The following is a 72,089-nucleotide window of genomic DNA, read 5'->3' as shown; positions in this document are numbered from 1 at the left end:
CCATAGACATGGTGAAACTAGATGAAAAATGGAAAAAGAATGAAAGAGCAAACCCTAGAAAAGATGAAAAGGAGCCTGATCATCCAAGAGATCCTCTCTAGAGAGCAAAATTAGGTCTGGTCGTTCTCCCCTGTCAAAAGAATGACTCTGAATTCGTAGTAGGGGTATATATAGGTGAGGAGCGCGTAAAAAATCAGGCCCAAGTCCAACGAGCCACCGCCGGGCGGTTTAAGTGTGCCGCCCGGCGATTTGCCACAACTTGCCGCCACCGCCCGGCGGCAATCGCCACCGCCCGGTGGTTTCCCTCAGTGTCAAATGCCCTGTCTCCTCTTCCTGGATCGCCCGACGGTTTGAGTGAGCCGCTGGGCGGTACGTCAACTCTTCAAAACTTCAACTTTTTGTCTGCTCTTTTCTTTAGTCAACGACCTGTATCTTCACTCCATTCTTACTTTTCTCAAATTATCTATAAAACAATGCAAAATAAGCATAAAATCGCTAAAAACAACTTTTGACTCTCTCCAGACTCATTTATTGAGTTTTGCTTGATTTTAAGCTCATTCCGAGTAGTAAAAGGTGTAATTTGGTCCAAATTGACATATGAAAATCACTGTTTTTCAACCTTCATCAGCGCTCAGCGGTAAAGTAGCACTCAGTGGTGGGTGCGATACTTGAATTCTCCCCTCAACGTTGGCGCTTGAGTGTTTGACAGAGATCTCTCCAGCGAAACTGGCGTTGAGCGATGGATTTGCGCTGAGCGATGACTACGGTTCTTCCTTTTTGCACTTTTCCACCTTCTCTTGAGTCCAACTCCTTTCTACTTCAACTTCCTTCATTCAAATCATGTTAATTTCTGTCAAAACAAGGAAAAACAAGTATAAAACCAAGAAAACCACCTTTGACTCTCTTATTCTCTAACTTAAGAAAAATGCATGATTTTAAGCTAGTTTCTAAGTCATAAAGGGTATGTTTAGTGTCAAACTTAAGTATAAAAATAACGGTTTTTGAACCATTATCAACAACCTTTAACCTGGATCGACTCGACTCAATCTTTGGCTTGGGTTGAGTCGACACAACCTTTAAGTTAGGTTTACTCAATACGAAATTTGCCTCAAGTTGACTCCTTTGACTTGTGCTAACTTATTCCGACCTTTAGTGTAAACCAACATACTTAACCTTTAGTTAATGTCAACTTAGCTCAAACTTCGATTCATATCAACTTGGTTCAACTTTTAATTTAAGTCGACCCAATTCAACCTTTAACTAATACCAACTCAGTATGATCTTTGATTGGAAAAATTTGCTTACGACTTTAAATATAAACTAACTCAAATTAATCTTTAGTCTAAATCTACTTCTCACAATTCGGCTCAAACTTTTATTTAGAAAGCACTTATTATGTTTGTAAAATTTGTTTATTGTAAATTACACTACCTCTATATGTTAAAATTAGTCTTATAGATAATCTATCGCACCTTTTGTTAAAAAGAACTTTAATTATGTATTATTTTTTTAACATAAGTGATTATGTGTATATGTCAAATACAAAGTGAGGTAAAGAAAACTAGAAGTAATTTTAAATGAGAAAATTATGTAATTGTTGAACTTATAAAATGAAAATCATCTTAACGCGATAGATGAACCTGTCTCATATTTTCCAGTATAATGCCAACTTTTCTCGTTGAGGTTCTATCATTGCAGCTAATCCATTCTAATTTACCACTACATACAGCTATTTTATATTATACTATTGAATATATTTGTTGGCTTCTTTTTAGTTTGAAATCGTAATCGCATATGTTGTCACATGGTTTTCCCGTAATGGGTAGACAGAAAGAGGTAACCATGAATTTTAACAACTATTTTTCTTTGGCAGCTTCTACGTCCACTCCCGTAAAAAATATTTCCTCACCCCTGTATAAAAATTCTTTATTCTCTCCTTTGTTGAATTATATAATTTGGAATTTGTTTTTAAAAATAAAAAATAACTTTTAAATTAATTATACTTTGAAATTATATAATCTTGAAGTCATTTTCTTCTTAACCTTCTATCATTTTTTGAAGTCATATTTTATTTTTGAATTTAAATAATTCAAAAAATATTTTTAACTGTTAGATAGTATGAATCCTTTTTTAAGAAAAATAAATAGCTTTCAGATTATTTATAAGTCATTTTTTTACTTTCGAATTGCACGAAAGCTTCTGAATTGCACAATCCAAATACTACACAATTTGGAAAAGGAAGAAAAGGAATTTCATTTAATGAAAGTACAGAGGAAAATTTATGGGGGTGTAGGGAGACATTTATGGAAGTATTTTTTTTTTCATATATGGTATAATAAAGTATGAAATGGTATCAAATGGGCTGTCAAGTTGGGCCCAATTCAGGGAATCTAAATCCAAATTTCCTTGGAACAGTTGCTAAAGTTCAGGATTGGGTTGCATATTGTGTAGAATGTTGTGAGTGCATTAGTTAAATTAAGTAATTAATGGATGTTTGAAATGAAGTTTGGTCATTTCATTGGTGTTCTATTTCTGAACGAATTTGAGAAAATACGATGGTCCTAATATTATTGGATTCATATAGACAGGTTTTCCTTCATTCTAAAATTGTTATATCATTGATAATATGTACTATTTAATATTCATTCTTTTCAGTATCTTTAATTATTCCATTTCTTGAGTTCAGTAGATAAGGAAAATGTTAAATCTCTAGTAATCGAGGGCTTGATGCTTTGATAGCAGTATGAAATTTATTTATCTCACTTTATCTTTTGCAATTTAATTATATTAACATTGTTGATACTTTTTGTTAATGTTTTTTTTTTCTGTCGATTTTATAGAAAATAAAGCCTGATAATGCGATCCTAACCTGATTTATATGGTTAGAGATGTGAATTTTTCAAAATTCATGGCATTTCAATGTTTAATTATTTCAATTCATGGGCTGCTCCAAAATTAATATAACAAAATAATTGTATTGTGGAGTTACAGTAAAAGGATAATATACAAAATTAGCTGAGAATCTGAAATCTTAAAAATGTCTTAAATATGGTTTATTCATCTTAAATTTAGTTTGGGTAAATGTGCTTTTATTTAATCTGAAATTAAAATTAGTTCATGTTTAACATTTTAATACGTTTTGATTTTTAAATTTTAAAATTGAAATTATTTTTAATTTAATTATATTAAAAATTTCATGTGTTATAAATATTTTTATATAAACATTTTGAGATGTTTACATTAAAGTGGAAATATTTTTAAGGTAAACAACTCAAATATTCCTATAAAAAATATTTATGTCGAGTAAAAAAATTGAATGCAGTTGAGTTAAAAAGATTATGCATTTTTTTTCTATCAAATCACCTTCAATTTTCACCAAACCTAGATAGCAACCTACCATCATCATTCTGAAGCATAAGCTATTAGTCACCCAAAAAGATCTAAACATCTTTCAATACTTACCTTCTTAGAAACTTGTTTTTCTTCTTTGTGTCTTATGATAAGGGGCTTGGAATGAACTTTTTTTTTTTTTTTTTTGCATTTGGGAGTCTTGGGAGGAGTTCATCACTTAATACACAAATCAAATAAAGGTTCACATATGGTCTTAGATTTCTGATCTAACATGTATACAAGTCTTATCATTCTTAATAATTACTTCCATACAAAATAATCCATTTAAACAAAATTACAAATCAATTAAATATGCAAATAATCATTCATTTTACAAGTGTAATAAACACCAAATACAATTAATTAAAGAGACAATAAGAGAAAAAGTAACAAGAAAAAATAACTTTTTTTTTTCTAAAAATGAGTTTTTTTAGCTTCAACAATTGATGTATTATTTTAGCTTGAGCCAAAATTGGAGTAGAAGCAATGTTGATTTTTAACTTTATTTTCGTTTGAGTGCAAATAAAATAAACAAGTTTTCAGATGTTTTATTCTAATTCACTTTATCAAATACAACTTTTAAACATTAAAATTGATCAATACAATCCATAATTTGCTCAAATATCATTCATTGTTTAGTTCAATTCAATCTTGGTCAATTTAAACATATCATAAATATTTTGTTTGCGTGAAGCTCACAAAATAATATTCAATATTTTGCTTCAAATAACCATAACTTGAACTAAATTGACTCAAATTCAGAAATCTAATATAAATTGAACACCACAATTTTCATTTATTCTAACTATACAAATCTTATCTTAAACTCAAACGTTAATCATAAAAGTAAGATCCAATTTGGTCCAACATAGTACATGTGCTTTGTTGGGCCAAATTGGCTCTTACATCTATTAGTTAAAGACATTTTTAAACCACATAAAACCTTATAAAACTCAAGATAATGTGACCATCTCACCTTTACATTCAAATTATTTATCTTAAAGTTCTATCAAAATCATAAATAGTTTCTCTTACTTATAATTCCTTGTTGCTAAGAAAGTTTAAGTTTAAGAAAACATATCTTCAAAATCTAGAAACTTAAAGCAAAGTATCCAAACATACCCAAATTTTAGTATGAGTTTAACCAAGTTGAAATGATTTTCAAGATTGATGACAAAATCATAAGAAAAGAAATAAAATAGAGAATCTTTAAAGTGAATAGAAACTTACTCAATTTGCAAATCTATTCAATTAAAAAAGATTCATAGCTCTCCAACCACTGTGAGATGTGACCAAATTTTGTCAGAGATAACGATTGAAGGAAAGAATTTGAAAATAATTCGTATAAAAAGCATAAAAACTGAGAGAAAAGAAAAAAAAGTAAGAACAGGGAGTGGAAGCGGTAAAGAGGTCATAAGTATTCTTAACAAATATTGATATATTTTTGTTTTTAATACAATAAGAAAAAATATTACACCCTTACTTAATTTTGTTTTCTTAAACTATTTTATATTTTAAAATAAAAATATAGTTTTATTAATGTTGTACAAATGTATAATGAGAGTGTTTATGTATCTCACCCTTTACCCATTAATAAACACATCAAAATTATCAAACACTTGTTCAGTTGGGTTAATCATTAATGTCTTGCTCATTTGAAAGGATTTGGGGGAGAGAGTGATTGAATGGATTTGAAGATACATTTTTTTGTTGTTTATTTGAGTAGATTTGGAGGTAACTAAGAGTGAATTTGGAAGTAAATTTTTTTAATCTGTCACATAAATTAAATCATACACTAATTCTCACAAACTTTACTTCAAATTCACTTTCACTTACCTCCAAATGCACTCAAATAAACAAAAAAAAGATATCTTCAAATTCTCTTAAATCCATTCAATCACTCTCCCTCAAATCCCTTCAAATGAACAAGACATAAGAGTTCAAATAAAATTAACCAAATAAAAGTTTTTATATTAAAAATGTTACTTTTTCTTATTGTATTAAAAATAAACTATGTAAATACTTATTATAGTAAATTTGCTTCCCTGAGGGAAGATGCACATTTTTATCATTTTTAAGATGTCATAAGGAAATAAAAAATATATATTAACATAAGAGTCTAATAATAATAAGAATAATAAAAATAAATTTATTATATATTATTTCAAATTATTTTTTTTTTATTTTTAAATTTGATTAGAAATTGTACTATATAACTGAACGATCAACTTTAAATGAGTGATCAGAGTCGAACGATCTGAATACCAAAAAATTACCAATAATACTAATTAGTTTCAGATAAAGAGATAGATAATTGTATTTAATATGTATTCATTGCTTGAACGGTCAAATCTTTACTGACTTGACATCAGAATAAATAATGTAGATAACCTTCCAGTTTGACCAAACAGATATCTAAGACGAATGATAACAAAGACGAGCACTTAGATTTTGAGATGACGTAATCAATCATTGATCTCGAACTTGAAACATAAATATTAAAAAATATAATATACTATTGATGATAAATATAAAACATAAAAAAAATTATAGCAATTGAAAATATATATATATATATATATATATATATATATATATATATATCAAATATATTTTATCAATAAGAATTTAATATTTATATAAAAATATCATATAAACGTATCATATTGATTTTTACACTTATTAGTTACTTTGATAATTTCATTAAATGCTTAGAATTTAAAAATTAACTCAATTACTTTCAACACTCGACTAGCTTTATTTACAAGTAATTTCTTCGACCTTCAAAAAGTAGTTATTATTTTTTTAACATGATCTAAGAAATAATTCAATGATTGGTCCGAATATTTTATAGTGCTTCTTTTGGCAACAAAGGTAGCGGGGAGCATGTTCGGTTCAGCGCGAAAGCAAACTTTTTTTGGGTTACATTAACAGCAATATATATATATGCATTAAAAGATTCATAACAAACAAACTCACGTAATATGCAATTTGCGTTACATGATACAAATAATAAGATCTAATCATGTGAATATAAGATATGATTGTTAGGAAAGTAGGATGCAATAATATATTTTTATAATTCGCAGTTATCTAAGATGCACATGATCCATTTAGTTTATTCATGCATGTTTCCTTGCAATAGACGATTGATATAAACATGTAGTTCTTATGGTTCTCATTTACCCAACCGAATTAGGGTTCAAATAATGGGAAAAATAATATCAATTTATAACTTTCAACGTTCATACCAATACCAATACCAAAAAATAGATATTTACTTAACTTTTATAATTGATAAGGCCGAAAAAAAAATCCAAATAGATTTTGAAGGTTTGAAAGGAGGAGAGTGGCCTAAAAATACCTTACAATAAATATGATAATATGAAGAAAAAAAATGCAAAGAGTATAAAACAACATTAAAGGCAAACTTTAGGAAAAAAATTAGAAAACATAACATATTTTCATAGTATAGATAAATTCTATTTCAAATATATTGAGATAGATATTTTTTTCAGTGTTGTTGATGATCATTCAAGGTTTACTTGGTTATATATTATGAAAAAAAAAGATTGAGACTCGTGTTCACTTAAAGAATTTTGTTTCCATGGTTAAAACTCAATTTCAGAAAAAGATTAAGATAATTAGGACTGATAATGGTTTGAATTTAACATGTTACAATTCTTTAACACTGAAGGAATCATTCACCAAACTAGCTGCACAGAAATGCCCATACAAAATCATTTGGTTGAAAGAAAAAACCAACACATCATAAATGTTACTCATCCTTATTATTTCAGTCAAGTCTATCTCATAATTTTCGGAATTATGTTGTTCAATATGTTGTCACTATAATAAATTGTTTTCCCACACCCTTTGTTAAAAATTCTAGTACTTTTGAGCTTTTGTATGGTCATTCTTTTGATATGAGTCACCTGTACGTTTTTTAACGTTTGTGCTACATTTCAACTATTTCCAATTGGACTAAGCTTCATCTCAGGGCAACATCAAGTTTGTTTCTCGGCCTCAAACCAAATGTAAAAGGTTATGGTGTATATGATTTCAAATCTCACTTCATTCACGTATCTAGAAACATTATTTTTTATGAAAATTGTTCCCTTTCAAAAGTAAGATTCATGAAAATTATATTGATGATGATATAATTGTTTTTATCCTTAAGAAAACCAAGAGTTGTGATTTAGACATTGTTATCCCTTGTCCTAATATCTCCTATTACAGGTGTAATGCCAAAAGCGATGATGTTCATAGTCAAAGTAACCACTAATAAAAAAACATTTTAGCGCGTCTATTACATTTCGATTCTCACAAAAATGAAACAAAAAAAGGTGTGGTGACATTTTTGCAATTTTTGCGAACATATAGGCCTTTGTTCTAAAAAAAACTGAAGCCATAACATACCTTTGGCATTGGTTGTTCTCGCACCCATTGTCAAAGGGTCTTGCAAAACTGATAATTGAGGGCTTTCAACTGATAAGCTTTCTGTACAGGACTTATGACCTTGGTTCTTTGTAGAACCACTGTCATATGATCTACGAAACTGACAATATGAAACTTTTGAAGTGACAAGCTTTCTGGCCAGGACTTTTAGCCTCGGTTCTCTGTTCTCTGTAGAACCGCTGCTATAGGGTCCTACAAAACTGACAATTAAGACTTTTGAACTATCAATCTTTCTAGACAGAACTTTTGGTCTCGGTTCTTTGCATAATCGCTGCCATAGGGTCCTACAAAATTGACAATTTAAGACTTTTCAATTGACAAGCTTTCTAGACAAGACTTTTGGCTTCGGTTCTCTACAAAGCTGGTGCCATAGGATCTTGACATTCCCATTGCAGGTTGACTTTTGAACTATTAAGCTTTCTAGAAATGCTTTGTGGCCTCGATTGTTTTAAAAACCAGTGCCATAAAATCTTTATGCTTTGATTATACCGCAAATCGAGGCATAAAGTTTGAAACAAATTTCAAAAGTTTCACCCGAAATATTATTTTTGTTTTTCAAAAGGCTTTAGGCAACGGTTCTTAGTAAAGAGGCCATAAAGCCCTTATTACTTCAATTAAAAGAATAATTGAGGTAATATGTATTTCTACGATTATATTTCGTGAAATAACAGAGCCTCCTCTTACACATTTCTTCTTAGTTTTCTCTTGGCTTATTCTTCTTCTTTACTACGACGAAGCTTTCAACGACCCACACATATAATTTTTCTTTCATTTTACATAAATGCTTGAAGGAACAACTGGCTATGCAAGCTACCACGATGTTGGAAATATTTTTCTACCCAAATTGATTTATAATATGGTCAAATCGCTATATATATTGTTTAAAGATCTGTGACAATTTATATTTTTATTTATTTTTTATTTTAAGGATCTATGGCAGCGGCTCCTAAGAGAACCATTGCATAAAACCCAACTTTTTTTTATTTTTGTTGGGTTTACTACTTCGGTTCTTTTGATCTCTTTTAAAATGTGGCATTTGATTGATTGAATGTTTGATGACCATCACAGTGGAAGACTAATCTGATACACATTTTTAGTCATTTCAAGCTAAGCAAGTGTTGTGGATTTTGCTGTGTTTGTGAAAATATTACTTTTGTGTTATAGCCACATACCTTTTGCTTGAGGACAAGCAAGGTTCTAAGTTTGGGGGAGTTGATAATCACGTATTTTACCATGATTTCATTAATGAATCAAGAGAAAATGTCAACCCTTTCTTAACTTTTTACCTTGTAAGTCCTAGTTTTCTTTTAGTTTGTTAAGTGGTTGCACCTTAAGCTTTAATGAGATTATTTGATCATTAATCCCTACTTTTATGTGCTTAAAGTAGTTGGAAGAAGTCTATATGCATCAAATGAAGGCACTGGAAACCAAGAAAAGCAAGAAAAGCAACAAAAATGAAGAACTAGAATTCTGCTGAAGGTAGCCCGGGCGCCCCTGTCTTAAGGGGGCTTGAGCGCCAATGCCCCATGACTAGCGCATGCCTGAGCCCCTCTCCTTCTGGGGGCTTGAGCACCAACTTTGCTGACATGGCAGATTTGCCCTATTTACCTCAGAGGTGCGAAGAGCTTTGGATCTTTTGCTACCCAGACGCGTTTTCTCTAATTGGGAGCTCTTGCAGGCGAGCTAGGAGCTATGGGAATAGTCCTTCTTCATCCTTGGGTCTTCTTCCTTCTTCCATTTCCGCCATTGTTGTAAGCTTGAGCTCTCCATTAACCACAAATCTCTTATGAAAATTACTATGTTTTGAATGAATATATGTCTCTTTCGTTGATTGTTAGTGTTTAATTCATTCTCTTAATGTTTGTTGTGAAGTTGTTACCCATGACATGATTTTAGGGTTTACTTGATATTGGGAAATGTTGGGTAAATTTGGACTTGGATTAAACACCTAAAAGAAATAGTATCTAGGGATTGGAGCCTAATGAGGAAGTCTAGGCTCTCTCTACCAAGGGATTGGGGTTTGCGTAAATTATTAGATTGACATTGACATATTAATGAAGCATAAATGATTTTGTATACATAAGAGTGAAGTAGGTGAAATCATACCCCCAACAATATCATTCCATGTCATTTCTATTCATTCCATTTCCAAGCGTTTGAGTATCTAAGATCACTTTTACCATTTATGTTTCATGTTTACTTTAATTGCACTAAAACTCAAAATATGGAATCATTCTTTAGTCTAAGTTAGTTAGAAAGTATATGATTGTCTGGTGAAACGAGTTTCTTGGGAAACGATATCCAGTCTTACCAGTTTTATTACTTGAAACGATTTAGTATACTTGTCAAAGTCTCAATACTAACAGAACTTGAACATAATAGGACTTTGACTGTGACTTCTTTGCCAATAGGGAAACATGCTATTGGATGCAGATGGATATACAAAGTTGATGGAACCATTGAATGTTATAAAGCGAGTCTTATGGAAAAGGAATACGCACAAAGAAAGGGTCTAAATTACTTACAACCTTCTCACCTTTGGCCAATATAACAATTATCATGTTACTTCTATCCTTGGCTTCCATACATAATTGGCACTTGAACAATTAGACATCAACAATGCATTTTTGCATGGGGCTTTAGATGAAGAAGTTTATTTGAAATTGCCTCAATGTTTTAATAATCATGATAAAAATCATGTTTTTCATCTCATAAGTCTTTGTATGACCTTAAGTAAGCTAGTAAATAATAATGACACTCTAAGCTTCCGAAATTTTTATGTTCTCATGGACAAAATTATTTTTTTTATCGTTTATATTTCAAATTTAATGAATCTCACATCACAATCTTACTCATATTTACTCAAATATATATATATATATATATATATATATATATATATATATATATATGATGTCATCTTAGTGGAAATCGATATAGATGAGATAAATGACATTACTAATTAGCTTGATTGCACCTTTAGAATAAAAAATCTAAGAAATTTGACATATTTTCTTGGTTTTGAGATTGCGAGGAACAAAGAAAATTATGCCAATGTAAATATGCTATCGAAATTCTAAAGGAGGCTGGAATGTTTGGATCAACTCCCATCTATCAATACCTATGAACTTTTCCAAACATAAAATCACGGACACGGGAGAACCTTTCGCTGATCCAAATCCTTTTTTAAGGCTCCTAAGACGTCTCATATATTTCACTCACACTAGACCAGACATCACCTTTATTGGCCAATTCATATGCCCCTACCAACCTAGATCATCGAACTTGTATAAGGATTCTTTGTTATTTGAAACAAGATCCACACAAGAGATTTTCATCTTTAGTTAATAGCTTTTTGCGACTCTAATTAGGCTGGATACCTTATTACGTGGAAATTTATAACATGTTATATCATCTACATTGAAAATTCTTCCATTTGCTAGAAATCTAAAAAGCAACAAATTGTGACCAAAAACTCTTAAGTTGAGTAAGTTGAGTACGACACTGTTGCCTCCACAACATGTGAAATTCAATGACTCCATCGCCTCATGCAAGATCTCAAGATTCATCATCAACAACTTCTCTTCTATATTTTGTGACAACCTTTCTCCCATACCAATTGTTTCTAATCAAGTTTTTCATGAAAAAAACTAAACATATAAAATTAATTGAGATACAGATCAAGCAAAGTATCATCAAATTTCTTCACATCAACACTCATCATCAACAAGCTGACTAAAGCCCTCTCTAGTTGTTTTTAACAATATTATGTCAAAGACAGGACTTTTTAACATATACTTTCAACTTGAGGGGTTGTCAAAATAGTCAACTTCTTAACCTAGTTTTTCGTCTACCACCATTCAAGTTGCGGCCAGCCGTGTTCCCTCACTCGACGCATTTACAGTCAAAATAATTATTACAGTTTAAGTCGTTTTTCTTACGCGTGGTGTGTATATAGCTCGTTTCCTTTCATTGTAACCTAACACATAATTTTCTATCGTTTGCTTAGGATAATGATATTTAGACAACATTTTTTTGACAACATTTGAACATTGATCACGTGTCAATCTATGATTGGTCAAAAATTACTCCACAATCAATAATAATAATAATCATAAACATTATTGTGGAGTAATTTTTGACCAATCAAATATTGACACGTAATCAATGTTCAAATGTTGTCAAAAAAATGTTGTCTAGATATCATTATCCTTTTGCTTAATATAAATATTCTCTTTTCTTTGTTTTCCTTTTCCCTCTCCTCATGACTCTCACCACCGTTAAGCTTATGCAAAATATCAATTACCTCTTCTAGCAAATAAACCACGTCTATTAAAAAATATAGTTATAAAGTTTTTGAAATAAATATTTTATGTACTCAAATTTTCATTTTCATCTAATATATATTATTTGTACCATACTAGAATATCTCTCAAAGTAAATTAGGTGTGGTAATCAGCGCCTCCAACTGCTACCATTTTAATCACGAAAATAAAATATGTACGATGCGTTTTTTTTTTTTTTCAAATTTCAATGTCTTATATACATACATTATATATAGGTTTAATATTGGTCCCTCCTTTGGGAGGGTTTATTCAAAGTGGTCCCTCCTTTTTTCAAAAGTTCACTTAAGTCCTACCTTTTGCAAAAACTGTTCAAAGTGGTCCTTTTTGCTAACGGCGTTAACTTTCTTAACGGCACAGCTGCCAGGTGGCTAATATTTGCTGATGTGTAACGTTTTGGCTGTGTTGGCACTGTTGTGTGTTTTAAAAAAAATAATTAATTGTAATGTGGAATTTAATAAAATTAGGTTTAAATTAAAAATTGAATTTGGGGTTAATTAATTAAAAATCCCATTAAGAACCTTAATTGTTTCTGGAAATCTAAAATGGAAAAAAATCCCCAATCTGAATCCTAAGAACCTTAGAACCAGAAACCTGGGGAAGAAATTCCGCTGACGAGATTCTTTCTCCATTTTTTCGTCTCGCTTGCGACGTTGTTTTTTTAGCTGATTTCGGACTTCGGCTGAGGGTTTTTTAGCATGGGGGGAGGGGATAGGGTTTTGGTTTTTGTTTTTCGGGAATGGTCAAAGGGGAGTCGCACTGTGTTCACTTCAATTATTGATTGGTTCTTTTGTTTTTTGTTTTTTGTTGTCTGGTTCGATTTCGTGGTTCGGTTTCTGCTCCTGCTGTTCTTCCTCATGCAGGTTCTTTTTCTCTCTCTTTGTTCCTCTGTGTTTCTGTTGTTTCTTGGATTGTGAAAGATTAAATCAAAGAATTGTTCATCTGGGTTTTCTCCTTTTTCTTTTCTTTTCCTATTGTTTTGTTTCTTTTGATGATCATCTTCTGTTGATAAATATTTTTGAACCGTTGTTTGAGCTAAAATTCTATCTTGATTCAATTTCAGTAATTATCGATTTGTTAGAGATCGTTGCCTTTTCTGGCTATTGTTTTCTGGTGATCAATTTTGTTCCTCCATTCGCTTACATTTTTTTTCTTCTCACCTCGTCATTGTCAGGGACAAAATCTGTTGTTGTTTTAATGCTTTTAATATTCTTTGGCCTCTTTTTCTTCGATTCTTTCATTATGTTCAAGATTTATGGTTTTTTGGTTCTTCCCCAGGTTTCTGGTTCTAGGGTTCTTAGGATTCAGATTGAGAATTTTTTTCCATTTTAGATTTCCAGAAACAATTAAGGTTCTTAATGGGATTTTTAATTAATTACCCCCAATTAACCCCAAATTCAATTTTTAATTTAAACCTAATTTTATTAAATTTCACGTCATAATTAATTTTTTTTTTTTAAAACACACAACAGTGCCAGCACAGCCAAAACGTTACACCTCAGCAAATATTAGCCACCTGGTAGCTGTGCCGTTAAGAAAGTTAACGCCGTTAGCAAAAAGGACCACTTTGAACAGTTTTTGCAAAAGGTAGGACTTAAGTGAACTTTTGAAAAAAGGAAAGACCACTTTGAACAGTTTTTGCAAAAGGTAGGACTTAAGTGAACTTTTGAAAAAAGGAGGGACCACTTTGAACAAACCTTCCCAAAGGAGGGACCAAAATAGGTATTAAACCTTATTTATATATATATATATATATATATATATATATATATATATTATTGAACATAATAGGCAAAATTAAAGAACAAAAGTACAAAACTAAATAACTAAATTGAAAAATAAATTAGAAACTAAAATCGCATATTTTATGTAAAATAACGAAAATAAAATTGTACTAAAATCTTTATGTTTGAACGATTTCTTTTTTAACATAATTATGTAGTTATTAAATTTAAATAAGCTAATCTTAGTAATCATATGCACTTGAACATATCCATTACATTTAGATATTATTAGTATTGACATTTCTGGAAATAACTGAAAAAAGTAGCATAAAAACGTAGTTTTGAAGCATAATAGTAAGGAATGTTGGATACTTAGTGGCTAATATAAAATCTGAAAAGGAAGAAAGTAAGAAATGAGTGAAGTGTGTGATAAATATTAAAAAATATTAAAAAATATTAAATTTTTTGTCAATATAATCACAAGATTTCATTTTAAATTCTGGCATGGGGGTGTGAGCTGTGGCCACAGATGAAATGGATAAACTTCTTGGTTTTTATATATTATATATGTGTGTGGATGGGGATAATGGTAGGAACAATAATAGTAATAATAATAATAATAATTATAATAATAGATAATATAGAAAAGCAATAATATATGGAGAAAGAATAAGATGGGTCCGTGATGCCGCGATCTACGAAAGGAAAGAAGAGTGAGATGACGTGGCGGATATGCATGCAGTGGTATGACACGTGTTGACGAGACAGTGTTGGACCGTCAGCCAAACATGCCCTTAAAATCCTTTCTTGTTTTTTTGTCTGTTTGGTATTACCTTGGTGAGAGGGGTCAGGGAGCTACTAGGACTTCTTCTTCTCCTTCTTCTGCTTATAATGACAAATATAACCCTTCACAATATTCTTGTTAGAAAAAGTTTCTTTAATAATTTTTTTTTTTACAACATTTTGACAATGCATACGTGATAATTTATGATTAATCCGTTTTAAATATTTTTTTAAACATAAATTCAAACAAATTAATAAAATAATAACACGTGTCCTGTTATCAAAAACTTGTGAAAGTATCATTGGCCTTTCTATTATTACCCTCTCCCTCACGTGTTTTTAAAAAAACGCTCCTACAACTTTCTTTCAACAAATCCCCTCCGTGACCCTTCATTTAAAGTCAGGATTTATTTTTAAGATAAAAACTATTATAAACTATACTAGAATTAGAGTGTTGTTGACCCTACAATCTTATAAAAACTATTTTAAAGTGATATTAAATATTTAAAAGATTATTGTTTGTTGTAGTTTATGAATGAATTACATTAATATCTCAAGATTTCATCAATCTTTTTCAACATTTATTTTTATAATTTTATGTTAACAATGTTTATATATTAAATAACCTCTCAATCATGTACTCACAAAAGAAACTACAGTAAATATTAGAAAAACAAATGTCTTGTATAATTTCAAAAAAATATAAATAAATTAAGGAAATTATTCTGATAATACCATTACTAAATTTGTCTTCTTTTACTTTTGTTTTCTTTTTCTAACGGTCCAAACGTGTCATCAATGAGAGACTGAACAGAATATTTCAGGGAGGTACACGCCACTATTAATAAGTCAACAACATTAATGTGTCTTCAATTTCTGTCAAAATTAACTTCACAATACAATTATAATCCAGCAACCAGCGATAGCCCCTTTGATGTGATATAAAAAGATAGTATTTATAAAATTAAATATATTATTTTATTTTAATAATTTTAAATAAAAAAATATACCTATATATTTAGAGTATCTATGAATAATTAAGAAAAATATATTTTTTACCAAAACCAACTTATTACTGATAAACGGTTTAGGTTTGTTTGAGTGAAATTATTTAGATTTAAATATGTTTTCAAAAATATATTTTTTTATGAAAACAAAATAACACAGTTAGACTAAGTTCGTTTTTGTGATGATATTATTCATGTGGATATGTAAAGATATATGTGCAAGGATTTGAACTATTTGTTTGTTTTGATTATAGAGTGAGCGAGAGTGTGGATTTGAGGGATGGATAATGTTTTACAATCCTTCGAAATTGTTTAGATTTGCATGAATTGATAAGGAAATTTCGAAATGACCATGCTACCATTACCATATTCATGTTGTAATTAGAATTTATTACAACAAAGTTTTATTCGATTCAAATCCATGTTGAAAAGACACAATGCAGAGTATTCAATTCCAGAAAAGCTATACTTGGTTCTGTAGGGAGTGTATTCGATTACACAATCCTTTATCCGATTCCATTTCTTCTTATTCAGTTCCATCATCACTGGGTTTCATCCCTTATATTCAGAAAATATTATATTTTAAAAATAATTATTTCATTCTACTTAAATATAAAAGTATTATTTTAAAAATTAATTTTTACTTTTTTTTCATATAATAATTTTCACAATTATATATATTAGGTTTAATACCTCTTTTGGTTTCTCGAAAGAGTGGTTGTGTTTAAAATAGTCCTACTTTTTTAAAAAAGTAACAATTGGTCCGAACTATTGAAAAAACTGTCCAAGTTAATTCTTTTTGCTAACGGCGTAAAAAATTTAACGTTAGAGTTGTCCCCTGGACTAAAGTTAATGACGTGTTAGTGTTAAGTGATCATGTGGCAGTAATAGGTTTATTGATATGTAAAATTAAAATGGAGAGAAAAGAAATTGACTTCGTGGCAATGTACTGTGCTGTGAGAGAGGTTAAAAAAAATAGGGTTAGGGTTAGAAGCAAAATCGTAATTTGGGATTAAACATTCTGGTGTAAGCTTTGTAAATTGAGGTATTGTTGAAGGTGAAGAACAAATAGCGAATTGAAAAGCGTAACTCAGGTTAGTATATTATGTTGTTATAATTTTGTGAATTTTTGTTATTGTTTGTTTATGATCGTTGTCGCGTTTTGGGAGTTTTAAGTATGGGTTAAAGTATTTTATGGGAAAAGTTGTCGCGTTTTGAGGGTTGATAATAGTCCCATAGGTCGTAGTTTAACTTAATTTAGTAGTCCCCGTTTGCATTTGCAGGGTTCGGGTTGGGATGTCTGATGACAAGTTTCAGGTAGTGGTCCACCACGATGGGACCTTGATAAAAGAAGTGCCTTTTAAGTATATAGGTGGGGAGATAGCTTATTGGGACGTTGACCACAATAAATGGTGTTATTTTGGAATAGTAGGTTCACTTAAACATCTGGGTTACATTCAAGTAGCAAAGTTATATTACAATATTCAACTTGTATTACATAAGTTGTATGATGATAAATGAGCTATGAACATGATGAAGGTAGCTAATTATTTAGGGAAAGTAAACCTGTATGTTGTACACGGGGTGGACAATCCGGAGGTAGTAGAAAATGATGCGAATGAGATTCTTTACTTATGTGAAGGACCTGCAAACAGTGGTGAGGGTAGTGGGGTTGGAGGAGAAGCACATGTTGAGGGTGGTCATGAAGGAATTAGGGACCAAAAAGTTGAACAAGTTAAGGCTATAGAGGATGGAGCATTGGACTTGTCAAGAAGAATGAATGTTGGGGTTCACAGTGAGGGTGTAGTGGATGTTGACAGTGAGGTTAGAGTGGAGGTTGAGAATGAGGGTGGAATGGAGGTTGAGAATGAGGCTGGAGTTGAGGTTCATACTGAGGGTGTAGTGGAGGTTGAGAATGAGGGTGGAGTTGAGGTTCATACTGAGGGTGAAGTGGAGGTTGAGAATGAGGGTATTGAGGCTCCAATTGAGGTTGACAGTGAGGGTGTAGTGGAGGTTAAGAATGAGTGTGTTGAGGGTCGAGTTAAGGTTGAGAATGAAGAAGAAGTGGAAGTTGATAGTGATGTTGGAGTTAAGGTTGATAATGTTGGTGGAGTTGAGGTTTAGAATGAAGAAGAAGTTGAGAGTGAAAAAGAAGTGGAAGTGGACAGTGAGGATCAACCAGGAATGGATAATCTGAGTGGTGATGAATATGTTGATGAAGACAATGATGATGAAGCACAAGAACAAGGAAGGGGTTTGTCAAATGGTGAATGAGAGTTTGATGTGTTCTTAACGCCATAAAACAGTGGAAGTAGGAAGGACGACATTGAGGATAGAGTATGTGTTGGTCCCTTTTCAAAGTATGCACAACAGAAGTCAATGACAAATTATAGGTGGGAAGTGGGCACCATATTTAAAGATAAGGAGGAGTTTAAGGATGCCATTAGAAGGTATGTTGTTCATGATGTGAGGGCTCTAAAATTTGTGAAAAATGATAATTGTAGGGTGAGGGTCAGATGCATGGGTGGCCAATGTAAGTGCCCTTGGGTAGCTTACTATGGGTATTTGCCATCACGCAAAATTTGGCAATTGAGGAAGATAATTGATACACATACTTGTAGTAGGCAACTTAACATTAAACTAATGAGTGCTAGTGGTTGAGTCAGGAAATAGATAAATCTTTAGTTGACAATCCTAATTTAAAGGTGAAAAGAAATACGCAGTAAAGCATTAAGGAAATGGAATACGAATGTGTCAATTTCCAAGGCACGAAGGGAAAAGTTAATTGCACCAAGACAACTTGAAGGATATTTTAAGGAACAGTTTAAAAGGATCTATGACTATGGACATGAGTTGTTGAGGTGTAACCCAGGGTCAACAGTAAAGGTTAAAGTTGATGCTGATAATGGTGACCCAATCTTCCAAAGAATATATGTTTGTCTCAAAGCTTGTAAAGACAGTTTCATCAGTTGTAGACCGATTATATGTTTAGATGGATGTTTTTTGAAAGGTCAGTACAAGGGGGAGGTGCTTACTACTGTTGGTAGGGACCCAAACGAGCAAATGTTACCCCTTGCCTATGCAGTTGTAGAAGTGGAAAAAAAGACAGTTGGAGCTGGTTTTTGCAGTTATTAATTAAAGACCTTGGGGGAAATGAAGTCTATGGAGGTGCATGTGGATGTCTGACCGGCAAAAAGTAAATGTAATCCTTACATTACTATATAATTTATGCTTTGTTAAAGGTGCATGTTTCAATAATTATTTCATGTGGGCAAGGATTAGTGTCAATTATCCATGAGTTTCTTCCTGGGGCAGAACAAAGATTATGTCTAAGGACCTGAACACTAAAGACTGTAGCTGTAGAAAGTGGATGATAAGTGAGATCCCATGCTGTCATGCAATTGCAGCAATTAACTACTCTAGTTTAGACCCAAAAGATTTTATACCTACTTTCTTTAGAAGATCCACATATGAAGAGGTGTATGCGTCCATAATTTTTCCAATCAATGGCCACTTGCCATGGGAAAGAACAACCTTCTCTGATGTACTGCCACTAGTTAAGAGGAAGTTGCCTGGGAGGCCAAAGAAAAAAAAAAGGAGGTTGGAGCTATGGGAGCTAACTAAGGATGACAACCAAATGCGTGTCGATGGGCATAGAAAAAAATGTAGCATTTGCCGTCATAGGGGCCACAACAAAAACAATTGCCCTTTGCGTCCCTAGCCAGAAAAAACAACAGACCAAACAGCAGAAACTCAACTGTCACAGGCACCTCCAAGTAGCCAATCTCTTGTACCATCACAGGCACCACCAAGTACCCAATCTCCTATACCATCACAGGCACCACCAAGTCCCCAATCACCCCATCCACCAACGTTGAGGAAAAAAAAAGATTTTAGAAGAAAACCTACTTAGATAGTCATGTACTTTGGTACAACAACTTTAATTAAGTATTTTGGTTATGTACTATGATAATGATCTTTTTTTGTTGATTTTGATGGTCATGTAATGTGGTGCTACAACTTTAATTAAGTATTTTGGTAACTTTGATATCCTTTAATTAATATTTATGTCCTTTAATTATAGAAATCACTTTGATGCATTAAACTGTCATAATGTTATGTTAACAACCATGTCATCATCATATACAATAAGGACTATTGTGAATAATTTTAAACCAAATGAGGGACTTGAATTAAAGTCAATAAAATTGACAATGGTAAATAATACATTGCATGGTTGAACTAAAAGACCTAAAGGTATCTATTCACGTACACATTGTCAACCTACTTGGAAGAAGCATTACATGAAGCATTACATCAATGTCAACAAAACATACCAAAACACACCCACTTTTCCCACCTAACAACATCAACCTAAATAGAACCTCAAAATCACAAGGTTCAATGCAATAGAAAGAAACAAAGCTACAACTAAAAATTTCATCCTTTTCTACAAACCCTTGACTAAATTTTCCAGATCACTAATCCTTCTCCTTTGCCTCCCAATTGTATAATCTTTTTCATCAACATCTTCTTCAGAACACCATTTGAAAAAGTTACACAAGCTCCCATTTGAACAGCCACCCTGTTATTCACCAAGTTAGGGAATCTATCAACAAATGCATAAAGTGAAGGGAACATAAACTGAAAACGGTATACTTAAAACCTTGTAATGAGGACATCCCCAAAAACTCCCGCCATCATTTTTGGTAGTTCTCGCAACTTTGGTTACAACAATATCACCACAGTAACAAATAGGAATCAACCCACCTCTCCTCCAACTACCACCATGGGACGAACGTGAAGATCCTTTGCTCCATCTATTGGAACAAGAAGAACACCCTTGGGAAGAAGCCATTCTTATCTCTTCACAAACCCTAACCCCTCTTTTTTAACCTCTGTAAAAAAAATCCACCCTAATCTATTTTCTTCTTACAATTTTAACCTCACTGCCACGAAACTTCCACGCAATCACTTGACATTGACAACTCATCAAGTTTAGTCCAGGGGGCAGCTGCAACGTTAAATTTTTGACGTCGTTAGCGAAAAGGATTAACTTGAACAATGTTTCAAAAGTTGGGACCAATTGTTACTTTTTAAAAAAGGTAGGACTATTTTGAACACGACCCCTCTTTGAGGAATCAAAAGAGGTATTAAGCCTATATATTATTAACAATTATCATTTTATATTATTGTTACTATTAAGGATATTTTGGTAATCTTTAATTTCTACCAATTAAACCATTTTTTATTTGTCACATCCGTCAAATTCTAGACTAATTTTCACAAATTATACTTTCAAATTCACTCTTACTTATCTCCAAATCCATTCAAAAAAGCAACAATCAATTTATTCTCAAATCTCCTCAAATTAATCTACTTCCTCCCCCCAAATTCATCCTCCAAAGTGAACATAACCTTAGTGATATACTGTTTAGTTTGTTTGAGTGATACTATTTAGCTTAAATATGTTTTTATCTTTTAACTTTTAGTGAAAAATAGAATTGGTCTTCTTTTGAAATTTTGTTCTAATTTAATCTCTCAATTTTAGAAATGTATAGATTTAGTCATTTTAACCAAATTTTGTTAAGTTTATTTAATGTTTCAAATACATTTTATGATAACATTTGAGTTGTTTACATTGTCTGACACATTTTTTTTCCAATGTTAGTTGAAAAATATGTTTAAAATACATTTTAAAATTCTAATTATAGGATAATTAATAAAATGTTCTAGTTAAAGCATAATTATTGTTTTTTTAAGTGGTCTCTCCTCCTTTATCGTAAAAGATTTGCTTTTCTAAAAATACATTTATTACATAATATACAAGTAACTAAATTTATACATAATATATAAAAACAACAAAATTATCAACACTAAAATCATGCATATATTAATCAACAGAGATGTAGGTGAGTTAATGAAATCACATTTGGTTATATATAATGTCATGATTAAATGTGTAACATCCCAATTATATAATATTAAACTATAAAGGAGCTATCACATAATTAATAAAATAGATCACTCAAAAGGATAAGAAATAAAAGTTTTCATTTCAGTCATCTATTATAACCATAAAATTAAAACTTTATACAAGCCAACTAAAGCAAAACTATATACCACAAACTAGTCTAGACAAAACTAAACATTGTCGTCCCTTCATCCAAAACCTACTCCACGGTCAACTCATTACCCTCTGTTCACACCCACCGAATGATCATAGCCAAGGCAAAAGCACAAGAACGTACCAACAATATACAAACAAAAAGGGTAAGCTAGTGATTGATAACGGTCTAAAAATCGTTATTTTTATACATTAGTTTGATATCAAAACACAATCTTTATGACCTAGAATTAGTTTGAAATCATGCATTTTGTTTAAGTTAGTGAACAACAGAGCCAAAAGTGGTTTTAGAGATATTATGCTTGGTTTTACATTGTTTTGACAGGATTTTACGAAAGTTGAAAGATGAAGATGAAGAAGGAAGGACATGGAACGGAAAAAGGGCAAGAAAAGATGAAAAAGAGGTGTCGCGACCACCGCCCAACGCTAACCTAGCGCTGGGCGTCCACGACGCAAACCGCTGAGCGTCAAGGACCGTTGAGCGTTCAGCGTTGCCACCGTTGAGCGTTAGCTACCGCTGAGCGCTTAAATGAATGGGTCTGGGCCAAAATTCTGTTACTTTTTTGGCCTATAAATAGACCAAGTGATTTCAAAAGTAATCTTTTGGAAATCAGAGACGTCTAGAGCTATTCTTCACTCCTTGAAGGCGGTTTTTGGATGCGGGAGCTCTGAATCACCAATTCTAGGGTTTATCTTTTCATCTTTTTCATTCAATTCATCTAGTTTCACCATGTCTATCGTGAACTAAACCCATTGTTGTTGGAGAACAATTTAATCTTTTTAAACGCTCTTATGTCGAAGTTCTTGTTTTATTCACATGCTTGTCTTATCAATAGTTTGAGTTTTCTTATCCGATTATCATGCTTGCATCGTTTAACTCATTCATTGTATTGATCCTTGATTTTGTCGATATGGAAACGTACGGGGAAGTCTCGAACTGATAGGAATTCTCTTGGTTAAGCAATACTACCTAGGAATAGGAGTAGGATGACCAATTGCTTTAAACTTCTGTTTTTCATGCGTTATTGGTTACTTAGGGAGACTAGGAATGATGAACTAGTAATTGATAATAGGCTCTCTTCGCTGAGGAATCGGGTTTTGAGTAGATTAGATAGTTGCATGACATTGATAATAAAGCGAATTTAACAAGAATAGTAGATATAGGAGAGTTGATAAAGATGAAATTGTAAACCCCAACAACTCCATTAATTCATAGTCTTCTTTGTCAACTGATTCAACTTTGCATCAGCATGTTTAAATTCTGTTTTTGCATCAACACTACCAATTTATTTTTCTTTTAAGTCTTATAAAATCAAATCACACGAACATTTAGGCCAATGAGTCCTTTGGGAGAACGACACTTTGTCTTACCGTTTATATTACTTGATAACGATTTGGTGCACTTGCCAGGGGCTTAACAAGTTTTTGGAGCCGTTGTCGGGGACTCGTGGTTTAACTTTTCTAGTAGTGTTAATTTGATTAAATTTGACTTGATTTTATGTTTATTTTTATTTTTGTTCTAATAAATGTTTTCTAGGGTTTTGTGCCTAATGTTTGCAGGATGCAATTTGGACAATAATTTGATTATATGGGCACTCAATTCTACCAAAATAATTTCAACCACTGGTGGGAACCTCACTCATACATAGATCAAAGCCAATTTGGGCGAGCTCCTAAGCAACAAACTACTCCACTCAGGGAGTACACAGACTCTGAAATCTTTTTCAAGATATCATGAATAGGGAAATATACTATGTCAAAGGTGAAAAGGAGAAGAAAAACACAGACTCTGACAAACTTTTTCAAGATATCATGAATAGGGAAATATACTATGTCAAAGGTGCAAAACAAATGATGTTTAATCCTTCATTTGAACCTTTGGATGATTTTAGGGTTAATATTGAAGTTAACCCTAGGGTTGAAGGTCGAGCCACTATTTATGAAAATGATGAGGTTTTTGATGAATAGAAGATAGAGGAGGAAATTGAATGTCAAAGGAAACAATATCCTCTTTCACTTGAAGAAGTAGAACGTCAAAGGCAGCAATATCCTCCTTCACCTGAAGAAATTGAGAAGGAAATTGAACAACATGGGCTGGAGGAAATTGAACAACATTGGCGGCAACCATCTTTATCAAAAAGTTGTAAAGAGACACTCCAACAAGTAATGCATAATACCATCTCCTTCTTAGAATGTAATGATGTAAGATGTAAGGAGATAGAATTGTGTTGCATGACTACATCTATGGATGATTCTAGGGTTAGTACTGAAATTAACCTTAGTGAAGAATGCCAAGCCATTATCTCTGAAATTGATAAGGTTGCTGATGAGAAAAAAATAGAGATAGAGGAGGAAAAGATAGAGAGAGTGTTAAGTCCCTGACAAGTGTACCAGATCGTTATCAAGTAATATAAATGGATAAGTCCAAGTATCGTTTTCCCAAAGGACTCTTAGGCCTTACTTTTCATGTAAACTAATCGTGTAAGACTTGAGAAAAGAATTAGATTGGTGTTTGTATGCAAAGAACAAAAGTAAACATGGAAATGCAATGATTCAATTGGCTTTAAGAAACTATGGATGAATGGAGTTGTTAGGGTTTACAATTTCATCTTATCCACCCTCATATATCTACTCTTCTTATTTAATTAGCTTATTTATCATATTGTCATGCAAACTTTCTTAGTCTACCCTTAACCCAATCCCTTGGTGAAAAGAGCCTATTACGAATTACCGGCTTGCTATCCCTAGCCTTCCCTTGCAATTAATAATGCATGAGAAACGGAAGCAAAATACAATTGATCGTCCTACCCCTATCCCTAGGCGATATTAACATAATCAAGGAATTCAACACCAGTTCATGACATTACTGTACGTCCCCGTATCAATAAAGACAAACAATGTTTACCGAATGAGTTAAACGATAAAAGCATTAAGCAAAGGTGAAGAACCCAACAATTGATAAATCAAGCATATGCAAGCATATAAAATAAATAAGAATTTGGATATATGAGAGTTTCAAAAGATAACATTATTCCCCAACAACCTAGGGTTTAGTTCACCATAATCATGGTGAAACTAGATGAAATATGATGAAAGAATGGAAGAAATAACCCTAAACTTGGTAGATTGGAGCCTAAGCATCCAAGGAACCTCCTCCAAGGTGCATGGAATAGCTCTGGACGTTTCTCTCTGCCAAAAGAATATGTTTTGATTCGCACTGGGGCTATATATAAGCCCAAAAAGATAACAGAAAGATTATAGAATCTAGCTAATAAAAACAAACAACCGCCCAGGCGCCTAAGTTCACCGCTCAGCGGTTTCCCTCTTGCCGCTTTGACCACTCAGCGGTTAGTTTTTCCACTCAGCGGTTTCCCTCTAATTGCTCTGAGCGCTCAGCGGTCCATTCTGGCGCTCAACGGCTCACTTGACCCTTCTTTTCATCATTTTTCTCCTTCTTTCATGGGTCTAAGTCCACCTTACTTCACTTCCATCTTCAATTCACCTTAAAACCCTGCAAAACAGTGTAAAACAAGCATAATATCTCTAAAACCAACTTTTGACTCTCACAAGATACAACTAAGTGTTTTACTTGATTTAAAGCTCATTCTAAGCCATAAAGGGTGTGTTTTAATATCAAATTTAAGTATGAAAATAACGGTTTTTAGACCATTATCAGAGGAAGGTAGAGGAAGAAGAAGATGATGATGATGAGGAAAAAGCAGTGGATGAAAGAAAAGAAAAAAATAGAAAAATTGTGAAAATAAAGAAGAAAGGAAGAAAAAATAAAAAGAGAAAGTTGAGAGAAAAGAGGAAGAGAGAAAAAAAAAGAAAAGATCATGTGAAAAACCCCTTCCACATAAACTTGAAGGATCTTTCACTTTAAATGATAAGGAAATAACTATAGACGGAGGAGAAGAATCTAGAGATAATGAGTATCAGTAAACGTATGCAATTTGCATGCATAAATAGCCATTTCGCTCATTCATTATGGCTAAAAGTAGAAACCAAGTTATATAGATGAAGAGCTTATGTTATATATAAACATTAAGTATGCCTAGATCAACAGATCCTCTTGTTATAGGAGGTGTAATAGGTGATGTTTTGGAGCCATTTACAAGTTTTGTTTCTCTCAGGATAGTTTACAGCAATTCCTTTCAAGTTATCAACTGCTGTGAGCTGAAACTCTCACAAGTCCTGAACCAACCAAGAGTTGAAATTGGTGGAGATGATTTCAAAACGCTTTACACTCTGGTATTTCTATATATATATATATATATATATATATACACTTTCTCAATTTTTCTGGAATTAATAACACAGGGTTTTAATTAATCCATTAGTAGTTAATTTAATTGCATACATTTTGTAGGTGATGGTATAGAATAAAGCAAGCAAGGAAGATGGGGAAATGAAGAAAGAAAACACAGACAATGAGACTAACAACTGGATAAGCTTTATTACATGGTGATGGAGTTTTGTGCTTTGAATGAAAGTTTTTATTTTGAGGGACTTAACTTCATCCATAACTTCAAATTTGAGAAAGAATGAAAGTGGAACTGATGAGAGTTTGTGGTTGTTATGAGAAAGGAATGTTGGTTTCTGAAGCCATGAAGGGATGATCACTTATATAATGGTTGAGACCAGGGAATAGGTATAAATCATTATGGTAGCAAATGAATTTTACGAGTCGGCATATTATTACATCGATATCCTCAATTAATAAAAAAGGTGTGTTTAATCTATTGTTGTGCCGCTATCACTACTAACTATTTAGCAGTTTTGGATAGTTCATCAACTTTTTGGTAAATACTGAAACCAAAAGAGGGCTGAAGTTTATTGTCTGTGTGATTGTGTGTTGTCTTTTGGGCACATTTAATTGGAGGAGTAGACTGATCTCATTTTTAAGGTTTACCCTTCGACATATTATGGAGTATTGTATTGTCCATGGGTTCTCTTTGGCGTTTTAACTTTTCCATACTTTGGAGTTTTTGTTCTCCCCTGTAGTATCTAGAATTTTTGTGATGATGTGAGGAGAAGCCAATGCGGGCTCTTGATTCAGTAGAGTTCATTAGACGAATGGTAGCCAATCAATTGAGGTAGTCGAAGACTTAAGAAACCCTCTTCTATAAGTTTTTAGCGACAACTTGTTCTTGTCAGAATAACATATCAGAGGATTAATGTATCAACAACATTCAGAGCAATCAACAATGTATCAACCCAATAACATATCAGAGCAATCAACAATGTATCAACCAAATAGAGCAATATGACATATTAAGGCGTCGGAGATTAATGCTTAATTACCGGTATTTTATGAATGATTTGGAAGTTGATGGCATTTTCTCTACTAAATGACATCTTAATTTATAAAAGTGTGTACCTTAAAATGGTCGAAGAAAACATCACTAGTTGGCTTAGGGATTTCTCCCCATGTTAGCCAAGGTTCATCAAACTGTTGCTTGATAGTAGCTGTGATTGCCTTTGATGCAGTTCTTGTTGGATAAAACCTAAACCAAAATTAAACACAAACATTAGAATAATATAACAATGATATATATATATATATATATATATATATATATATATATATATATATATATATATATAAATTGAGTTAAATTTTTTTGTTACCCTCCTCCAATGGGTGTAATCAATGGATGACTGTTGGAACCATCTTCGACATCATTGGCGGCTGAACTGGAATGTGGATCTGCATCCACTGTACTAGGTGATGGTGCAATATTTGCAGGAGTTGATGGGTTAGAACCAACATTGGGAGAGAGTGATGCCATTTGATTAGTAGGCAATTGGTATGGAGTGGGTGTCAAGCCAGGAACTTGTAATGGCGATGGAAGAGAGGTAGGTGTAGATGTATGTGGAGTGGGAGTCAAGCCAGGAACTTGTAATGGAGATGGAATACATCTACCAGTGGAGGTAGAGGTAAGGGTAGTTGCTTGAGTGCTTGAACCAATTTCATTATTGAAACGTGGAAGCAACTTCATTACATAAGGTTTCTTCCCCTTCCCCTTATCAGATTTTCCAGAAGGTAGAAGAGGAGGGCCAGAACCACCTGATGCCATATTCCTGAAGGTGCAATGATGGAATTAACAATGTAAACATGATTCAATGAACAAGAGAAAAATATGTTGCAATGGTAATAATATAAGTTACATGGCAGAAAACATGATTCAATCAATAAGAGAAATCCATTGTATTCATATGTTAGGTTGCAAAACTTTAAAACAAGAGAAAACAAGAGAAATCTGTTGTATTCATATGTTAGGTAGCAGTGTATTTATGTGTTGATGAAGTTGAACATAGCATGGAAATGCACCTACCATATCTTGCTAAAGTATTTGAAGGGTAAGTTTTGCTATATAGATCTTCCTGTTTTGAAGTTGTGCAATAAGGGCCAGTATTGAGTCATATATCAAGAAATATTAAATCTGCTCTCAATTCTCACGCAAACCCTTCCAAAAGGTCAATCAGTCCTATGGTGATGGTGGGGATGATCGATGAGACGAGATGAGAGATGATGTTAACTGTTTGGACATAGTGCATGTAATTTTGAGCCACTGTGTTGACTTAGCTAGGAAACAAAAGTGTGCAGTAACTTCGGTGAGGACCATAGTTGGTCCTACCCTAGGTTGCTACTTTGCCATATACCAAATTAAGACGATGAAAGTCACTATTACTTCAATTACAACAGTTGTGAACTAAGGCATAACCGCATCATAAAAGCGAGAGGGATAGTGCATAACCACATCATTAACTAATTAGCTTAAGTGTTTAGCCTACGTTCATGCTTCTCGTTTATCATGTATGGCAGTTTGGGCAAATTATGATATTGTCATAGCCAAAAAGATGCATAATTAGGCCACAACTATCTTCATATATATTATTGCAAATCACAAAACTTCTTGCAACCAAATCGTTTCTCATTGTGGAGCCAGTTGTACCTTTCTCTAGGATTAAAAGTCAATTAGATTCTCAGCAATAACATTGTTGTCAAAAGATGGTTCTAACTTATGATTATACAAACCACTGTTAAACCTTCGCCTTGATTCTCTCAAACCTGCTCTCTTATGATTATACTCTACATATATGTTTCGAGAACTGATGTTTATAATAATATATATCCTTTTGTTCCTAAAAAAATCACAAGTAATTGTTTTCTGTAGAAAAAGATAAATTTTCAAATTATTTCTGAGAGATTTAATCCAAAAATGGATAATGGTCAATTTTCGTAGCAAAACTATGCATCTTGAAATATAACCATATCCATATCAAAGTGCAAGATAATATTTTAAAGGTGATACACATATAAGTGTGGGTGCCGACGCGGTTGGTAGTTATCTACCTGAGGAACTCGAGCTGCAATTGAAGTGTGATGATAAAAGTGATTATTCAATTAAGGTGAATTTCCAACAAACAAATAGACTCCAGTGTTTTTAATGTTGTACACTTCTGCTTATTCATCATGGTTATATATGTTATGAATATCTCTTGTCTCATTAGTTTGAATCAGATGTAAAGTATTGTGCATTTAACGATCTTTTCTCGTAGACATAACCTTCTAATTAACATTTTGTGTCAGATTCAATTACATGCACTATGACAAGAAGCACAGGCCTATATACAAATCTATTGAGGCCCTAGACAAGATGGGCCCTAGACAATTCACTGAGTCTGATACAATTGGATTTGAAACTGCCTCTAATGGCATAGATGAGATACCAATGTTCCTCCACTACAAATTTATCCAAGTTTGAGTTGATTACGGTTGTATCGATGCCCTGATAGAAACAAAATGATGGAACCAGTGGAGGAGGATTATTAGGAAGAAACCAAAACAGAGTTTCAGGATGAAGATGTATAAGTTGCTATAATTGGTGAAAAATTGCGTAGGGGAAAGCACCAATTGATATAAACAGTTGATGAAAATTCCACTGCACTAAGTTTGTATAGAAAAGATGCTACAGGTATGCCTGATATAGTTTGTATAAGAGGGACAATGGTAGATTCTTATAAATTTTTTAAATTATTTTGTCTTTATTATAAGCCATCAAAGAATACTAATATATTTAACTCTAAACCTTAAAAACATTAAGTAATATTGGAAAATTAAAATTTGCAACAGTTTCTCATAAAGAAGATTGGCCAGAAAGCATTATAAACCGAGTTTGAAAATACATCAGGGCCATGCAATAAGAAGCAATAACATGCACAAACACTCCCAGGAAATGAGTTTGAAAATACATCAGGGCCATGCAAGGTATTGGGATTTGATAAGAATTGACAAAATAGAAGCCTAAAAAGCCTACTACATTGCAATACAACATTTCTAAACTGAACAGCATTATAAATGCAGGAAAAATAAATGAAAAACACGTCCTAACTCTATTCAGTGCTAGAACTTTGAAATTCATCTTCGTTGTCATCTTCACCTTCTCCCTCTTCATTGGAATCTTCTGATTCAATTATATCTTCATGTCCTTGAAATGATGAAATATTGTTGGGGTCCACTTGTTCAAGACCAGCTTCTACATCTTGTTATCCAACAACTTCTTCAACTTCAATGACATCATTAACATGTGACATTTGCTCCACTTGGTATGGCACTTCCGTTTCTACATCATTAAAATCAATGCGTCCTCTCGGTTTTGTCTTTATTGCAACACACCAACCTCGTTTGTCCGCGCGTGATGTAGGATATGGTACATAATAAACTTGTTGTACATTATGTGCAATTATAAAAGGATCAAACAACACATATCTTTTATCCATTCGAATATTCACAATGTCATACTTTGAATCCATCCTTGTACCTACTCTCGATGGATCAAACCAATCGCAATAAAATAATACAATTTTCTTTTCTGTGGTTGTTGAATTGTATTCCAACTAATAGATGTGTTTAATCACACCATAGAAATCATCTTAACCTCCTTCTATTAGCCCTTTAACATGAACCCCACTATTTATTGTCCTCTTGCCCTGGCTCCATGCATGGGTATGAAATTTGTATCCATTAGCAAAGAAGGTGTGTCATTCCTTTACACACCTTAAAGGAGCAAGTGATAAATCTCTAAGATGTTGGTTCCTCACACTTAAAGGCTCATCATGAACCTACAACCATAAACTATATGAAACTATTGAATAATGTAATGATTAAATAATTAAGGAAGAAATGAATGAGTAAGAATGAATGGAAGTCGTACTTTTTGCTTGAACCACAATGGGAAATTGGCAAGTATGTATGTCGAACTGTTTGACTCAAACAGTTGATAGGTATGTAAGAATGAGTTGTCAACATGTATGACATGATTGGATCAAAGACAATTAAATATATCAAATGAAATATTTGGGAAATATATGGGATTTTGGAGGCATACTCGAGGTAAGGTTGAACATCATCGCAATTGATCAAAACATGAACATGAGTTGATCTCAATTCTTCATCACTTAACCAATGAGTTGATTCCCTCCCAGAATGACGACCAGGTTGGTCAAACACGGATAATGTTGTCAGAAGGCGTTTTGTTTCAGTGTTTACTTCATTTCTACTGCTTTATGGTGTTAACATGAAGTTTTTGAAATAGTGGGAACAAAAATAAGTTGTCTCTCTGTGCAAGTATGATGCGCAAATAGATCCTTCAACCCTAGCTTTATTCTTAATTGATCGTTTAGCATATCCCATGAACCTACAATTACGAAAGTGACATGTTACGATTTTTGAATTATGCCAAGTAATTTAAACAATAAGATGTCATATTGTCACCTTTCAAATCGGTACATCCACCTATAGTGGACTGGTCCACCAAGTGTTGCCTCATGTGGAAGATGGATAGGGAGATGTTCCATAGAATCAAAGAATGAGGGAGGAAATATTCTCTCAATCTTGCACAAAATGATTAGAACTTTTGGCTTGTTCAATGTTGTAGAACACAAATCTCTGAAGAAATGACTTAACTTTGTAATGGGATTGAGAACATGAGTCGGTAAAGAACTAAACGCTATAGGAAGTAAGCATTCCATAAACACATGGTAGTCATGGCTTTTCATCCCAATGAGCTTTCCCCTATTCACATCAACACACCTTGACAAGTTAGAAGAATATCCGTCAGGCATCCTAAGATCTTTTACCCAATGATAGACTTGTTTTGTTTGATCTGCTGAAAGTGTATAATTTGCTTTTGGCTTGTACATGTTTCCATTGGTATGACTTTTTAGCTCCAAATCTTTTCGTCTACAGTACAAACCTATATCCATTCGTACCTTTTCGTTGTCTTTTGTCTTCCTCGCAACATTCATCATAGTATTGAAGATGTTGTTAAAGAAAGTTTTTTCAATGTGCATGAAATCAAGATTATGCCTTAACAAATTATCCTTCCAATAGGGTAGATCCCAAACGATGCTTCTTTTCGTCCAATTATGCCACTGACCGTATCCATCAATTCTTGGTGCACCATTTTAAGTTATTTTAGGATAACCCCTGATTCTATTCCAAACTTCTGCTCCCGTCAGATATGGTGGTGCATCATTCATCTCCACTTCCCCCTTCTTGAAAGAATTTCTATTCCTCCTAAAGGCATGGTCATTCGGTAAAAACATCTGATGGGAGTCAAACCAGGAATTTTTTGCCCCATGATATAATCTAAAAGCCTTTGTATACTCCATGCAATATGGACATGCTAGTTTACCACGAGTGCTCAAGCCGGACAACATACCATAAGCAGGAAAAACATTAATTGTCCACATCAGCATGGCCCTCAAAATAAAGTTTTGTTTCCTTGAAATATCATACGTTAAGACACTCGTCCACAACTTCTTCAATTCGTCTATCAAGGGCTCTAAGTAAACATCTATGCCAACCTTTGGATTGAATGGCCCAGGAATGAGACATGTCAAGAACATGTAAGGTTTAGACATGCAGATTTCTGGAGGAAGATTGTAAGGGGTAACAATAACTAGCCAACACAAATATGGTATTTTTTATGCCTGTACACATGGGTTAAAACCGTCAGAGCATAAACCGAGTCGTACATTGTTTGGCTCGATACCAAAGTGAGGATATACTCTATCAAAGTGCTTCCAAGCCTCTCCATCACATGGATGACGCAAAACACCATTCGTCGACCTGTTCTCATAATGCCATGTCATGTGTCCTACAGTTTGTGTTGAGGCATACGTTCTTTGTAGTCTAGGAATTAATGGCAAATAGAACATTGATTTCACAGGAACTTCTTTTGTAGTAGTTGCTCCCGCCTTACGTGGTTGATATCTTGGCTTTCCAGAAATTTTGCATTCAAGCAACGCGCCATCATTCTTATCATATTCATTATCATAGAAAAGCATGCAACCATCCACGCAACAATCAATCCTCTATGATTGTAATCCCAACTTTGATACACACTTTTTTGCATCGTAGTATGATTTAGGCAAACTTGATTTGATGGGTGTTCCATCCAGAACCATTTTTGCAATAAAATCTAAGCATTGGTTAGGAATATTCCAATTTGACTTGCAAGCTAATAGCCTGACACACATTGATAATTTCGAGTCTGATGCTCCTTCATACAATGGCTTGTTTGCATCCAACAAAAGATTATAAAACCTTTGTGTTTCTTCATTCGGAGCCTCTTCAATGNTATCTGAAGTAGATGCTTGGCACGACTCATTTTGCCTAAGAGCATCATGCACCATAAATTGGTTAATTGGACCACCTTCCGTCTCTACACCCATCACACTTTCATGATTTTGTACATCATCTTCTGGCATTCTTTCCCCATGATCCTCCCAAATAAAATAATTAGGCTTGAAACCCACCCTGTAGAGGTGAACCTTGACAACTCTTTCGTTCAGAATCTTTGTACAATCGCACTTTAAACATGGACATCGAAGACCCCCATCTCTGCGATAACGTTCTTGTTCACAAGCTTTACTTATAAACTCTTCAACACCCAATACAAAAGACTCTTTCAAAGCACCTCTTCCTCTATGACACCTATCATACATCCACGAACGATTTGGTGGGGCACGATCCATGTTCTGTACATAAACCGATCTGTACATAAACCGATTACAAATCAATTAGCCAATGCTTAATACAGTCTCTATATTACGACACATGCCCTATCAATGGCTTCGTAAAGAATAACCTAAATTAATTTAGGTCTTCTTCTCTCCATCTTACAATGTTTTTCTACATGTGTCTATCTTACTATTTTTTTTTTGTGCATGTAAATCACTATGTACAATATTGTTTTAAGCTTTCAATATAGAAGGGGTTTCACTATGGGAACTTGTTCTAAGACAGGGTTCAATCATCACAATAGTATATCAAAATTACACAGTCTTAAAGTATATTCATGTTATATGCTTGAATGTAAATAAAGTCTATCAATGACATAGGTATGCATTATATATAAGTTCAATTGTCAATACTCTTACCTTGTGTCTGGAAAACTTACTTGAGAAATTAACAACCAATTAAAGAAACCCAAAGCTACAACCAATTCAAAACAACTAATTAAAAACTTACTTGAAAACTTACTTGAGAAACTAAAAGCAACCAATTGACGGCCACTTGTTTTTACATGAAGTTATAGTTTAAGGACATTTTTCTATTTCAGTTTACATAAAAACATGCAATATAGAAATGTAAAAGAGGATATTTAATCTTATAGCTTTATAAGGGAATTTAGACAAACCTTAGTTGATCAAGAGCTCTATTTGATGGTAATCTGCATAATATATATAAATATATATTATTTTTCAGGAATTAAACTTTTAGTGGTCTATCATTTTTTTTCATTAAATATATACAAAACCCAGCCAGTATTAACTCTTTTCAAATTGGGACGGGTTTAGAAGTGACTTCTTAAAGATAAATAAATAAATTACATAGACCAACAACACTATAATTTATAAGTAGCATCATTAATCAGAAAATTGTGTTTATCATATCACAACTCATTTTAGGCCACACATGTAAAATGCCAAAACTTATTGATGCCCTAAAAAATTTTAAGTCAGAAATGGAAACAATTATGAAGTTAAGATATTTTAAGAATGTTCCATCAGGTTTGGCTTATACTTACTGAGGGACCATACTGAAAGGAATTTCATAAAATGGCTACTTAAGATAGTTATCTCCAATTGTTTAAAGCACAGTTCAGAACTTTGGGTTTATGTATGTAGCATGTTCATACTAGAATTTTTAAATAGAATACCCTGGCCTTGGCCTTGCATTATTAGGACTCAAATGTTGAGTCTGACTTTTAATTTTCTCTACAAAGGGAGCCAGGATCACCTATTTAAATATGGAATATATTGTGCTGATTCTCTCAGTTATCACTGCACCTATTAGTTATCTAATCAAGCTCTCACTGTTCCTATTAGTTATCTAATCAAGAAAAGTATTTATTGGAATATTTTAAGAAAAGCATAATTTGCTTAACGAAGAGCAGATGAAGATCTGATAATCTTATTTAAACAGAAACATTACAATTTATAAAACTTAAGAATAACTTCCCACTAACAACATGGTTCTAGAAATAAACCATGAAAATAGGGATAAAAAATCAACTAAAATTGACTCATTAAAACTAGAAAAGCAATAACAACTAAAAATAACAAATTCTGAATGTAGACAAGTTTCAGTCCCGCAGCATTTTCCAAACAGTATCAACTAACAATAGCTGAATAACTAACCTAGGACATCCTTACACACTAACAACGGAGCATTCAACTTAAGGTGGAAGATCTCCTTGTACATGGTATTTTGATTGGTTCCTTTAGTATGATTAACTATCAAGATACCTGGTGTTCTCTAGAATTAGTAACTACCAACCACAATCAAGAAGATATTAAAACATAAAAACAAAATGCCACTTGAAAAAAATTAGGAGTTATATAGCAAGGTAAAATGCTTTAAGTATATAGTAATAACCAAATACCTTGGCAGGTAAATTTATAGATGCTTCCCCTGAAGATGTGCTAGGGGCTAACTTTTTAGATCTCTTTTGGCCTTTTTGTAACATAAAAGCAAATTTAAGAAAGTGAGTCACATTATAACAACATAAAATTGTAAACGAAATAAAAACAATATATTACACCAGGTTAGGATTCAAAGAGCCTATATAATACACGACAACCATGGATATCTATTTCATTGGAAGTAATTATTTTCATTGATCCATCCCTTGAATTAATATTTTTGTCACAACCAAAAAAGGTTAAAAAAATAAGGATTGGATTCCAACAAGCATTTAATCGAACTGCTATTTACAGGTGTTACTATTTGAGGTGATGGATTGTCTTCAGGTGGAACCTGTACTAGCTAATGCAAGATGAATCAAGTGAAACATTAATTTCTTTATTTTTTACTACTTCAGCTGGATCTGTTTTTGAATATCAAATGCCAAAACAGCTAAGCATGCTCATCCAATTATTCTAAATATGTATAACTTTATCCATGATTGATAATTACTTCTATGATTATATTACCACCTTGATTTCACTAAACATGAGCTTTACTATTTCAGAATTTTAGTTTCAATATTTATCTATCAGTACACAAAGGAGTTTGTCAGACATAATGTTCTCTTTTTCTTCATACTTTACCTCATTATGGTTGTTTGATAATTAGGAACCAAGAGTAATCAATTAATGGCTAACTATTATGTAGTCAAATTCATAATCTTTGAAGAATCTAAAATATTATTCCAGCATATACGTAAGCAACAAAAAGACTAACAAGATTATTTGTGGATTAGATTCATTATTTCAACATCCGTAAACAGTTGTTGGCAATTCCTACTCTACTCATAAGAATAGCTAGTATTTGCAATATATATTTTTTTCATTAAAGCCACATATGCAGAATAAAGTAAGACATAATATACTATCGGTGGAAATAACCAAAGTTGAATATGCAGAATAAACAAATACTCTTCCTAACCGCCTAATGGTAGTAGGGACAATGGGTATTGACTGTGACAGCAGTGGTTATCGTGATGGGCATTGAGGGTAGCAATAACCAAGATGACTTATTTAGTTACAATAATATCATATCAATCCCTTTAATCACAATCACAATATCATTGAACATTAACATAATATTAGGCATGAAAATCTTTACAACTATATCCCCTTAGGCAAGGATCATTACAACTACCTATTCATTTAATCTTGAAGGAATTATTGCCAAATACCAAACAGAAATGACTATTCTAACACATAATACCAAGCAATGTTTTAATATCATGATTATGGTTGAAACCTTATTTTCAGCAATGTTTTAATAAAGAAAGTAAAGCAGTGTTAATTTTTTCATAAAATGTTACAGGTGAAAAAGAAAACTCCAACCTGAGATATCAACATCTAAATGCTGTAATTTGTACTCTAATATTACAATCAAATATTTGATCTACCTCAACACAAAGCTTGCCCATAGTTGTTCTTCTTTCTTTCCATCTTGGCTTTCAATATATTCAATCCAAAACCCCGAATTATGTCAATGATGGGTTGGGATTACACCCTGCACCTAACAAACACACCAGCATTATTGTCTAACTAGTCAGGTAAAAAATCAGGCAGTCAAGTGACAATTATAATCTAGGAAGCTTACGATGAATTGAATAGAAGAGTGCAACGATGATCTGAAGAAAAACCCTTTCAACAAAAATTTGACCTCAAGGAGTCAACTTCAACCCAACCTCTGAAGTTGTAATTTTCTTTTGAAAATAAATCCACAACTGTGGCATCAATAGATACAATTCCCAGAAAAATGAGAAGCAATTAATGTTAACTCTTTATATTCTAAATAGATTGATAACGGTTGAAAAACTGTTATTTTTATACTTAATTTTGATATCAAATGCACCCTTGTTGACTTAGAAACTTGTTTTGACTCATGATTTTTCTTTAGTTTTGTGAATAAAAGAGTTGAGGACATGTTTTATGATTTTATCATTAAATTCCCTTGATTTTGTAGGTTTTTGGAATGAATTGAAAGAAAGGTTGAAGTACCAAGGGTTGCAGTGCAGAAAAATGAAATATAATGCAGAAAAGTCAACTAGTCAACCAGAAAAGTCAACCAATTGACCAGAATATTGACCAGAATGTTGACCAGAGCGTTGAGCGGTGGTTTTGGGTGCTGAACGGTTTTGAGACAAATCGCTGAGCGCCATTTTTGAGCGCTGAGCGGTTTGGACGTGGGCCTAGACCTCTTTTATGTTATTTTTATGATTTGTTTGGGCTTGGACTTGTTTCCTATTATTTTTATGGCCTATTTAAAGACCTAGACGCTCTAGAGAATGTATCTTTTGATGGCTTAGGCACAGAAACACACTTTTCACCCCTTTAGGGTAGATTTGGAGATGGTGACAGCTCTCCTTTTCTCCTTTTTAGGGTTTCTGTCTCTTCCATTCCATTACTCACCGAGTTTCTCCATGACGATGGAGAGCTAACCTTATTTGTTGCTGGGGAAAGATGTAACCTCTAAACTCTCTTATATTGAAATTCTTATTTAATTTATATGCTTGCATATGCTTGATTTATCAATTGCTGGATTCCTTACCTGTATTTAATGCTTTTATCGTTTAACTCATTCGGTAAATGTTGTTTGTCTTTATTGATATGGGAACGTACAGTAATGTCATGAACTGGGGGAATTCCCTGATTATGCTAATATCGCCTAGGAATAGGGGTAGGACGATCAATTGTATTTTGCTTCTGTTTATCATGCATTATTAGTTACTAGGGGAGGCTAGGAATAGCAAGCCGGTAATTAGTAATAGGCTGTTTTTGCCAAGGAATTGGGTTAAGGGTAGACCAAGAAAGTTTGCATGGCAATATGATAAATAAACGAATTAAATAAGAAGAGTAAATATATGAGAGTGATTGGGTGAAATATGAACCCTAGCAACAAATCCATCTCATATTATCAACATCATCCATCCACTTTTGTGTTTAACCTCAATTGATCAAATTGCAATCATGTTTATGTTTCCCTACTTATTCAGAAAACCCCAAAATATTGTTCTTATAGTCTTGATTGGTTAAGCAAAAGCACAACAGTTTAGTGCCATGAGTCTCTTGGGAAAACGATACTTGGACTTACCATTTATTATTACTTGATACGATCTGGTACACTTGCCAGAGTGTTAACAAGTTTTTGGCTCCGTTGCCGGGGACTCGTGGTATAACTATTCTCTGTGTGTGATTCTTAACCGATTAGAGTTTCTATCTTTCTTTTTATCTATCTTTCTGTTTTTTTTTCTTTCTGTTTTTATTTTTCTATCTTTATTAAAAAAATAATAAAAAATAAAATAAAATAAACGAAAAAAATATATCTTTTTATTTTTTTATTTTTTTGTTTTTATCTTTCTGTTTGTTTAAAAAAATGAAAATAAAATAAGATAATATATTTTCCTTATTATTCTCCTTATTCTTCTCCTCATTCTTCTCCTCATTTCTCCATCTTTCTATCTTTCTCCTTATTCTTCTCCTCATTTTTCTCCTTATCTTTCCATCTTCTATCTTTCTATCTTTCTATCTATTTTCTTTTCTATTTTATTTTTATCTTTTTATCTTTATCTTTCTAAAAAAACAAAAATTAAAATTAAAAAAAGTTTATATCTTTTACTGTTTTTATTTTTTGGGCTAATTTTGTGCTCTACTGTAGTGTTCTTTAGTGTGTACAGATAAGATTTGTACCAGGAGCACAAGATCATCAGGAGGTAGATAAGGAAGGAGAATTGGTTCACCAACACCCTGATGTGAAAAGTGACAAACCCAAACCTGGCACACCAATGAAATTTCAAAATAGGTTATGGGTTGTCAAGACTATTAAAGCAAACAGAGCGCGCTCTTGAAATTGAGAATCCTTAGAGTTGGTGACAAGGAAATTTTCGAGATTTTGTTGGTTTCATGAAGGAAGAACGCCAACATAGAATATCAACACCTACTAATGGGTGTTTGGGCTTTATCGGGTCAAGCTAATGACGTTAAAGAAGCGCTTGCTGGGAGGAAACCCAGTTTCTAACCCCCTTTTTGAATTTTTTGTTTCTTTTATTTTATTTTATTTTATTATTTTTAGGTTAAATGCTGCTTCCGATGGCAGTGATGATAACATCTACTGATGGATGCTTCTACAACATCTACTGATGGATGTTAGGTGAATTGGTGTCTACTGATGGATGCCAATGAAGATAAGAAAGATTAGCATCTACTGATGGATGCTATATGGTTAGACATCTACTGATGGATGTCACTAACAACATTTACTGATGAATGCCACTGGGATAAAATCTACTGAGGGATGCTAGAAGATTTAGGTATCTACTGAAGGATACGGGAAGGTACACCTACTGATGGGTGACGGTAAGTTTTGCACCTACTGATGGGTGCTAGAAAGGTTTGGGTCAGGCTCGTGACGTTAAACAAGCGCTACCTGGGAGGCAACCCAGTTTTCTAAACTTATCTTTTTAAATATGTTATATTTGCTTCTGTTTTTAGAATAGGTATTGATGTACTTGGTTGGACACTATATCTGATGCAATGGTTTGATATTGATATTTTTGCATGATGGGTATTGCTTGATGATGCTTTAATATTGTTAATGTTGAGAATGTGCACAATATGCTAATATATAGGTGGTGGTTCACAAGCTGTGTGAATAGATGCATTATGGTTTTGTGATTGTGATTATGAGGCTAAGTAGGGTATGTGATTGAATGATTGGAATAAGCTTGTGTGAGGTTTTTGAGCTCCAGAGTTCTTATTTATATATTTGCTATCTACTTGAAAGCATGAATGCAGGAAGTAATTCATACTAGGAGCAAGAAAAATCAACAACATCTTCTTGAAGGCTAGAGTGAAACCCAGAGGAAAAGGAGAACTCGAACTTCTAGAGAATTATTCCCTTCTCCGGAGATATTGTTTCAATCCTCACCAGAAGCATCCAACCAAAGCATAGAAGAGATGCCTAGGGGGGAAGTTCCTAGACGCACCCTAGCAGACGAATCTAATGTGGTTGGTCCTCAACACTTTAAAAATATTGTAATGTTGAGGAATAGTGCACTAAACATGGTGATGAATCTGGCGTTGATACACTTGGTGCAAAGCAACCAGTTTAAGGGACTGTCAAATGAAAGTTCATATGAACATCTCACCATATTCAATGAGATTTGTAACACGATGAAGATCAACGGAGTTTCGGATGATATAATCAAACTTAGCTTGTTTCCTTTCTCATTGGGAGGCAATGCTAAATTGTGGCTAAATTCTTTTCCCCAAGAAAGCCTTACAACATGGGAGACTGTGGTGTCAAAATTCTTGAATAAATATTTTCTACAGTCTAAAATCAACAAAGGAAAGATGGAGATTTCTTCTTTTAGGCAGGGCATGGAGGAAACCCTAGGTCAGGTGTGGGATAGATTTAAAAGCTTATTGAGAAAGACGCCTGTGCACGGTTTTGATGAGAAAACTTTAGTTCTCACGTTCCTTGGAGGTCTTGGTACATAGTCAAAGCTTATGCTAGATGCTTCAACTGGAGGTAATATCAAGAGAAAGACTATTGAGGAGGCCTGTGAGTTGATTGAAAGCATGGCGGCTAATGAGAATGAAACTCATAGTGAAAGGGGCATGACAGTGCTAAAGAGGGGAGTTCTTCAATTGCCTACTTAAGATGCATTGCCTGCACAGAACAAGCTTTTAACTAACAACTGGAGAATCTGGAAAGGACTATTGCTCAACTACCTAATGAATTGAAGAATGTTTCGCAGGTACAACAACAACTTTGTGATCGTTGTGGTGGTGACCATATTAATGGTCAATGTGCTTATCCAGAGGAGGCCCAAGAAAAAGAAGCAAATTACATGGGCAACCAGTTTTAATACCTCCAGGGTAACTTCAACCAAGGTAATTACAACCAAGGTTGGAAGAATCACTCTAGCATTGGGCAAAGTCAGAATAATCAAATTGGACAACCTGGAGGCTAATTTAATAAACCGCAGCAACCACTGTTATGGCAAAAGGTGGCTAATTTGGCGGATCATGTCAAAAGTCTTGATGAGAAATTTGATAAATTTATGAAGGTGTATGATTCCAACTGCAAAGGATATGACGCTGCCTTCAGGAATGTAGAGACGCAAATTGGTCAATTATCTAAAAGGGTGGAGGTCACAAAGAAACATCAATTTGGGGTTAATACTGAAGTTAACCCTGGAGAAGATTGTAAAGTTGTTGTAAGCATAGTTGAGGAAAAAGTGGAGAAAGAAATTGTAGAGTTAGAAAAGAGAGAGAGGAAAAAGAAGAAATATGTGAGGGGGAGAATAGAGAAGAAAAAGAGAAGAGGGAAGAGAAAAAAATAGAAAAAGATAAGATAGAAAAAGATAGAGATAAGAGATATCTTCCTTGCTTTATAAAAGAAGAGAGAAAAGAGAGTAAGTGTGAGCACTTTAGAGAGATTTTCAACCAAATGGATATTACTATGCCATCTGCTGAAGCATTGCATTAAATTCCTAACTATGCTAGGAGTACAAAGAAATATATTGGACATGAGATAGATAAAGTCATGGAGGAATTTTGCAGTGGCCCTTTGAAGAGAAAGCATCCTCCAAAAATGAAGGATCTAGGAGGCCCTACAATTCCTTGCACCATTGGGAATGTGAAGATAGGGAGAGCTTTACTTGATTCAGGGTCAAGTATTAATATGATGCCCCTATTTATGCTGAAGAGGATTGGTGGTTTAACATTGAAGCTAGCAAATATTTTTGTGGTTGTGGTGGATGGATCATTAAAGAAACGTTATGGTATGGTGGAGGATGTGGTTGTTCGTGTTGAAAGGCTGGAATTCCTGGTTGATTTTGTGGTGATGGATATGAAGGAGGATGATAAGGTCCCGGTAATTCTTGGAAGGTCGTTCATGAAGACGACTAAAGTGGTCATAAGTGTCCATGATAGGGTGATTATGCTTAAAGACGAAGAAGAAAAGGTGATCTACAATCTCTCCAAAGAGAAGCAGATGCGTTTTAAAAAGAAGGCTAAATATAGAGCTTCAAAGAAGGATGCAGCAGTTGAGTGGCCTGATCTACTGAAGTGGTCAACAAAGGTAATGATTGTGTTTTCATGCAGGTAAAGGAAGATGAAGAGGTTGACAAAGGAGGGACGGTCGACTTTGACTTGAAGGATGCATCATTCGAGCTTGGTACTTTGGTGAAATACAATAAAAAGCAGTGGGTGGTGAGAGGCTATAAGGAGAATGGAGTGATAGAGATTGAAACTTCATATTCTAGGAAAGTCAAGAAGGTGGACCGAAAGCAATTGATGTGAAGCAATTGATGTGTTGGTGTGATGAAGGCGAAGAAGACACCAACATGAAGGATGAGACATGAGCTTTATTGGGTCAAGCTAGTGACGTTAAAAGAGCGCTTGCTGGGAGGCACCCCAATGATTGTTGAACATTACTTTCTTTTGATTATTTTGGTTTTGTAATTTTTGGATTTTTGGTTAAACAATTTTTATTGGGTGGTATTCACTAAGGGATGTCAGGTTTATTTTGTATTCACTGAAGGATACAGGAAGGCACACCTACTAATGGATGTTGGTAAGGATTGCACTTACTAATAAGTGCTAGAAAGGTTTGGGTCAGGCTCGTGACGTTAAACAAGCTCTACTTGGGAAACAACCAGTTGATTGATTTATTTTTGCATGTTTAACTCTGTTCTAGTTACATATGTGAGTCAAGTGAGTGGGAATTACATGAAAATTAAATATTGAAAGTTGAATTTGAAGGATAAAGGGTGTGAAACATTTTGAAACAAAGAAAAAATTTGGGAAATGTAAATCGCGCACACCGCCGGGTGGTGTTATCCACCGTCGGGTAGTGTTATCCATCGCCGAGCGGTGGCGTCGCTGAGAGGTGTACGTCTTTTTAAAATAGGGTTATGTTCTTTGGCCCATTATTTGATTTTTCTACCCCTTAGGGCTCGCCTAAACACTCCCTACTGGATCCCCAACCTTCACTTCACTTTCAAACACTCTTTTAAAGATTTCCCAACACTTTTTCCATCATTCCCTCTCTTGAAAACCCAAAATCTACAAATTTTGAACTTTGTTCATCATCCAAGTTTGGGGTTTCTTGAGAGCATTGTATTTAGGCTTCATACATCATCAAAGTTTCAAGCATCTTGCACACATTTGAGGAGTCTCCACCCAAGTAAGTCATACATTGTTCTTTTGGGGCTTTAAAGATATGAACTTGATAGGAAAGTTTGTAGAAGCATGAGATTTTAGGGCTTTTGATTTCTATGCATGATTTGATGAAATTGGAATTTTTTGCACCGATTAAATTGTATGATTGATGCTTGGAACTGTGAAATTTGCATTTGGGTGGAGAATAGAAGCATATAGGGGAGTTTTGGCAAAACTGTCGCAACCACCGCAAGGCGGTGGCCTGGCAGTTTGATTTTGCTTGCTTTTTGGTTTGGCAGGTGGCGCTAAGGGGTCTTATTCAGCCCCCAACGATGATCAGTGATGAGATAGGACATGTTTTGGTTGTTTGCTAATGCTTAATGTGTGTTGCTTTAGTCTTTGGAATTATGTTTGATGCAGGAATGACTTCTTCATCAGGGAAGAGAGTGAAGACCATAGGTCGCAAGAGAAGAGAACCCGATATGTACTACTTTCACAGATTTTTGCACAAGAGGCATGAGCAGTATTTTCTCCTGGTCCAGGAGAGGTGTCATATAATGGAGAGAAAAGTAAGTTGAATCCTAAATTATGCTCCACAGTTTGGACAAAATTTGGAGGGAAGAAACTGGGAGAAGTTGGCTACATACCTTGCTCTTGCCAACATAGTTATGGTAAAGGAGTTTTATACGAATGCCAAGCCATTGGAGGGTTCTAACTTCACGGATTATATGAGTTATGTACGAGGTAAGGTGATTAAATATGACCCTAAGACCATCAACAGGTTCCTCAATGCAGAATGGGAAGGAGAGCAATGCCAGCATGAGTTAAATATGAGAGAAGACATTGACTTTGATGACATGGAACGAGTGCTTTGTGTGCTTGGAAGACGTTTCTACAGGAACCCTAGTGGAGCAACTATTCACATCAAGAGGGGTGATTTGACGCCCTTGGCACAGTATTGGATGGTTTTCACACATGCCAATGTGATTCCATGTTCCCATATTTCTAACATTAATGTCAAGAGGGCCCTGTTTATCTACTGTGTGCTGAGTGGTATGAACATCAACATTGGCCAGGTGATAGCCAATGAGATCAGGAGTTGTGCGGTGACTACCAACAATAAAGCACCATTGGGGCATCCATCTCTTAGCACATAGTTATGCCATGCAGCTGGGTGGATATGTTTACTCCACCTTTTGAGCGCCCTAGGAAGGCCATTGATGAGGCATCCATCTCTAAGCACATAGTTATGCCATGCAACTGGGTGGATATGTTTACTCCACCTTTTGAGAGCCATAGGAAGGCCATTGATGAGGCCTAGTATAGACAATTTTGTGGAGGAGCAGAGGCAGCTCATGATGTACCTAGAAGGCATGTTAGGAAGAGAGCTCCACAACCTCGCGCCTAGGGAGATGCACCTCATGATGCTGAGCCATTTCAGATGAGAGACATGTATATGTCTTTGATGGATTCTAGACTGGAGGCACTCCACAGGGGGCAGATGGCCACTGCAGAGATGATTGTGAGTTTGTATGATACACCTCCTGCGCATAGGTGGACGATGGATGAGTTCACTAACATAGTGGCTTGGCTTGAGTAGGCACAGAGGATAAATCTGGAGCAGCTGAAGCTTCAGCCATGGAGGAGGATGATGAGGACGATGATAATGATGACTTTGAGGATGTTGAGGCTGGAGAGGAGGACTTAGATGACAACATGGGATGAGCAGCCTCTATGGCATCTACTGATGGATGTCAACTGCAGTAGAACAAGATTTTCTTATATTTTGTTTTTTTTTTTGTAATTTGAATTCTTAGATTAGGTTTGCTTCTGTTAAGTAGTGTAGGGTAATGTACTTGGTCTGAAACTTTTCTGTTATGATGGTTTGACTATTTGCTTGCATGAGAATATTGCTTGATAATGCTTGCTATTGAATGATGATTGAGATTGACATATGCTGATATATAGGTGGAGTGTTCACTAGTTATGTGAACAGATGCATTATGACTTGTGATTGTGATTATGGGGCTAAGCAGGGTATTTGATTGAATGATTGGAATAAGCATATGTGAGGTTTTTGAGCTTCAGAGTTCTTATTGATATATTTGCTATCTACTTGAAAGCATGAATGATTTTGCCTGAGCTTCTGTGATTGATTGAATTACATGCATGTGTCATATGATCAAGTTCGTTTTTGAAAAGCCCTTTTCTAAGCCAAAAGTTTTGTCCCACATGAAAAAGGAACATCTTATGTTCTACCCTTTTTGAACCTAAGCCTTAAACAAGATGAAAACCCTTGCTTGTGAAAATCTTTGCCTTGAGTTAGGTTGAGAAATATTTTGTCGTGTTGTTAAAGGTTCAAGTTTGGGGTTGTGGGAGAATTGAAAAAGAAAAAAAAAAGTTAGGCATTGAGCTAATGTGTTGAATGAAAATGCATGAGAAAAGAAAGAAAAGATAGAAAAGATAAGCATGAAAAGAAAAGCTCAATGTGAAGAAAATGAAAAGTTGGGAATGCGTGAGATTGGTAAAAAGAGAGTTTATGCTTGAACCATAATTATTTGAATGACTCTCTTAACTCAAGGATTTTGTGATCTAGAAAAACCAATTTTCCTTTTTAGCCCAACCATATTATAAGCCTTGAAAAGTCCTTGTGATGACATCTGTGTGTGATGATGTTTGATTATGGCAAATGAATGACGATTTTGTTCTATGTGACATGTGGATGGTAGAGGGATGGAGTAATCGTTTGAAACACTTGAGTGATTGAGTGAAACACTTTATCTGGTAAGGAATAATTTCATGAATTCATGATTATATTTGTGCTTAGCTAATTGATCATTCATGAGAATAACATTTGTTGGATTGTATGTGATTGTGAAGAACACTATGATGGTTCGGTTTGAAGCATATGTGCATCTTGATTGAATTCTTTGGATAAGCTGATTTGAGTGATAACTTGTCTTGAGATATGATTTTGAAAAGGTTGAACCATTGTGATGAATTGTGGAAGACTATGTTGCATTGTGTTTGTTCGAGGACAAACAAAGTTCTAAGTTTGGGGTTGTGATAACGGTCTAAAAATTGTTATTTTAATACTTAAAATTTACATCAAAACACACCCTTTATGACTTAGAATTAGCTTGAAATCATGCAAAATGCTTAAGTTAGAGAGGAAGAGAGTCAAAGTAGGTTTTCTAGGTTTTATGCTTGGTTTCCTTTGTTTTGACAGGATTTATCAGGAGTTTGATGAATGAATTGAAGGAAGAGAAGTGTTGGATGTAGAAGAAGGTGGAAGAATGAAGCAGAGTTGAACTGCAGCCACCGTTGGGCGGTGATAGCACAGTCGGGCGGTGAGACCTTCTATGATTACACTGTCACGCGCTTAAAGGGCACCGCCAAGAGGTGAAGATGGAATCGCAGCCACCGCCGGGCAGTGGACTCGTTAGTGGAATTTAAAGAGAACGCTCAAGCGGCAGCGCTGAGGGTGGATTAGGTGTCCTGCCTACCGCCGGGCGGTGTTAACCACCGTCGGGCGATGTACTTATGGGCCTGGGCTTATTTTTAGTTATTTTTCTATGCTTTAGATAGAAGTGCATGAACCAAAGTATGTATCTTTTGGCAGAAAAGACGCAGAAACTCGATTTTCACACCTTGGAGGCAGATCTTGGATGTGAGAGCTCCAATATTACAAATCTAGGGTTATCTTTTATATTCTTTCCATTCAATTCATCTAGTTTCACCATGATTATGTTGAACTAAGCCCTTTGTTGTTAGGGAAAGATGTAATTCTTTGAAACTCTCTTATATCGAATTTCTTATTTTATTCATATACTTGTGTTTATCAATAGTTTTAGTTTTTCTTCCGTTCTTGCTAATGCTTTGTTTAAGACATTATTCAAACGCATCATCTTTGATTCTTTCTATATGGAGACGTATAGTTAGGTCTAGACATGAAGAATTATTCTTGATAATGAATATTACCTAGAGATAGAAATAAGAACATCAATTGCCTTAAGCTTTTGTGTGTATTGCGTGAATAATTGCTAGGAAGACTAGATATAGTAAACTAGTAATTGTGATTAGGCTCTTTTCATCGAGAGATCGGGTTTAGAGTAAAATAGAAAGTGGTATAAACATTGATAACAAAGTTGAATCTAATAAGAATAGTAGATATTTGAGAGTGGATTAGGATGAAACCGTAAACCCCAATAATATCGTTCATCCATATCTTTTACTGCCAATTGATCAAACCTTTGCTTTTTGCATTTAAAACTCAACTTATTGTTTTGTTCAAGTCTCATGATTTCCATTAATCACATGAACGTTTAGGCCTAAGAATCCTTTGGGAGACGATACTCGGACTTACCATTTATTTATTACTTGATATGATCTGGTACACTTGCTAGGGTGTTAACAATCTCCTGGGCAACTGACGTCTTATTTATTGTTAAATGAGTGATTGCGAACCAGCAGTTTCGCGCACTAGTTTCTCTTGGGCAACCATCGTCTTCCTTCGTGTTTTCTCTCCGCTGCATTGCATTTTCAGGTGCGTTTGATCTCTTTTGAACCATTTATTATGTTTCATTTGAACCGATTAAAATGAGTTGTCATTGTGTTTTGGTGCAATTTTTCTTGTGTCTTTGGGTAGCGTAGTGTACATTCTCCTTTTGCTAGTTTCCTCGTAAGAAAAACTTGCGTTTTTTTGGATCTCTTATGACATTTCAACCTAAAGCTGAACTTGGGTCCTTGCCTAGTTCCATTCCCACCGCCAAAGAAAAAGAATACGGTGACACCTACCGTATTCTTTTTCATTGGCGGTCGGAATGGACCTAGGAAACGACCGAGGTTCGTCTTTGGGTTGAAATGTCATAAGAGATGCAAAAGACACAATTTTTTCTTACGAAGAAACTAGCAAAGGAAGGAGGTGCTACTATGCTACCCAAAGACACAAGCAGAACTGCACCAAAACACAACGAACACTTCGTAGAAGTCGGTTAATGTCATGTCCGACGTCTATAGTGCCCGTATACGTCGGTTCGTATCACATCTGACGTCTTTATAGTGCCCTTAGACATCTGGTATTTCCGTGTCTGATGTTTATAACAAAACGTAGACGTCAGTTAGTACCATGAACGATGTCTTTATAAACGTCGATCATGTTAGTGAACCGACGTCTATAACATACCTGCAAATAACCGACATTCAGTTAACATCACCCACATAAATATTAGTTCTGGATCTGACGTTAAAAACAAAAAATAATCTAAAGTCCTTTATACACTAGTAAATAAAAGATGTTACTAACTAAATCGTGTTAAATTCACGTTAATTCTCTATATTAAAATCGTGTAAGAGTGGCACAATTTACCAAAATCATAATTTTTTTTTCATTTACATAAATTCAGTATAAAATTACATGGCTAAAGGTTAGAAAAAGTAGAGAAGATGAAAGATTAAGATTAGCGAGAGTGGAGATTTCCATCAAAACTCACGTTCATGCCATCCATCCAATGCTGCCTCATCAACCAATGCGATTTACCTCGGGATCCACCCATACAAGATCCCATTCCCCATCCCCATGTCACCCAAGCGTGGTTCGCTTCCCGTGCACGTTAGAGACTCTGTCTTTCCTTGCTCTAAAATGCGCAGGCACAGTAGAAAATAGTGACACGGTTGGATTGCAGTTCCTTTCCCAACGGAAAAGAAAGGAAAACTTTTATTAATCCTAATAGGAAATTAGTAGGACAGTTTAGAGTTATAATAACAATAATAAACCAATTAAAAAATAAAAATAATAAAATATTTGCATGAAATGTGAAGGGTGATTGGGTGCGGTTTGCGAGGAGGCACGTTAAGAAGAAAGAGGCTCGGTGAGAGTCCGTGAGTGACGGGAAAGAAGCTTGGATTGTGGGAACTGAAATACAAGTGTGTTGAGTTGATGAGTGAAGGGTGGGGTCCACTCAAGGTAACGGCTATTTCACACTATGTATCTCAGCTGTCAAGCACCTTCAACAAACTTCCACATCATTGCACCATCTTACTTATTATTAACCTCTTAATAATGCTACTATACTTTTTTTTCTTTAAATTAAATTTACTTTTATTTTCATACCAATCTCTAAATATAATTAAAAATAATAATATTTATATATGTTAAACTAATATCTTTAGAATCCCTGTGTATGGTGTTTACAAATTCCGTGAAGGGTTAATGAGAACAAGGTCCAACTAATTAAAGGATAATCAATGCTTTATTAATTAATTTATCAAGAATTCAGTTTTATTGAATTGACAACAATTTTACTACTAAAAATATTTAATTGAAATCACTATTATAATAAAAGCTAAAATTACTGTTATTATCCAATAATGACGCGTTTTGATTGCTTTATTAATTAATTTACCAAGAATTCAGTTTTATTGAATTGACGGCAATTTTACTACTAAAAATATTTAATTGAAACTACCATTATAATAAATATTAAAATTATTGTTTATTGTTCAATGAATGATGCGTTTTGATTGGATGGGAGTGTCAAAATAAGGCGCCGAATTTTGAACGCTGGCCCACGCAATTCTCATTCCTCTTTTTAAAACCCTGCCTTTGATCCTTATTCACGCATTTGCCATGCCCATTAATGTCTTTTTACTTTTAATTCAACTGTCTCACGCTCCCAACACTACTATCACTTCCTTTTTTATTAGTTTTTTTTTTTCCAGATATATTAATAAAAAAAGTACCTGCAAATTCTTTTAAAAAAAAATTTAATTTTTTGAATTTATTTTTTCAACCAACTATTTTTATTTGAAAGTTGAAATAATTAAAGCAAATCTCTCACCATGTTAAAATATAGTATTATATTTTAAATAAATTAGTTCTTAATATATATAAATAAATTTTTTAAAGATTGATTCATTATTTAACTATATCTTGTATAATATTTATATTTATCAAAATGTTATAATAAATTTGTATTATCGTTTCTAATTATATTATATTATATATGTAAATATAACACATTTAAACTTATAAATACGATAATTATTGCAGTAAATTTATATATTTATGCATTTGACAATTTTTATTGCAAAACATTTAATAATATTGTTTAGTGACTATTATATAAATAATAGTTTTATATAACAGAAATTATATAACTTATCTAAATTCAATCACTAAATATTCATTTAATTTGATTTCAGTTTTATATTTAAATACGATTTTTTTTCAACTTAAGTTTCAATAAAATAATTAATTATACAAATTATTATTTATTTTAGATTATGAATTAATTTAATTTTATCTTTAAAAGGTCTCAAAGAATTAAAAGAAGTATGTACATTTAAATTACTTTTTACCTCAATCTATCGTATATGTGAATTCTTTTATTGGCAACGTAATAAGAAATTAAATTTAGTTGAATGTCATTACTTTTATATTTAATTAAAATAAAAAAAAATGCAAACAAGCCAACCTGTAAATCTTAATGTATTCCTTCATCCAAAGTCTTTTCTAACCTCGTGAATATAACTTTTTAATTATATTATTATAAAGAAATAGGAAAATGAAAAGTATAAAGTGGATCTCCTTTTTTAGTGCAAAAGACTTAAAAAAATATTATTATTTTTCCTATAATCATTCGTATGTCTCTGCTGTCCTCTACTTAGTTTCTTCCTTTTTAGTACTTTTGTATTTTTACTATCATAGTTTTTGCCACTTTACCTCTCTCCTTATTTTTCAAGTCTTTTCAAATTTCAGCCTTTTCCTAATTTTCAAAATTTTAAAGCATCAAGTCACATTCTCCAAGGGTATTAAATAAATTAAGAATACTTTAATAATTAAAATATGATACATATGAAAAGAAGATGGAATAAAGATATTTATACTCTAAAATATTCTTCGTCAAAATCAGAAATCATATGATAATAATTATAAATACAAATGTATTTAGTAAAAGGATATACTATTGATGTTTAAACTCAAAACTCACTATACAAAGTTTTTTTTTTTTCTAATAAAACACTTTTTCTTTTTTTTTTTTCTTTTTCCAACAATACGCGTCCTATGTAAATTATATCTTTTTGCTATAACAAGATTTAACCCCATTTATAGAAAGATAGTACGAGAAGAAATACTTACTTGTATATTGATGTTATATTTATTTTTAGATTAAAATATATGACTCATGGAGCGAGATTTGATTTTTCTTCTCAATTCAACATTCTCTATATGTTTCTATTTGATGTATATTTCATTAATTATTTTTACAAAAAAAAGTAAATTATTTTAATTATCTAAATTATTCTTCTCTTTTTTTTATTACAAAAGTTTATTTTGTATAATAACTATATTATGACTAAGATAAACCATATATATATATATATATATATATATATATATATATATATATATATATATATATATATATATTTGATATAATTTGTAACATCCTAAAACTATGTATATATTTTTGAGATGTTATATAATTTCACGTATATTACTGAAAATTTATATTTTTTAAAAATAAATATATATTTTTCCATATTATTATAAAATATTGTACTTGTCTTAAATTAAATTACAAAGTATTTTGTCAAATACTTTTCAGAACTAATATAAAAACACTTTCCTTGCAATTTATGATTTGTAAAATATCGCCTCTTCGAATATTATATTATAGTTTAATGTGTAACTCTCTTTTATCTTAAAAAAACACTTTACATGTAATTTCATAAATGGTTAGAATCAAATACTTTATAATTTAATTTAAAAACGAAACATAAATTTTTAAAATGGTATAAAATAAAAAATAAACATATTTAATCTTATTTTTTAATAAGATTAAATACTTTTTCTTATTGATTAAACATATTAAACATACGCTTTTTCTTATATGTATACACCTTGTTGTTCCAACTCTCAGTATCTCCCAAAAATTGTAAATTCTATGATATTGCAAAGCAACTTAAGTTCAAAGGGTCATTGTTCCAACATCCACATAAATACATATCTAATTACCGAGGACAAATTGATAGGGTCGTATCAATACCATAACATCTTAAGACATGTTGATGAACAATTAAGATCATTATCATAATGTTAAACAACAAATATAAATTATAATTTAGACGAATTTATCAACTAAACCCATGCAAATAAAAACCTAATTCAACTAGTATAAATGGGTAAAGTAATATACTATTCATTATTGAATGTACTTTATTTATTCTCTAACTTAAGTGGGCATTAGAATATCTCTGCATAAGAAGAAAAGTATACATATACTACTAAAAAATGATGCCATTTCTCAGTTATAGAAGAAAGACACAATGATTTTGTGGTAATATAACATACACAGTAGAATATATACATTAGTACTAAATGAAAAAGTGTGAAGTATAAAGTTTCTCAAACAGAAAACTAAGCAAAAACTTAATAGTGTTTGTAAGTGACGTTTAATTAATTTAAGCAAAGTGAAACATAAAAAAGGTGCAGAAGGACAAGTTTCCCTGTACAGATTCATTTTCGATTTTGCTAGATATGTTTAACACAACAGAGCCGCGTGTTGAAGCCTTTGTCAACAAGTCTTTGTACTCATCCAAAACAAAGCACAAAATTACACTACAACAATGCAAGAGAGAGAAAAGTATATTATTATACTAATAATCTACTACCTCTAATAACTCAGACAGCTGAGAGATTGTTGTACAATTGTAACGTATTTCTCATTTTCCACATACATTTATATTCCCCAATTAAATACCAGTACGTTTCTTAAAGAAAAAACAAACTTTAATTAAATAAAAAAATGAACTGAAATTTGTCTACATTCGGACACAGCTCAACACTCTCTCCACACTCTCACGAATACAAATAAGCTTTCCTTTGGCTCTGTCTTTCTCTCTAATCAGCCTCTTTCTGCTCTCTCTATCGCTTCTAGCTGTAGAGATTATTCCAAACCTCTCTCTCTCTCTCATCTTTTTCCATCTCCTTCTTCTTCGTCATCCTTCTTTGCACCACTCTTTATATATCTCAAAAGAACACTATCAGGAAACACAATCATGAAGGGGTCTCACATGGAGTTCCTAGTAGTCTTTTGTTATTGCATACTCTTTCTCTTCGTTTCTGCCTCGTCCAGAAACTCCCCCATCATACCCTTTGATGAAGGTTACGCGCCCTTGTTTGGAGACGGTAACTTGGTCATCCACAGGGATGGCAAATCGGTTCATCTTTCACTGGATGAGAGAACAGGTTTTTCTTTTTCTTTTTCTTTTCTTTTCTTTTTCTCTTGCCACCTTTGTCAATCTATGTGGGGTTATTGAGTTGTTGATTTCTGTGGTTAAAGTCTTCACCTTTTTGGGTTTTCCATTTCTGTGATGTGTTTGCAGGTTCAGGATTTGTGTCGCATGATCTTTATCTTCATGGGTACTTTAGTGCTTCTATTAAGTTGCCTGCTGATTACACTGCGGGAGTTGTGGTTGCTTTCTATGTGAGTATTTTGCCTCAATATTATGATTAATGAAAGTGATACTTTTTTTTTTTTTGTATGAGCCGATTTTATTCCTGTTTAAAAACTCAGCCATCCATCTTCTTCACCAGCTCTCCCTTTTACAAAAATTTCTCCTTCACCTCAATCACCAAGTCTTTATAATATCGTTTTGTTTAAGTAGCAGTTTTTCTTATTTTCGAAAATCTAAGCCAAACAGCCCTCAGGGATTTATTAGTAAGGTTCTGAATTTGAAGAATACCAGTAAGTTTTTTGTGATAAAATAAAAAGTTCACATGTTTCCATTTTCATCCTGAACAGTGGAGAATGAAATTTAGGATTTTTGAAGATAAAATTTAGGACTTCTTCCTGGGCAAAAGTGCAATTTTGTTTGTTTGAACCTGAAACGTCATCCTTGTTTTGATTTTAACGTTATGCGGAAAATAGGAAAAGTAATTTATTTCATCATGTTATCTGTTTGCAGATGTCAAACGGTGACATGTTCCAGAATAACCATGATGAAATCGACTTTGAGTTCTTGGGAAACATTAGAGGCAAAAACTGGAGGATTCAGACAAATGTTTATGGCAATGGTAGTACAAATATTGGCAGGGAGGAAAGATATGGTCTCTGGTTTGATCCTGCAGATGATTTCCATCAGTACAGTATTGCCTGGACTGATTCTCAGATCATGTGAGTGTCTATCTGAACCCCCACATATACCATATTTGGTCATTTATTGCATTATGTCCACAACTTTGTTATGGTAACTTTTATCATCATTCTTGTTTCTTACCACACCCCCTCACACTGTAGTTTGACGATCAGTTTGTAAGTAGAAATTTGATGGATTTGCTGTTGTTTGATAGTTTCTCTGTTGGTCTGTTTAACTTTCATCAAAACATTTCATCTAGTTTTCTTTTTCCTTTTACCTTAATGTGTGTGTGTGCAATATAAGGGGTAAGTGGTTTGTTAAAACCTCTCCTTTTTCTTGTGGTAACTTGGTTTGGTTACTGAGAATGAATAAAACCAGATAGAAAGCAAGGTAACTAGTATACTTGAATGGGACATATCCTTGTATGGATTCCATGTTTTTCTGATTGAACTATGTTTTTCTTATATCAGAAATGGGTTTTCTTAATTGTGTGTGGTGTATCCATGTCCAGTTTTTATGTGGACAATGTTCCTATCAGAGAAGTGAGGCGAACAGAATCTATGGGAGGAGATTTCCCCTCTAAGCCAATGACACTGTATGCAACAATATGGGATGCATCTGATTGGGCTACGAATGGAGGAAAATACAGGGTTAACTACAAGTATGCACCCTATGTTGCCAAATTCTCTGACCTTGTTCTGCATGGGTGTGCAGTGGATCCGATTGAACTGGTGGCCAAGTGTGAGAGTGATCAAAAAGGCATTGGTTCTGGTGTTACACCAGCGCAAAGAATCAAAATGGAGAATTTCAGAAAGAAGCACATGACATACTCCTACTGCTACGACAGACTCAGATACAAAACACCTCCATCAGAGTGTGTCATCAATTCCCAAGAAGCCGAGAGGCTAAGAAAGTTTGATCCAGTCACTTTTGGAAGCGGTCGGCACCATGGAAAACGACACCGCCACACCAGAGGAAGCCAGACAGAAGCAGCTTCATCATTTTAAGAATACCATCATTTGTTTCATTTAGTTAAATTCCTGGGTTTATTTTTATTTTTTTCTGGTGTATAGAGAGGGAATAGAATTCTTGAATTCTTGAATATGGTGATAGTTTTGATATGGTGGTTGATTAGTTATTGCTGGTGGTGGTTGGTGGGTATGTGTATAGTTCACACCTTTAGGTTCCCAGGTAATTTTGCTATTGTAATTCATGTCTTTTTGTTTACAAATTAAAATCCTTTGATTTTGTACTTATATTTAGACCACACACCTCAGCGGTTCAATAATTTATTTAGCATTCGTTATCTTTTAACTGCAATTCAGGCATTTATTTTATTTTTTCTCATCACAGACAGACACATCTGAGTTAAGTGGTCATATTTGTCAGTTGAACGTTAGAATTATTTAATCAATCTTAATGGGATTCCAAGCTCAAGCTGAAGAATGATTAAGTGTTGTGCCGCTGATTCTTAAATTAATTTTAACCACATCATCTGTCTTTTTATATTTTTTGTGTTTTGCAACATTCTGGTATATCTACGTGGAAACGAAATGGCTACTTGTTTTTGTCGACCTGCATATCTGTTATCTTTTTACAACGGAAAGAAAAACTTTTGTTTTCCACTTTCACAAACGAATTTTCTCGTATCACTCTGTATCATGGTTATTGCGAATTCAGATGTTAAAGCAATAATGTTGTATCTAGTAGGAAGGTAATTCTGGGCTGATTGAAACGGGAGGGATTTCAACAAAATATTGTAGATTTTCCTTTTATTATAATAGTCAATTTTTCAAGGATAATTTCATCCTTTTTATGTTATTTTGAAAATTTTAAAATCAAATATATATATTTTTAAAATTATAACCTTAATTTTATTTTTTTATGCATACAAATTGTTTTAAGAGAAAATAAAAAAATATAATATATAATTTATTTAAAAGGGTCAAATACAATTTTAGATTTTAAACCTTATGAAATTAGAATTTGATTGTATTAAACTTTGATACTTTGATCTTAGAACTTAAATAATGAATAAATATAATATTTTTAATTTAACCGTTACATTTTTTTTAATATGTTAAATAACGTTTTATTAACTTTTGAGTTACTTACACTCTTTTAGGTACAATTCTAAAAAATATTATAAATGAAAACTAATTTTTTAGGTATACCATAAGACTCTTTATGACAATGTCTATCTTTTTATCCAATCAGCTTGATAAACAAAGTATGTTTCTTTTGTGCTTCTTTTAGAGTCTTTTTGGTGTTTGGGATGCATGTATAATCTTTGTTTTTTTATTTTTGGTTTTATCCAATCACATTCTTATAGACTGTGGTAAGAAAAAAGTAGTGTTTTTAGATACAAGGTGTAGTGTCTACACAATAGGTGTGGAATGAAGTGAAATAAGTGATTAATGTTTTGTAATCTTAACTCAAATGGATGTTAATAATGAAGAAAAAAAAAAGTTAGATACTAGTGATGAGAGATTATATGGATGTATTTCCAGATGAAATTCTTAGATTACTTCCAAAGAGGGAAGTGAAGTTTGCTATAAATTTGGTACTAGGTGTTAGACTAGTACCAATAGCCCTTTAAATGAAATGAAGAAGAAAATAGAGAAGTTGCTTGAAAAGTGGTTTATCAGACTAAGTGTGTCACCTTGGAAAGCTCCAATGTTGGTTAAGAAGGATGAAAGTTCTAAATTATGTGTTGATTACAAGCAACTAAATAAACTCGTGATTAAGAATAAATACCCTTTTCCAAAAATTGATGATTTGATGGATTGGTTACACAGAACATTAATGTTTTTCTAGATAGATTTAAGGTCAGAGTATCATCAGGTCTTGGTAAAGGAGGAGGATATACAAAAAAACAACTTTCAGCTCAAGATATGGGCGCTATGAATATGTGGTGATGCCATTTGTAGTGTCAAATGCCCAAACTATATTCTTGGACTACATGAATAGAATTTTCTACCCCTCTTTAGATAAATCTTTTGTAGTTTTAAAAATGATATCCACTTTAGAAGAGCAACTTGGTGCCAGATTGTTCAAATATGAGTTTTAGTTGAAAGAAATACAATTCTTGGGACATATCATATAAGGTTGAGGGAGTGGTTGAATGGGAAGGTCCTAAGTCAGTCACAAAGATCATGAGTTTTATGGGTCTAGTTGACTACTATAGTAGATTCATAGAAGGTTTGTCAAAAGTAGTGGCTCCTCTAAGACAAATAACTCATAAAGGTCAACCTTTTGAATGACCGTATAAATGTGAGTAAATATTTTAAGAGTTGAAGGCAAGGTTGACTAGTGTCCCAATTTTGGGGATACCAAATACAAACATGCTTTTTAAGGTATATTGTGATGCATCACATAAGGGTTTGGGATGCGTGTTAATGTTGGAGAAGATGACAGTAACATATGCTTCAAGGCAATTGAAAATTCATGAAAAGAACTATTCTACCCACGATCTTAAGTTAACAATAGTGGTGTTTGATTTGAAAATATGTAGTCATTATTTGTATAGTGCACAATTTACGATGTTTAACAACCACAAGAGTCTTAAGAGCTTGTTTAAGTAGAGATAGATGAATAAGAGGTAGAGACGATGATGGAAAGTATGTGGGATTTTGTCGAAAGGCTAAAGTTGAGCACCCGATGTTAGGAAACAGGTTGGCTTCGTTTTACACCAAGAGGGGGGGTGGGGGGTGAATTGGTGTTAGTTCAAAAACAAAATATTTTCGCAATCTTGGTATGAAAATTCAAAGTTTTTGATCTTTCCTTGAAATGCAAGTAATGAAAATTTCAGTGGAGCGGAAAAACGTAGTTGACTACTAAACAATTAAAGTCGACTGAAATAAAGAGTGCAGGGATAGAGAAAATTAAACACTAGGTTTTATACTGGTTCGGCCAACAATGCCTACATCCAGTGTCCTTCCAATCTTGGAAGCAAATGCACTATAATGGTTACGGTTTTTACAACAAGGAATTTATAGAAGCACCACGCAAATATATAAATCTCCTCTCTAACCCAAAACCAAATATAGCTGCACACACAAAACCAAAATTGCAGCAAGAATCCCCTCTTCTGCAATCTGAACCCACGTCGAACAATCCTCAACGTGTAACCAACACTCTTCACAGGATGCCAAGCCTATCACAGCACGTGTCACAGGTTGCCAAGCCTACCATAACAGATTTCAAAGGTTGCCAAACCTTCAGTCAAATCCAGTAGTCTTCACAGGATGCCAAGCCTTCAAGATCAAACCAGAAGCACCTTCTTTGTGCAGATGTTGATCAAACAGTGTGCGCAAAAGACTCCTCAATCTAAATCTCTCTCAAGGAAGATCACCACCGTCTTCTTGGAGAATTCTTGGAGCTCCCTAAACTGAGAACTTTCTTTGAAACAGGACAATGAAAATGTCAGATCACAAAAGTCTCAGAACAATTCGTGTTCTGTTCTATTTATAGTTTTCCTGTCATTCTCAGTCGAATTGCCTACTAATACAGTCGACTGTATTAAAACAGTTATAACAGACAGTCAACACAAAGGCTCAACACCAAAACAGACCGCTCAACGGTGGCGGCTAGGTTTTTTTTTTCAAAAACCTTTCCTAAACTGTCCTAATCTCCACTCTTTTACTAATTTCATCAATCCAGACCAAAATCATGCAATTCAATCGGTTCAAACAGTTCCTATTTCATCAATTCATACAAAGAAATCAAAATCCCCAATTTATCATGTTCCTAAGCATGTTCATCAACAAATCCCAAAATAGAAACCCTAATCATGAATTTGCATACTTACTTGGGTGGAGACTTTGAATGTTTGCAGAAAATTTTTCAATTGATAATGAATATCCTCTCCAATGCAAAACCCTCAACCAAAAACCCCAAACTTTGACTCAACAATGGTAGAAAATTGAATTTTTGGTGAGTGGGTGATGAGAAAGTGAGGAAATCTTTCTAAAAAGCTCTTGAAAGTGAAAGGAGAGTACTAGGGCTTAGGGAGACCGCTTAGGCGAAATGCAAAAAAGAAGAGTTTCAAAGTGAAGAACTTCAAAAACCGCTCAGCTTTTAAGAAAAGCCAAGACTCACTACGCCGCAACCGCTCAGCGGTAAAATTGACCGCTCAACAGTCTGCGGTAAATTTTCCTTCTTCTTCTCTGCTTGCTTTTTGAGCAATCTTACCTTATAGCACTCAGTTTCAACCTTCAATTTTTCAATTATATGTCTTTCCCCTCTCAGATGTAACAATTAAACATGCAATGCATAGGATTAAAAACAATACAATCAGCTAGGTTGCCTCCCAGGTTGCGCTTGTTTAACGTCTCGAGCCTGACCCGAACCTGCTTAGCACTCATCAATAAGTGCTTATCCTTCCAACACCCTTCAGTAGGTGTGCTTACCTTGTATCCATCAGTGGTTACATAAAGGTTTTAGCATCCCTCAGTAGATGCTACCCAAAAGTGTTCAAAAATCCAATAAATTACATGTCCCAAATCAAATAAGCCTAAAAATACAAATGTTTTATACAAAGTGGGATTAAATATAATCAAGTCATTCCATCCCAGTTGGGATCTTCATCCACCCAACTCATTAGTTGCATTCTATCCACTCTTCTAATGGCTTTAGTATATGGTCTTCTGATCTCTACCTTGCCATCTTCTTTGATCTTGTTGCCAATCCACTTCCGATTTTTAAATCTTACCTGTGATCCTCGTGCAAGTCGTGTATCTTCAACGTGGATTCTTTCTCCTTTATCAACCTCCTCCTCTTCAGGTACCTATAAAATATTACAATTGTTAGAATTGGTATCTGTTGTGCTATCATCTGGTGCAACTTCCCTACTTGTCTCTTTGAGCCTGACTCTCTTCTTCATTTTCACTTTCTTTCCCTTGGAGCAATTATACATTAACACTTATTCTTGATCTTTCAAAAGTTATTTTTCCATCATGGATACACATCACCATTCTAGAAGTCCTCATAAAAGGTCTTCCCAAAATTAATGGAATCCTTCCTTCATTTTCCATATCCACAACTACAAAATCAATCAAGAACTCCAACTCCTCAATACGGACAATTGCATCGTCTACCCTACCAGTTGACTTCTTAATAGAACCATCTGCAACTGTTAAAGTAGTATTAGATTGCTTTAACATTAACCCTTTTAATTTTTTTCAAGTAACTCAAGGGCATTAAATTTATGCTAGATCCAGAGTCTATCATAGCTCTTCCTATGTCCATATCATTTATCACGCATGGAAGAGTCAATAATCCTATATCCTTCATTTAGGTGAATGACGTTCCTTTCTTGGCTGCACAAGCACTTCCTGTTCTTTTTCATCTAAATCTATCACCTCTCCAAGGTAATAATTAATTTTCTTAGAATAAACAGGATTTTGAGGATGATTTTCTTCTATAGGAACCATAGTCACATGTTTGAATATTTCTTTCATCTGTCCATTGTGACTATCTCTTCTTTTCTCAACTTCTTCAAACCTCTCTTCTTCTTCATCTTCTTCACCAAACTTGCCACCCTCACTTACCTCTTCTTCATCACTGCTAATCTCAATAACTTCCACCTTTGCTTTTCTTTTCTCCCTTGCTACAACAACATGACACTCTTCCTTAGGATTAACATCAGTATTAACCCTAGATTGATTCTTTTCTGTGATCTCAATCCTCTTTGACAGTTGGCCAAGTTGCATCTCCAAAGATCTAAAGTTGGTCTGGTTACTAGAATGTTGCGACTCATAACCTTTCAAAAATTTGTCAAATCTATTAGAAAAATCTCTAACATTCTCTGTCAATTGATTTATTTGCTGCCACAAAGGAGAAGGTTGCTGCTGCTTAAAGCCTCCTGTTTGCCCTGATGGGTTATTCTGTTGTTGGCCACTACTCGGATGGTTCTTCCAACCTTGGCTAGGATTGCCTTGGTTGAAATTCCCTTGCCTGTATTGGAATTGGTTCCCCATGTAGTTTGTTTCCTGCTGCATCTCCTCAGGTATGGCACATTGACCATTGATATGGTCACCACCACAAAAATCACATAGCTGTTGTGTTTGGGAGACATATTGAATCTCCTTTGGAAGTTGTGAGAGGATCTTTGTCAATGTATCTAGCATTGCATCATCTGCAGGTAAATGCAAGATTCCTCTCTTTTGTGTTGGTGCACCCCTTTCACTAAACGCTTCTTGTTCATTGGCTGTCATACTCTCTATCAAGTCATAGGCTGCATCCCCAGTCTTTTGTTTGATATTACCTCTACCTGAGGCATCCAACATCATCTTAGACTGCATATTTAGTCCACCAAGGTAAGTAAGAACAAGGGTTGTCTTGTCAAACCCGTGAACTGGTGTCTTCCTGAGTAAGCCTTTGAATCTTTCCCATGCTTGACCTAGAGTTTCTTCCATGCCTTGCTTGAATGATGAGATCTCCAGTCTTCCCTGAGTAACTTTAGACTGTGGGAAATATTTGTTGACAAACTTTGTAGCCACAGTCTCCCATGTAGTAAACATCCCTTCAGGGAAAGAATTAAGCCACGTCTTAGCATTGCCTCCCAATGAAAACGGGAACAAGCTAAGCTTTACTCTATCATCTGATACACCTGCCATCTTCACTGTATTACAAATTTCACTAAACGATGTCAAATGGTCATAGGGGTTCTCATTTGACAGGCTGTGAAATTGGTTGCTTTGCACCAGGTTTATAAGTGTTGGATTCATCACCATGTTGGTCGTTTGATCCGTAGGCATGACTATGCTGTTAAAATGGAAAGGGCCAACAACATTAGATTGGTCTGCAAGAGTGCGTCTTGGAGGAGTTTGTTCAGCCATATCCTCTGTTCTTCTAACTGGTGAAGGTGATAGTAATCTTTCAAGGGAAGGAAACAAATCCATAGATGGGCGTCTGACTCTCCTTCTTCCCCTTGTCTCGCTTAAGCCTTCAAGAATAGGTTGCGTATTTTTTCTTGCTCCTAGTGTGTCTAGTCTCCTGCTGCATGCACAAGAAACACAAACCCTAGTATCACTTTTTTTATATAAAAGAAAAAAATAGATAAAAAGAAAAAAAAAATAAATTATATACAATCAAGTCAAACTTAATCAGTTTACACTACTAAATAAGTTAAACCACGAGTCCCCGACAACGGCGCCAAAAAATTGTTAAGTCCCTAGCAAGTGTAACAGATCGTTATCAAGTAATATAAATGGGTAAGTCCAAGTATCGTTTCCCAAAGGACTCTTAGGCCTTACTTTTCATGTAAACGAATCGTGTAAGACTTGAGAAAAGAATTAAATTGAGATGTGTATGCAAAGAACAAAAATAAACATGCAAACGCAATGATTCAATTGGTTTAAAGAAACTATGGATGAATGGAGTTGTTGGGGTTTACAATTTCATCTTATCCACCCTCATATATTTACTCTTCTTATTTAATTAGCTTATTTATCATATTGTCATGCAAACTTTCTTAGTCTACCCTTAANCCAATCCCTTGGTGAAAAGAGCCTATTACTAATTATCGGCTTGCTATCCCTAGCCTCCCCTAGTAATTAATAATGCATGATAAACGGAAGCAAAATACAATTGATCGTCCTACCCCTATCCCTAGGCGGTATTAACATAATCAAGGAATTCAACACCAGTTCATGACATTACTGTACGTCCCCGTATCAATAAAGAAAAACAACATTTACGGAATGAGTTAAACGATAAAAGCATTAAGCAAAGGTGAAGAACTCAACAATTGATAAATCAAGCATATGCAAGCATATAAAATAAATAAGAATTTAGATATATGAGAGTTACAAAAGATTACATTGTTCCCCAACAACCTAGGGTTTAGTTCACCATTATCATGGTGAATCTAGATGAAATATAATGAAAGAATGGAAGAAATAACCCTAAGCTTGGTAGATTGGAGCCTAAGCATCCAAAAAACCTCCTCTAAGGTGTGTGGAATGGCTCTGGACGTTTCTTTCTGCCAAAATAATGTGTTTTGATTCACACTTGGGCTATATATAAGCCCAAAAAGATAACAAAAAGATTACAGAATTAAGCTAATAAAAATAGACAACTGCCCAGGCGCCTAAGTTCACCGCTCAGCGGTTTCCCTCTTGCCGCTTTGACCGCTCAGCGGTCAGTTTTGCCGTTGAGCGGTTTCCCTCTAATCGCTCTGGACGCTCAGCGGTCCATTCTGGCGCTTAGCGGCTCACTTGACCCTTCTTTTCATCATTTTCCATCTTCAATTCACCTTTAAACCCTGCAAAACAATGCAAAACAAGCATAATATCTCTAAAACCAACCTTTGACTCTCATAAGACTCAATTAAGTGTTTTACTTGATTTTAAGCTCATTCTAAGCCATAAAGGGTGTGTTTTAATATCAAATTTAAGTATGAAAATAATGGTTTTTAGACCGTTATCACCCTCTAACTCTCCTTCGTTCTGCACATTCGACGTTTTCTGAGTTCTTTGGAGAGCTCTCATTAGGTTTACGTTCTCCTTCATTTTTTGTTGTATTTTTGGTACTGCATTATGCTTCGTTTTCCATAATCTACCACTGCATTGTGTTTTGAATTTTATAATTAATGGCATCTTAAATTTCTAGGTTGGTGATTAGGGTGATTGCATCGCTTCTATGAGGTTATTGTTGCATCATTGTGTCCGCTGTTCTGACCTTGCACATCATTGAATCTATTTGAGCTGCAATTAAGACATGCTTAGTGTTCTAAATTTTGTCTTATCTTCACTTAGTTGATTAGGGTCATGGTTGCTTAATCCGTGATAATGCATGGTTGATTGAATGCGTGTTTATGAAAATTGTTTAGTCCTCTGCTTAGTTAGATTAATTAATGTTGGATTAGGGGTGACAAAAGTGGTTAATTATAGTCAACCTGGGATTGAAAGCTTTGTAATCAAGCTAATACCAACATGTGTTTTAATCTGTGTTGAGTTAGTGTTTTAAGTTAGTTAAAGTCAAATCACAAAACTGTCCATAACCACCCCCTCACCACGTGTTCGACCTAATGCTTGAACCAACATTTGGTCCTTGAGAGACGATCTAGGGGTCATTCTCCTAATACTGCACTTTTATTGAACATTAAATTTGATTCGGGTATGACCTCGATCAAATATTTCTAAAAGTTTTGATGTAGAAATTATGCTTTTAGATGAAAAAGAAGATTTAGTCTGTTTTCCTTTTTACAAGAAGCACATAGCTTGTCTCTTTCAAATTTCAGTTTAGGCAAACCAATCACAAGATCTTTAGAAATCAATTTATTTAAATTTTGCATATGAATGTGCGCAACCCTTTTATGTCGTAGCGAAGGATTTTCTTCTTTTGCAACTAAACATGATATGCTATGACTAGACGCACTTTCAATGTCAATCAGATATATATTACTATGTATAACACCTTGTAATGTCTATCACTTTCAAAGGTTACCTTGACCGAACATGCTTTCCGCTTATTAGTTTTATTCTGCTACGCGACTCGATAACGATACCGAGTGTCCCGACACTGAGTCGCTTGAACTTGATGAGCTAGATTCATTTTCTTCCCAAGCAATGTAGGCTTTCTTCTTCTTTGGAAATCTCTTTTCTTTCTTTTCTTCACTTCTTTTGCTTTTGGGACAATCAGACTTGACATATTCTCTTTCTCCACACACGTAGCATTTGATGCTTGATGAGGATCCTTGATTGTCCTTCTTGAACTTGTCCTTACCCTTTGCTCTCATGAATTTAGCAAACATTCTTATCACGAGGCTCATGTGCTCTTCATCATCATAATCACCATCATCTCTCTTTAAACTCTTCCCTTTGGAGATTTCGGATTTGAAGGTCAAGGTCTTCTTCTTTCCTTGATCTTCTTCTGCAGTCAATCTGTTTAGCTCAAGCTTGTGTCTACGGAGCTTTCCAAAAAGGATTGCCATCGACATTTGGGATGGATTTTGGGATTCTGAGATGGTAGTTAATCACTATAAAGAGTGATTAACTATTTCTACTAAATATAGTTTTAAAAGAATAGAAAACACCTTCCTTTGACACACGAATGAAAGAATTTCAGCTCAATCAACTTGAAGAGAACCACTTCGACCTTAGACACACTAAGCGCAAGCTTCTCCTATTCACAAGACTTGATTTGAGCACAATAACACTTGAGAAATTCCTTAGACATTTTCTGTATTCTCAAATGGCTTAAATACCTTCTAAGAGGTTTAACAAGATTTATATCAAGCCCAGGGCTCATAAACTAAAAGGTCTCCTTCCAACTGCAAGTGACAACTGATTATCATAAGTGATAATCGATTATTTGCGACCGTTATGAGGTTTTCAAAAAGTGATGGTCGATTATTTAGAGTGATAATCGATTATTTGCACGCCTTGGATAATATTAAAGAAGGCAGTGATAATTGATTTTCTTGTGTGATAGTTGATTATTTGCACGAGCAATGTCTTTCTACTTTAGCTTGTGATAATCGATTATTACCCTTGATAATCGATTATTTGCGCAAAGACTCACTAAATACGAAAACTTTTTTGAGTTGTTTAAATCATTACAATTTATCCTATACATTTGTTTCTACAAAATGCATTTAACAAAGATGTTGTTGATAGGGGGAGCAATATGAGTGTTGAACCTAATCCCCGATGTGTTTGATTTTTGATGATGACAACACATTGATGGAAAAACAAATAGATGTTGTCATGACACAACAAAAATATGCATTTGTGATTGATACATATGTTACTATGCAAATGTTTCATGATGATTAATACATATGATGATGTGTTGTTTGGTATGCATACTTTTGTGATTATAATTGTCTTTATATCACACTAGAAGTTTTTGTGTGATAAAACCACAAGCACAAAGCATCTCTGTATGAAATAATCGATTGTAGTGATGTTGTAATCAATTAAGTTCATTAGATAACTTATGTTTTATACTATGGCAAAACAACAGGTTTTAACCGATTACATTGATGGAAAAACACTGTTTATGTAACAAATAAGTCTTTTATTCTTTGAAAACTGTTTTCAAGCTAAGTCTCAATAGTATTAACGGTCATAGTTTTATATATATTGTCTAGCATTTATTGCAAATCGATTACATTAATTGTGCATCCAATTAGAACTGTGTTAATTGTAATTTAATTACATCTGTTATTAATGTAACCGATTACATTACTAACGCAATCAATTAAATTACGTTTGTCATGAGAAAAACTATAAATTTGCGCACTGCACACAACTCTATAACATTTGATCATTTATAAACTTTCATATATGATATCTTTGATTTGAGATAAGTTTTACAAGTGTTGAGACACTCAAAGAATCGTTCAAAGAATTGGAAGAAACTTGAAGGATTCTTGAGAGAAAAATTGTGGACGTATGTTAAGGGATTGGCAAGCGTACCAAATTGTTCAAGTAATAAAAATGATAAGACCAAGTATCGTTTTCCCAAGAGACTCGAAAGGCTTTAACGTTCGCGTGAATTAAAATAATAAGACTTGAAAATAAAAATTAATAAATTGGGTAAGAGAATAAAATATGAACATGCAAAAGAGATTGATTCAAATGACAGGACGAAAACAATGGATGAATAGAGTTGTTGGGGGTTTACAATTTCATCTAATCCGCTCTATCTTATCTACTCCTCTTGAATTATTAGCTTGATTAATTAATTGTCATGCAACTTTCTTAGCCTACCCTTAACCCAATCCCTCGGCGAAAAGAGCCTAATATTAATTACTGGCTTGCTATCCCTAGCCTCCCCTAGCAATTAATACAACATTATAGAGCAGAAGTTAAACGTAATTGATCGTCATACCCCTATCCCTAGGTGATAATGCATAATCAAGAAATTACTCACCAGTTCATGACATTACTGTACGTCCCCGTATCAATAAAGACAAACANCAGTTATCNAATGAGTTAAACGATNAAGGCATTAAGCACAGATGAGAACCNAACAATTAACAATCAAAACATATGGAAACCATATAAATAATCAAGAGTTTCAATAAAAGAGAGTATCAAAAGATTACATTGTTTTCCCNAACAACAATAGGGTTTAGTTCACAATTTTCATGGTGAATCTAGATGAAAAATGGAAGAAGAATGGAAAAGCAAACCCTAGAAAAGATGAAAAGGACCCTAAGCATCCAAGAGATCCTCTCCAAAGAGCAAAATTAGGTCTGGCCGCCCCCTTCTATCAAAAGAATGACTCTGAACTCACAATAGGGGTACTTATAGGTGAGGAGCGCAACAGAAAACAGGCCCAAGCCCAGCGGACCACCGCCCGACGGAACAAGTGTGGCGCCCGGCGGTTTCCCATAAACCTCAAAACCGCCCGACGGTATAAGTTGCCGCCCGGCGGTTTCCCTCAAAACCGCCCCGCGCCAACGCCAATGCCTACTCCTCGCCCTAGACCGTTTGGCGGTGTAAGTTGCCGCCGGGCGGTGTGTCGACTCTTCAAATCTTCAATTTTCTTCTCTTTTCTTGAGTTTACGACCTTTATCTTCAACTCCATTCTTCATTTTCTCAAAAATGCTACAAAACAATGCAAAACAAGCATAATATCGTTAAAAACAGCTTTTGACTCTCTACAGACTCATTTATTGAGTTTTGCTTGATTCTAAGCTCATTCCAAGTAGTAAAGGGTGTAATTTGGTCTAGAATGACACATGCAAATAACTGTTTTTCAACCTTCATCAACGTATTGACTGATCATCCTCTACACTACTAAGGTGTTTCTACATTTGATCAAAAAAATGTTTTTGCAATCTTGGATTGTGTTGCCCTGTTCGTGCATGACAGGAAGAAGAACAAGGGGTTCTTAGTACTTTGAAAGGTTTTCTCAAAGGGTGCTGTAGTGAAGATGTGTGGTTCTTTATGCATGTGCTATCTTTCTATATTTGATTGTTGAGTGAGAGAGGTGTTTACATTTTGAGAGAGTTCTCCGTAAAACCTTTGGTGTAAAACTCAAATCTTTATAGTGAAAGAGCCTTCAATCTAAGGCTAATTGGAAGGGAAATTAGATGTAGGCATTGAGGTTGACCAATATAAATCCTCTATTTGTATCTCTTTCCTTATCTCTTTTACTTACTTTGCATACACGTATTACTTAGATTACAAGAAATATTAAAGATTATTCAAAGTTTGCAAAAAGATTTAGAAAACATTTGTTTTTATTGATCACCAATTCACCCCCCTCTTGATGTTGAGAAACAAGGCACTTCTTTTCTAATAGATGCACTAATAGTCTTCAATTCTTCAACTTTTATCATCAAATATTCATAGAGATTTAAGATACCAATATTTCTTATTGGTAGCAGATGATACTGTTGGGTCACCGGCAAGTGTACCAAATCATAAAAGTAATATAAAATGGTAAGAACAAGTATCGTGTCCCAAGATATACTCGGCAGTAGACAGTCGTGTGATAACTCGATTAATTAAGACTTAAAAGAAACGAGATCATTGGTTTAAAATGCAAATACAAAAAATTAAATATGAATGCAGTGTTGATCAATTGTAGAGTAGCACAACGATGAACATATGGTGTTTGTAATATGAGATGAATATGTTGTTGGGGTTGGATTTCACCAAGTTCACTCTCATGTATGTAAAAAATCTCCTTCTTTTATTAATGTCAACGTCACTCGCTAATTTACCTAAAACCCGATGTCTCGGCGAAGAAAGTCTATCCTTAATTACTAGTTTACAATGTGTTGTCTCCCTAGAAATTAATTCTGCATTAAGATTAAGAGCTTAAGACGACCAAGACTCATACCCCTATCCCTAAGAAATACTACTCTTGGGAATAATTCTACAAGAACCTGAATTGTAAGGAATCTCTTGGCACTCATGCAATTCATACATCATGCTATAAATGAGTGAAACAAAGAAAACATTGATCACAGAAGAATTACCCTAACAATTAACAAAAGAAGCATATATTATTAAGAATCAATTCAAATACATGAGAGTTCACAAGGTTATATCATCCCCCTAAAACAAATAGAAGTTAGTTCACCACAAAGATGGTGAAACTAAATGAACAATGAAAAAGAATGAGATAGAAAAACCCTAAAAGTTGAAGATGGAAGCTCTGCATCCAAATCCACCTTTAAAGAGTGGAATAGTGTATTGTTGTACCTCCTCTTACAAAGATACAAAACCTAGGGCGTCTGGGTCCTTTAAATAGAGCTAAATCAAAACAGAAACATAGCCTAGGCCCATATCGCTGGCGCTCAGCGCCCTACTTAGGGCGCCCAAGCATGGTGCAATACCAAAATTGACACTCAGCTTCACAGAGAGGGCAAACATGCGTGGTTCTTCAGGAAAAGTGGCGCTCAACGCCCAAAAAAGGGTGCCCAGGCGGTGTGTGGCACCTTCTGGCGCTGAGGGCTCCTAAAAAGGGCGCTCATGCTTCGTCTGTTCCTCCTCTCTGATGCTTTTCCAAGCCTTTCTGAGCTCCATCTCCTTGGCACTTCAACTCTGCTTTCCATATTATCTCATTTCTGCCAAAACAAGGGATTTTAGTCATAAAATCATCAAGTTCAACCTCAACTCTCTTATTCACACAACTTAATAGAAAAACATGATTTCAAGCAAGTTTCGAAGTAGAAAAGGGTGCATTTAGTATCAAAATTACATCACAGATAACAGTGTTTTCAACCGTTTTTAGATACCGAGTCGAGAGATGAATTAAAAGCCAAAGATAAATTGAAAGACATGAATTTTGTTATTGAACTAAATTGCCTTTATAATATATTTTAGTTGGTGATGATAGTTTCTTATGTTTAGTTTAGCATATGCAACAACATGACAACATTGGATCATTTGAAGAGATTTTCTTTTTCTAAACTACACGGTGATAATCTATTATCATTTAACATAATTTATTATTATAAGGAAAATTTGTTATTGAATAAGTTGCATCAGTAATCAATTATCACTTTCTAATAATCGATTACTAACGAAACAAAAAATCTACAATGAAACATTTTTTAAAAGATAGTGCGACAATAATCTCATTGTTGGTGGTAGTTATAACCTAATTTTTCATATTCTAAACCTAATTTTCTAAAATGACTTTATAAATGAAGAGGGGAGTTCATTTGAAAGATATAGAAGTTAGAGAAGTCAATAGAACTTGAGAACTCTCTATGAAAGGCTTTAAAAAACCTAGTGTCGGTTGAGTGATTGCTTTACTCTAGTTTAATCTTGAGAGATTAAGTGTTGTTAGTGTTGCAAGGACAAGTTATTAATCTATTGTTGATTAAAAGGAGGTGTTTATCCATTGTGGATTCAAAGGAGATTTCTTTCATCTCTTGTGGCTTCTAGAGAGCTGCTTTCTTTCCTAAATTGTCTTACTATTTTTGTAATCTCAGTTTATTTTAATTATTAGTTATTCCCTCTTTTAAGAGTGATTAATAATTAGAAGTAGGATCTTTTGATTTTAACCAGAAAAATACCTTGTGCAATCTTCTTTTTCCTTACTCTCTTTACTTATCTATTGATTATCTTAAAGGAATTGATATTTTGTTGAATCATATTTTAAAAAGGAGAAAATTTTGTTTAAAAGTACAATTTTTATTAAGAAATCAATTCACCATCCTCTTGGTTTTTTTCTAACGTGATTATTCTCTTATGCGATTCTAACCGTAATTGATGTTGTAGTTATAGAAAACACTAGAAGAAAGGGGTAAGGGAAGTGGGGGAGGGGGGGGTGTTTGAATAGTGTTTTTGAAATTCTTTTTCAGCATTGATGTTTAATAGTCCTTTGTAGTGACTAGATGATTCACCTGCACTAGTGTAAGTGAAACAATTATAGCTAGAGTGTTTAACTAATTTTTGTAACGTCTAGGAGTAGTAACTTTTAAGACATGGTA

At 33.9% G+C, this 72,089-nt stretch overlaps 2 protein-coding genes across 2 annotated transcripts; one reads left to right on the top strand and one right to left on the bottom strand.

Moving 5' to 3' along the window:
• Positions 1 to 32,305: 32,305 nt before the first annotated feature.
• Positions 32,306 to 33,880, bottom strand: LOC106766187. Its single transcript, XM_014650938.1, has 3 exons — positions 33,249 to 33,880; positions 32,896 to 33,035; positions 32,306 to 32,802 (listed from the first exon to the last, which is right to left on the bottom strand). Exons 1-3 carry the CDS (start codon positions 33,878 to 33,880, stop codon positions 32,306 to 32,308), a joined length of 1,269 nt encoding a protein of 422 aa, XP_014506424.1.
• Positions 33,881 to 53,922: 20,042 nt separating this feature from the next.
• LOC106769104 (probable xyloglucan endotransglucosylase/hydrolase protein 28) lies at positions 53,923 to 56,486 on the top strand. The gene is made up of 4 exons (XM_014654584.2): positions 53,923 to 54,287; positions 54,425 to 54,525; positions 55,007 to 55,215; positions 55,689 to 56,486. The coding sequence occupies exons 1-4, from the start codon at positions 54,098 to 54,100 to the stop codon at positions 56,182 to 56,184; spliced, it is 996 nt and encodes a 331-aa protein (XP_014510070.1). The 5' UTR covers positions 53,923 to 54,097; the 3' UTR covers positions 56,185 to 56,486.
• Positions 56,487 to 72,089: the final 15,603 nt, after the last annotated feature.

Source organism: Vigna radiata, chromosome 7 (genome assembly GCF_000741045.1).
Source record: "Vigna radiata var. radiata cultivar VC1973A chromosome 7, Vradiata_ver6, whole genome shotgun sequence".
NCBI lineage: Eukaryota > Viridiplantae > Streptophyta > Magnoliopsida > Fabales > Fabaceae > Vigna > Vigna radiata.
This window is presented reverse-complemented; position numbering and strand designations above follow the sequence as displayed.

Bases quoted from the DNA above. Each gene is read 5' to 3' on its own strand.
- LOC106769104 (XM_014654584.2), top strand. From the start codon at position 54,098: ATGAAGGGGTCTCACATGGAGTTCCTAGTAGTCTTTTGTTATTGCATA. The intron at 54,526-55,006 runs GTGAGTATTTTG...ATCTGTTTGCAG, and splicing joins GAGTTGTGGTTGCTTTCTAT to ATGTCAAACGGTGACATGTT. The intron at 55,216-55,688 runs GTGAGTGTCTAT...ATCCATGTCCAG, and splicing joins TGGACTGATTCTCAGATCAT to TTTTTATGTGGACAATGTTC.